At 37.2% G+C, this 72,089-nt stretch overlaps 2 protein-coding genes across 2 annotated transcripts; one reads left to right on the plus strand and one right to left on the minus strand.

Moving 5' to 3' along the window:
- Positions 1–18,015: 18,015 nt before the first annotated feature.
- LOC132546060 (tripartite motif-containing protein 3-like) lies at positions 18,016–24,835 on the plus strand. The gene is made up of 3 exons (XM_060209757.1): positions 18,016–18,067; positions 23,102–23,320; positions 24,042–24,835. Exons 1-3 carry the CDS (start codon positions 18,016–18,018, stop codon positions 24,833–24,835), a joined length of 1,065 nt encoding a protein of 354 aa, XP_060065740.1.
- A 7,123-nt stretch (positions 24,836–31,958) lies between these two features.
- LOC132546036 (uridine phosphorylase 1-like) lies at positions 31,959–50,940 on the minus strand. The gene is made up of 8 exons (XM_060209732.1): positions 50,863–50,940; positions 41,210–41,324; positions 40,587–40,745; positions 39,786–39,900; positions 39,076–39,146; positions 38,600–38,738; positions 38,169–38,315; positions 31,959–36,917 (listed from the first exon to the last, which is right to left on the minus strand). The coding sequence occupies exons 1-8, from the start codon at positions 50,883–50,885 to the stop codon at positions 36,772–36,774; spliced, it is 915 nt and encodes a 304-aa protein (XP_060065715.1). The 5' UTR covers positions 50,886–50,940; the 3' UTR covers positions 31,959–36,771.
- Positions 50,941–72,089: the final 21,149 nt, after the last annotated feature.

Consider the following 72,089-nt stretch of genomic DNA (forward strand, 5'->3'; position numbering starts at 1 on the left):
GGACTGGTGTATTAGTGCAACTGGCAACCGTCGGACTAAGCCTGTTAGATTTCGTCAGAATTCCCACTATTAAGTGTCATTAGCGTCTCTCTGACCTCACGACTGCATTATGTACTGGTTATCGAACTCTTGAGTGCCAAGTTTAAACATGGTACACTGTCATTCCGACATGATGGACTGCCAACGTGATGTTGTCACGATGTAAGTCTACATAGAACCAAACCGAGCAGGTTTTTAATCTGCTTTTGTATTTTGGGTAAATTATGAAGTTTTTAACACGACATCACAATATCCTGATTTATTATCGCTATCATCGTCTGAAGCATGGTTATCCTCAACCCCTGATTTCCTAGTGTGTTCCAATGTCCTTCCTGATGAAGGATGACCTGAACCGATCGACGTCCATGAAGCCCAGCCACCAATGAATCATTACACCATTGCCTGTACCGATGGAGCCGTTTTGAATAAATATTTCATTTGTCTTTACGTGTGAGTTACACTTGAATAGAATAGATGATCCTTTGTCTGGTCATTCCTGTTATTTTAATGTGAACGTGAAATGAATAATTATTCCAGGATTTACTGGTGTATGAAGTAAGTACTATGCATAACACAGTCACGATAACTTAAATGCATAGTCACACTAGGATTAACGGAGGTATTTTTGAGAGAGACATAGGCGTATTCTAAAGCTCGTTCATCAATTCGTAAATAACGTCAGAAAGTAAGAAATTACATTTCACGCAGAATTCCTGAATTAAGAACTAAAATATAATTAGCATTTCAAATTATACTTCATCGAACTGGAATTTACTTCAGTTTAAAGTGAAAACTACTTATAATGAAACAAAACACGTGTTTTTAAGATATCATTCATGGGGATGTTAAGGAATTAGGCAATAAAGACACAAAACACATTTGTGTACCGATTCTATAAACCCAGGAACGCAAGAACTGATAAATGCATCCTTCGGAACAGAGGGACTTCCTTGTCTTAGCTTTAGCACGTAATGCCACATCGTGACGTTGGCCGTCTGTTTTTTGACGTAAAACCTATATTATTTCCGTATCTGAATAGATTTTACCAAGATTTTTGCGCTTCTCTATGTCTGAAGATGGAACTCATCATACATCTTCAAATCCCGTGTTTTATAGGACATTGCCTTGTGTGATGTCATCCTTCATTTTTAGAACTCTCAGACTAGCGGATTCGCAGCTCCCCAACTTTAAACCAGAATATCACTAAACAAAACTAACCAGACTTTGCCAATAGAGAATGTAATTTATCATATCAACAGCCCACGCAGTGTACTAACGGATAAAGAGGTGGATCTAAACTCGATAATCGTGATAAGCCAGGAGCATGCTATTGATTTCCAAGAGGTAAACTGATGTGTAAATAGTAATACATGTGAAGCTACACACCTGAGACATATACCTGGTAGGTGGTGTACCGCAACCTCTTCTTGTATGCTGTTTACGTTGTAACACTGGTAGGTGGATCACCGTGGTGTATGACTCAGACTCACAGATAACCTATAACTGGTAGGTGGAGCCACCTTCGGTACCGGCATCACGTGTTGTATGACTCAGACTCACAGATAACGTATAACTGGTAGGTGGAGTCACCTTCAGTACTGACATCACGTGTTGTGACTATGACTCACAGATAACCTATAACTGGTAGGTGGAGTCACCTTCAGTACTGACATCACGTGGAGTATGACTCAGACTCACAGATAACCTATAACTGGTAGGTGGAGTCACCTCGGTACTGACATCACGTGTTGTATGACTCAGAACCACAAATAACCTATAACTGGTAGGTGGAGCCACCTTCGGTACTTGCATCACGTGGTGTATAACTCAGACCCACAGATAACGTATAACTGGTAGGTGGAGTCACCTTCAGTACTGATATCACGTGGTGTATGACTCAGACTCACAGATAACCTATAACTGGTAGGTGGAGTCACCTTCGGTACTGACATCACGTGGTGTATGACTCAGACTCACAGATAACCTATAACTGGTAGGTGGAGTCACCTTCGGTACTGACATCACGTGTTGTATGACTCGGATTCACAGATAACCTATAACTGGTAGGTGGAGTCACCTTCAGTACTGACATCACGTGTTGTGACTATGACTCACAGATAACCTATAACTGGTAGGTGGAGTCACCTTCAGTACTGACATCACGTGGAGTATGACTCAGACTCACAGATAACCTATAACTGGTAGTTGGAGTCACCTCGGTACTGACATCACGTGTTGTATGACTCAGAACCACAAATAACCTATAACTGGTAGGTGGAGCCACCTTCGGTACTGGCATCACGTGTTGTATGACTCAGACTCACAGATAAGCTATAGCTGGTAGGTGAAGTAACATTCATTTTCTGGAACCTCCTGTAGTATATTTCTAACGATGTTTTCATCTTTACTCCTTGACAAATAATCGAATTTTGTCGTAAATATTCCTATTGTCGTTTGAAAATGTATAAGCTATAATTTATTTTTTTAAAATGTTTCTCTCTTCAGTACCAATGAGTGATTCATTTCCAAAGAGCATTTATATATGTACTGAGATTTTTGTTAACACAATAAACATTTTTCCGCGAAGCTGTGAAGCGCGAAAATTATACTGAAATCTGAATTATGTACAGCTGTAAACCACTGTGTTGTATATACGTGTCAGTGTTGGAACAAGTCTGAAGCCTTCAAATTGAATTTTGTTTGTGGCTGCAATCGAACATAACCCAAGACAAAATTATTGTAATCCCTAGTCAAATCCCCTATCCTGTGATAGTTCAATATCTGGTAGAGAATTTCTCAACTATCCCCAAAACCCAGCAGGGTGATAATACAGACTTGCTTCACCTCTCTACACCGACTTTCACGCGGTAGCATAGATGTAGCTCCATCCGTCCAACCCATGGTATAGTTCATCATTATATCAAGGATAGATTAAAATGTACGTACTTTCTGGAAAAAAGAAGTCTGTTCCAAAGTCAGCCTCGGTTACCATCTTCACAACAGTAGCCGAGAAGGTTGATTGTATAAAGATTTAGATTAGATTACGGAATTTTCAATTAGGGAACCCACTCTAGCTTTCACCTGTCAGGTCTGGAGTAATTGTTTACAGGACACTGATCGATAAAGGATCTCTATCACACACTCGTACAGCAGCACCAAGGCAAAACTTGAATGGAAATTTACTCAACATCTTTATCCAATCAAACACCGCGTTACAAATGATGATCCTCTGGTGTCTGAGACAATTGGATCTACGCTGCCGACGAAACTTGAATGGAAAATTACTCGTTGGTGTTGTCCAATCGTTATCATGCTCACTAGTCTTTTTTTTTACACCGAGAAGTCCTTGCAACATCAGACCCCTTACCATACTGATACGAAATAATTTGCCATATCGATATTTGTCCATCAAGATATTACCATATAAGGGGATTCTTCAGCAACAAAGTTTATCATGCAACTATATTGCAATAAATCATGTCCATTAACAGTTACTATTCGTTATTCAACTGTTTGTCTTTGCTTGATGTTGATATTGCCGTCTTTGAAACCACATCATTTAGTACAAAGTTTTGGGTATAATTTGCTATAACACCATTTAGTACAAAGTTAGGGGTACAATTTGCTATAACACCGTTCATTACAAAGTCTTTTATCTAAGTCAGTTGTATGATTTTGTAACATTCTTTTTTTCAAATTCAGGGGTATAGTTTGTAATAGCATCGCTTATTCATCAGCCTTATGAAATGATTGGATATGTCAGGACCGAAAAAGCACCAGGCATATTAAACTCTTGTCGTTTGATAAAGGACATTTATCACAGATCCTACAAGGACATTTGGTGTAATATTACGCGAGTACCAATAGGTGAGATATTGTGACATTAAGTAATGTTACATGAGTACCAACATATTAGGTCTAGGTATGGTGACTTAAGGTAATATTACATAAGTACCAACATATTAGGTCTAGGTATGGTGACTTAAGGTAATATTACATAAGTACCAACATATTAGGTCTAGGTATGGTGACTTAAGATAATGTTACATGAGTAGCAACATATTAGATCTAGGTATGGTGACTTAAGGTAATATTACATAAGTACCAACATATTAGGTCTAGGTATGGTGACTTAAGGTAATATTACATAAGTACCAACATATTAGGTCTAGGTATGGTGACTTAAGATAATGTTACATGAGTAGCAACATATTAGATCTAGGTATGGTGACTTAGGTAATGTTACATAAGTACCAACATATTAGGTCTAGGTATGGTGACATAAGGTAATGTCACATGAGTAGCAAGAGGTGTGGTTCCGATATTGCGACATTAGGTAATGTCACATGAGTACCAACAAATTTTATTTATTATCTTTACAAATGCTAGGATGCCTTCGCCCTTGTTCTTTGTGAGGATTGTTGGAGACAGGACGTGCTCGTCTGACTGGTAATTCTTAATAATATATCACTTAATAACATAAAGAAAGTGTGTACCTACCTAGGCGAGCCCTTATCTCGGAACATTCAACCAATTATTTAGCATTTTGGGGGATAGGGGTCTTACCCTGGGTTACACGAGATGAGACTGCTGGCGAACCGTGCCCGGTCTTACTGGTGTATATGTCGCACTCTGAGCCTCAACTGGCAGCGTCTTCATATTGTTTGTCGTAATATTGTCAAAACTCACCATAAACTATCATAAGTTTCTTAAAGGCTGCTTTCTGGTCATTCTTATCCCTATCATTGGTATTATTTAAGATTGAGAAACATAAATTTAACACCGATAAAAATGGAATGGAATGCTTCGAACGAAGCAGTGATGGAAACGGTAGAAAGCCGAACAAACCGCTTCATCGATATAAACAAACAAGTAGATGTATGATACATTTCTGTCTAAATTGTTTTGTATATGCAAAACTATTGACAGCAGGTAGTATTACAAGGGTCAGTAACACAATGATTGTCTGGTTCTCTCAATACATCAGACAGAAGCTTGTAAGGCATGTAAAATGCATGTATTGATTTGATGATAGTGTCTGGTGACCAGATCTTGTCTGAAGTCCGGACATAGATGATAGCTGTCGGTTGTTGTTTAAAACTGCTTATTACAGGCCACAGTCGCCAGTCATAGCTGGCATCGGGCCCCGTTACGTAGTCATTCCTTCATCTCCTTTACTTCATTTGATATACACACTTTGTACTTATTTTGCCTTTGACCTCGAGGTCAAGGTCGCAATGATCTGATGACAAAATACTGCATTTCACCAATAGATGATACAGGTATACACCAACTTTCAAGAAGATGTCTTCAATGGTTTAAAAGTTAACGCCAGGGCAAGAAATTACTTGGAAAAATAAATCCTTATTTGACCTTTGACTTGGAAGCAAATGTCGCATTGATCCAATTACAAAGGACTGTACTTCGTCACTAGGTGATAAAGTTAAACAGCAACTTTCATTCAAATGTTTTAAACAGTTTAAAAATTATCGCCCGGACAATGAATTTATGGAAACATTCCAACTTATTAGATCTTCAAAGTTCTCAAGGTCACAGTGACTAACGGCAGTTCACTCCGAATCGGCTTTAGGAGTTGAAAATATACTGCCAGTCTCTTCAACGGTTTAGAATGTATGGCCCTGACAATAAATATATTAGAAGGCCCAGAATACGCCTTCATTTTAAGGGGAGGCAACTACCAAACCGATGGTTGTTCTTATGGGCATTTATTTGGCTTTTTATCACGCACCATCTAACAAAAACTGCGTTTTAGATTGAGCTAAAATGACACGGAACTAAAGCAATATTTGCTGCTGATAGAACAACACGTTTTGATTTGTTTAATGGGAAAAGTTCGTGGTTTTTTATTACATATTCGTCACCTACCCGTTTTGTAAAAGCAGTACCTAGTGTTACCTAACAGATCCGTTACAGCCTTAATTGATATGGATTCCAAACAGTATACTGTCTGATGTGCAAAGCCTTTACTTAGCAAGTCTACAGCATAGTTAACTTTGTGCATTCTCTATTTTTGGTCAATAAGAATTCGACCATCGACAATTTATTTGAAAATTCAAACCTTTAAAAGGGAGGCTCACATCGCTAAATCTACTGAAGTAAAATTTACCTGGTGTTTATAGTGAACTTGTTTGTGACTGATGATAAATAAACTGTGTAAGCTTTCCTGACTAGTGAAGCTAATGGCGAGATGGACAATCTTCATACTTAACAGAGAGCTCCCTATTGATCATTGCCACCCAAACCCAGGAGAATGGACATCATTTTACTGGTAAGAAAGTGCATGGCGGTGTCCTATATATACCAAGTCCAGACGGAAGTCCTATTTAATGGACAGTCTACCAGTGGGGCTCCAGAGGCTCACAATACAAACTGTAATAATAATAATAATATTAATGTGCCGACTTCAAAATGGGGCTCTGGAGGATCACACTATAGGAAGTTTTAATAAAATCTAGACTTACATGTAAATATAATGCTATTTTGAAATACATTTCAAAGCGTAAATGACATTAAGACATAATACGAACGAATTGTAATGAATAACTATAGGAGATTTTAAATCATGTTTTATTTTACTGTTAAGTCATAGGATATTATTTCACAGTTTAATAATATTCTTTTTATCATGCTCCTCGCAAATTTTCGGGGGAGAATTTAGTTGCCGCTTTTGGCTGTCAGTTCGTCCGGGCGGACGTTTTTTTCCATGCGTTCTTTTTTTTCGTCCATCCTTTCCGTGTCCGGAAAACAGTTTTGCTCAAAAATAAGCAAGGATCAGAAAAACTAGTGTGTTCATCAAATGCAATAAGCTAATGTGAAGTATACGAGATTCAAGGGCCAAAACCCCTTAATTTCTGAGTTACTGTCCTTTTAAAAAAAAATCTTGTCCGGAGCATGATTTTGCTTCTTTTTTACTAGGATAATGAAACTTGGTGTATATATTTGGCACACTAAGACGATGTGCAATACACCAATGTCAGTGCCCTCAACTTATTTATTGCAGATTTATTGCCCTTTGTTAAAATTTCGTGTCCGGGGCATAACTGTATGCTGAATTGATGCCAAAGAATCTTACAACTTATTGAAATGACATATTTTTTGGATTTTTTTTTTCAAATCATATAATCTTTGAATTCTGGATCATCTCGCACTTAGTATAAAATACATAAATATCCATAAACACACAAACTAGTGACAATCGGTGTTTATATCTGACATATACATTAGCATCTGACTGAGTAAAATACACCTTTACTATCATAGCTCATGCATAAATATGTGTCAGAAACAGATACCAGTAATTTACATGTTAAAACGATATTCTCTACTCTTCCAAACTCTCCATTTTAACATATTTTTACAGATGTGTGCCATAGATATTGCCAAATACAAGATTCATACGCTGGAAAAGCCCACAATAATGTTGTTTTTGGAGAGTGTTCGTCAGATTCAAATATACCCTTGTTGTATACAGTTTCCAGGTGAACAATGAAGATATCTCGACCAAAATATCCGATACCCAGTGAACGAAAGACTGGTTCAATACAGCTCCGTTAATAACCTGTCCGAGAACCGGTACACATACAACTAAATATAGATTTCGTTATATTTAATCATTTGACTTACGGCCACGACCGTGCACAGCCTCTTCCATTCAATTTTTTTCACATTGAACTAAAACACGCCAAATGCTCCGAATCAGCTAGAAAACACATTAAATTTACATGTAGTTACATATTGATTTTTCCAAAATACTGAATGGAGAAATTTCGAACTGCTATCCTGGCTAGTTGCCAAGACAAGGAAATTGGAATGGTTCGAGAAAAAAACTCGCGTGATATTTGGCGTTTGTTTACGAGATTCACGCACAGTGTATGACTGGTGATACATCGTTACGAGCATGCTGTTGGGTATAGGTGTTAATCACTTCGGTTTAAAAGCGATATACAATTATTATAATTGCAACGTGCATCTACAATAGTCATTGTCGTAATACACAGCTCAAAGATTGAAAATATACGTCTTGGTTTCGCTATGGTGACTGTTCTGTATTACACTAAGAAAACAGTAGACTGTTTTGAATATTTCCGTATGGCGTAGGAGCAAACTATTGATAAAAGTAATCAGTTTAAACAAATAGTGTGTTTTATTCTATCACTTCACTACAGACAATTACCTGACTTAGTCATCATAGAACAGCCAGGGGATCGAGTTATGAATGGGGATGGTCTTGTGAAAATTTTGAATACGATCTCTTGGACCAAGTCATAACGTCATGAACTCGATCACAAAATAATTTGATTAGGTTATCAATGAAAGTATTTAAAATACTATTTAAAAAGCTAAGACAAAACGTAAACATTAGTTCAAAGTAAACGAAATACAACATCATATAACAGATTCGTTTTAGATTCGTCATTGATGCTAGGGTCCTTTAGTTTTGAAACCTAGCAGGCGACCGAGCGAATTAATTAAGACATAATTCAATGATTTTTATCCTTTTACTGTTAGAAGTCATGAATGTAGCACTTTTCCCATTTCAAAGTAAATTCACACATATCCGCGAGTGAACCTTGTAACAATTTCAAATCATTAAATAAGGTTATTGTTTAAAGCAAATTCAAATAAGCATATCTCTGACATCCGCTTTTATGTTAGTTATTCAGTCGAAGGCTGATGCATTCGCTACGGTTAAATTGGACACGTTTTTGTCTCCTGGAAGTCCGACATTTAGTAAAGGTATATTCCAATATACAGATTGCCTGAAAAATCTGATAATATGGTGAAAGATAGGGGAGGCGTGAAGTCAAAGCATGTCACAGGGGCGTTAACTCTAAAATTCAACAAATGGTTTATGTTTTCAATTCAAGTTAAAAGTTTATTTTATATACTTAAAGTATATTAGAGATGAAGGAACGAAAGCTTGGAGAATTTGAAGATACCTTTCCTCATTGAATGAAGTTTATGTTAAAGTGTGGGGACTGTATATGTTGAGAAGTAGTGCGGGGTTTGTTTATGTTAAAGTGTGGGGGCTGTATTTGTTGAGAAGTAGTGCGGTGTGTGTTTATGTTAAAGTGTGGGGACTGTATATGTTGAGAAGTAGTGCGGGGTTTGTTTATGTTAAAGTGTGGGGGCTGTATATGTTGAAAAGTAGTGCGGGGTTGTGTTTATGTTAAAGTGTGGGACTGTATATATTGAGAAGTAGTGCGGGGTGTGTTTATGTTAAAGTGTGGGGGCTGTATATGTTGAGAAGTAGTGCGGGGTGTGTTTATGTTAAAGTGTGGGGCTGTATATATTGAGAAGTAGTGCGGGTTGTGTTTATGTTAAAGTGTGGGACTGTATATATTGAGAAGTAGTGCGGGGTGTGTTTATGTTAAAGTGTGGGGGCTGTATTTGTTGAGAAGTAGTGCGGTGTGTGTTTATGTTAAAGTGTGGGGACTGTATATGTTGAAAAGTAGTGCGGGGTTGTGTTTATGTTAAAGTGTGGGACTGTATATATTGAGAAGTAGTGCGGGGTGTGTTTATGTTAAAGTGTGGGGGCGGGGTGTGTTTATGTTATGTATATATTGAGAAGTAGTGCGGGGTGTGTTTATGTTAAAGTGTGGGGCTGTATATATTGAGAAGTAGTGCGGGGTGTGTTTATGTTAAAGTGTGGGGGCTGTATATGTTGAGAAGTAGTGCGGGGTGTGTTTATGTTAAAGTGTGGGGGCTGTATATATTGAGAAGTAGTGCGGGGTGTGTTTATGTTAAAGTGTGGGGGCTATATATATTGAGAAGTATTGTTCACATTTAAATATTTGCTCAATGATTGTGACGAGTTTACTACATCAATATTCGGTAAATATGGTGCTTTAGCATCATTGTTTAACACAATTGTTTAACACACTCCCATTGATTACAATGGGGGTTTTCTGTGTACATTTCCTTAATACTCACTATTGATATTTTGTAAAATGTAATTTCGTCTGATTGTGCGTAATTAGTAATTAGTTTTGGCAAATACACATGATGTCTGTCGTTGATGCTGTAAAAATACTGATGTAGCGTTCAATGATTGGATTCTTGTTGTAAAGCCTATGAGACCTGGGATGAACCTCGGCATACTATGAACTCTGATCCAACATGGAGATCTGTACCATTGATCAACTTACTTAACAACCCCCAGCTCCATTTTTTACGCTATACAAGGCAAATCGGTTAATCAATAAGCTGTGTATACAAATTTTCCGTGGATAGAACGCCAGCGATACAGGGCAGAATGCCCCGACCGACAGCCATTATCAAACCTGCTTATCCCGGTCGACAGCGGAATGATTCTCTTCAATATCCGTATACAAACGACGTGAATCTCTAAACGTCATTATTCCCACCGGAAGTGAAGATAGGAATTCCTGTGAGGGTTATAAATTATACAATAAAAAATGCTGTTTAATAATGTATGCATACACATCGATTTATCAGTAAAAAAACTTAACCTGCTACTTTCATTCGTAATTAACAAGAATTAATTCATTGTTTTAAAATTGACGATGGATATCATTTTGTTTGATTATTTTTTTTTCAATTTTCAAATGAAGCATTGAATGAGCGGCGTATATTTGCAGTCTGGAATTGTCAATAAGAGCTTTTTTTATGGATGTATGAAAGACAAGTTTGACCGGAAAAGGGGTCCATTATTCAATACAAAATAAATACCAAGTCATATGTCTGACTTTGGTGTTGTAGATAATTTGGTATATGTACCATCTGTACAGAAGTAAAACCCGATGGTTTCTTCTGTAAAGCAATTGTTCTGATAACAGTAACAACTTTTCATTGCTGGAGGTAGGTAGGAACACCTTTGCTGATGGACTTTAAGTCCCCGAGGTTTGCCGCATACTGCAAGTGATGTTTTGATTCATTCAAAATGAATTTGTCCGGCATGACGTTGTAATTGAGGTTTTGGGTTCAATTTGGACTCTCCTCAGTCGCCTTCAAGGTTTTAATAAACTCTGACGAGTCATAGAAGGACGAAACAGTTTTATAATGAACTATAGCAATTGTGCTTCCTCCGCAATCGTCCGACGTCCGCTATGCGTAACTTTTGACATTTTAAACTTCTTCTAAAGTTAAACCAGTTGGATCGAGCTCAAACTTGCATGAAATGATTATGAGATGGTCCTGACCAAGTGTTATTTTTAAGGTCTGTCTGAAATCCAAGATGGCCGCCATCGCCGCCATCTTGTCAATCATATTTTAAACTTCTTTTCCAGTTCCACTAGTGCCATTGAGCTAAAACATTGTTGGAAATGTTAAGGAAAGGTAGCCAACAAAGTGTTATTTTTTCGACCTTGTCAAAACTTTGACATGGCAGTCAGGGATACTATTTTGTAACGTAAGTATCATGTGGAAAAAAAACAATAAACAGGTAATGAAATAACAAAGGTTCAGGTCACAGACTTTTGTAAACATCATTGGAAGAACACAATTATTTCTGAAATAATTGATGCGGACCGAAGGTCGGGGCCTCGAATGTCACTCCTGCTGAAATATCATTGGGGAAAACGCATTTCGTATATATAGGACACAGGATGAATCCCTTTCGACACAAGGGCTGTGCCTTCAGAAAGGAAACTGACTCAGATTTAGGGTTGAATGCTGTCTGAAAATTTTACTGTCAGAAAAATAGGTAACACTTATTACAGTTACTTACTGCTCACCAAAACTACCATCTGCATCACGTGCAACAGTTTCTTTGTAAGACTTCATTCAAAATAGAAAAAAATAAGCCTTCTCCCTGTTGAATTATTTTGTAGTCAGATGGCTGTTAAGGCCCGTGGACATCGTGTTTTATCTATCATTAATCTCCATGGTATCTGATTCTAACTTTGTATGGTAAGACGTTGTTCACGTGCGTGCCTTTTGTACTATATAAGCCTGTACATAAGCACATACTCGAACACGCACACAAAACATGGAAGCAGTGACCGATGCATATTGCGTGATATATTAAGTTTTAATTACATGGAAAAGACAAGAGGTTTGGATATACGTCATTATCCTTGTTGTTGAGCCATAACACAAACTCGGAATACTAGTGTACTCGGAATAAAGCGTAAAGTACTCTCCGCTTTGTGTTATTGATCAAAACCTTTTTATTAATTATTAAAAGTAATCCTGATAATTTAATTAAATCAATATTTTTTACATTTATAGTGGACTCTTTTCTTTGATAATCTCTTACACCGCCACATTGGCCAATCAAGTCTGACATTACAAAATTACGTTGATTAATTTTGTTATGGGGTGATGACATAAAATGACCAATGGAAATGCTTGTTTTATAAAGGATTGAATTATGTAAAAACCGAACCAAATTATTGTTTTCAATGATTTTTTTTTAATCACACTTAAAAGGATGACAGAAAATGCTTAACAATATTTGCATTCTTTTCCACTGAAAGAAGTCTCAGTTTGGTACCAATTCACTGGGAATACCTCATACGTTGATTTTCTTCCACACATTATCCTATATGAACACGTCGCTGTGTCCCTGTTGACTAATAGTACATGTCAGAAGTAAGTATCGAACCACTTACCAAAAACTTATCACCAGCTAACATCATCACTATAACCAACAATGATAGATGATCGAATTCAACACCGCGTCACCACTACTAGCAATGTTCAGCCGCGTAAAGTAGTTCTTACTCCACACTGTAGTATACATTCTAAACATTAGTTTCATGAACACAATGTGAATTAAAATAGCAAATAATTGAAAAAAGATTTGATTAATTATAAGTGTTTGTGAAGATAAAGGGTAATGATAACAATTTCATCTTTTGGAACTCTTTTTTGTTTATATTTTGAATGATATATTGGCGGAAAGTCCTGACGTCATATGTTGTGTGTTTCAATAGGCACCGAAACCAAACAATATTATTCCATTTAACCCCAACTAGTATTCTGGTTGAACACTATGGATAGTAAAACTAACGATTAATTTGTTTTTCTGTTTTATCAGATGATACAGTAAATAAATATCGATATTTGGAATGGACCGCGAAACTTTAATAATTAGTTAGAGTAATGAAATCCCCTGAAAGCATTTTCGTGGAGAAATTAAATAGTCACTTTATACTTACGTCTCAGATACATGGGAAGAGGGGAAACATGTGGAAGATTAACCCTTAGCTAAACATGTACGTAAACATGTTGAATACCATCAGTATATTGTACCATTAGTCTGAAACGGATTACTCTGTTGCGATTGTTTTAAGGAGTTATTTTCCTTATCCATTCGTCTTCAAACCAAGAACAATACGCTACATTTCCATCGATTGTGACCCAAAATGTGGAAATATGTGAATATGTAATTTCTTTTATTTATTGACAAATCAATGTTACAGTTTCTGAATTGTGGAAGGTTTTATTTGTATCTACTGTTCAGCCACCTATCTCCTACATGAATGTTATATACTGCATTACACAACGCTGACTAAAGATTTTACTTTGTTCCAAATAAGGAATTAAGTGTACAGAAACCACACATTCTGGAATAAAGACAGATGTACGAGTCTCGGTGGACAGTCCACCACGTACGTACCATAGCAGTAATGTTGACGCGGAGGCGGCAGACGATTTACAGCAGGTCGCGCGAGACATGGTGTTCATGTAGTTTTATAGAATTACCTATGGAGGGTGTGTTGGATTGATTTCAATAATATTTTGTTTGAATGTCTTCGTATCACGCTTCGTCTCTACAGTGTATAAAATTATAAAGACGATATGTATAAATAACTGCGTTATACCATATTAGGTGGTTGTCTTTTCTGTCTCGTGACTTCTGAAAGTTTCATATTAAGGCTTGCTGTTTCATCTAATTCAGCCGTAGTATGTTGAAAAAAAAAATATCAGAGAAGTCTCACACTTTATCTAAAACTACGCATGTTGTAATATGTTGTCATAGCTATGTGAACCTGTTTATATATGTGTGTGATACGTTGTCATAGCTATGTGAACCTGTTTCTATGTGTGTGATACGTTGTCACAGCTTTGTGAACCTGTTTCTATGTGTGTGATACGTTGTCACAGCTATGTGAACCTGTTTCTATGTGTGTGATACGTTGTCACAGCTATGTGAACCTGTTTCTACGTGTGTTGTCATAGCTATGTGAACCTGTTTCTACGTGTGTTGTGATACGTTGTCATAGCTACGTGAACCTGTTTCTACGTGTGTTGTGATACGTTGTCATAGCTATGTGAACCTGTTTCTACGTGTGTTGTGATACGTTGTCATAGCTATGTGAACCTGTTTCTATGTGTGTGATACGTTGTCACAGCTTTGTGAACCTGTTTCTATGTGTGTGATACGTTGTCACAGCTATGTGAACCTGTTTCTATGTGTATGATACGTTGTCACAGCTATGTGAACCTGTTTCTACGTGTGTTGTCATAGCTATGTGAACCTGTTTCTACGTGTGTTGTGATACGTTGTCATAGCTATGTGAACCTGTTTATATATGTGTGTGATACGTTGTCATAGCTACGTGAACCTGTTTCTATATGTGTGTGATACGTTGTCATAGCTACGTGAACCTGTTTATATATGTGTGTGATACGTTGTCATAGCTATGTGAACCTGTTTATATATGTGTGTGATACGTTGTCATAGCTACGTGAACCTGTTTATATATGTGTGATACGTTGTCATAGCTATGTGAACCTGTTTATATATGTGTGTGATACGTTGTCATAGCTATGTGAACCTGTTTCTATGTGTGTGATACGTTGTCACAGCTTTGTGAACCTGTTTCTATGTGTGTGATACGTTGTCACAGCTATGTGAACCTGTTTCTTTCTATGTGTGTGATACGTTGTCACAGCTATGTGAACCTGTTTCTACGTGTGTTGTCATAGCTATGTGAACCTGTTTCTACGTGTGTTGTGATACGTTGTCATAGCTACGTGAACCTGTTTCTACGTGTGTTGTGATACGTTGTCACAGCTATGTGAACCTGTTTCTATGTGCGTTGTGATACGTTGTCATAGCTATGTGAACCTGTTTCTATGTGTGTGATACGTTGTCATAGCTATGTAAATCTGTTTTTACGTGTGTTTTGAAACGTTGTCATAGCTATGTGAATCTGTTTCTACGTGTGTTGTGATACGTTGTCATAGCTATGTGAACCTGTTTCTATGTGTGTGATACGTTGTCATAGCTATGTGAACCTGTTTCTATGTGTGTGATACGTTGTCATAGCTACGTGAACCTGTTTCTATGTGTGTGTGATACGTTGTCATAGCTATGTGAACCTGTTTCTACGTGTGTTGTCATAGCTATGTGAACCTGTTTCTACGTGTGTTGTCATAGCTATGTGAACCTGTTTCTACGTGTGTTATGATACGTTGTCATAGCTATGTGAACCTGTTTCTATGTGTGTTGTGATACGTTGTCATAGCTATGTGAACCTGTTTATATATGTGTGTGATACGTTGTCATAGCTATGTGAACCTGTTTCTATGTGTGTGATACGTTGTCATAGCTATGTGAACCTGTTTCTATGTGCGTTGTGATACGTTGTCATAGCTATGTGAACCTGTTTCTATGTGTGTGATAGGTTGTCATAGTTATGTGAACCTGTTTCTATGTGTGTGGTACGCTGTCATAGCTATGTGAATCTGTTTCTGTGTGTGTGATACGTTGTCATAGCTATGTGAAACTGTTTCTACGTGTGTTGTGATACGTTGTCATAGCTATGTGAACCTGGTCTATGTGTGTTGTGATACGTTGTCATAGCAATGTGAACCTTTTTCTATGCGTGTGTTGTTATACGCTGTCATAGCTATGTGAACCTGTTTCTACGCGTGTTGGGATACGTAGCCATGCTTTTGTGAACCTGGTTTCTCGGGTTGTTTACAGTTGCCCACCTGTAGATTGCACTGTTCCCATGTGTTTTTTTCACCCTCACAGGTTCAAGATGTTAAAAGTGGCCCGTAGTTTTGGTTCAAAGTCCCAGCGACCAAAATTTCTTATTTCATCACACCACTTCTTCTGACGAACAAAACCCACTGGTAATAATGAGGCTGGGTATGTACCTTTCGGAGGGTTTATTTAATTTCTCTTCGTTTTTCTACTGTCTTCTTTTTTATAAATATATTTTAATGAAGTATGTGACAAGTGCCCGATTCGCCTGCTATGTTAAGCCTAAAAATACATATTTAAACGTATTTATTTTCAAATGTTAGATATGTATATATATGAACCTCTTCATATTTTCTGAATATATTTTAATGTAAAAACTCTTTAAACACCCTTGTTATTTATTAAGCATATAACACATATTATGACATAATTTATTTTTTTTTTGTAATTCTTCTTTTATCTTTTTTGTGTCGTACTTTCATATTTAATATTTCATCATGTATTTTTATCTTATCTTAACTTTTATGTGATCTATTAGTAGAAAGCATTAGTTCATGCAAAATCTGAACGTTTTACAAATGATTACAAGCACAGATTCCTTTATATTATATTATATTATATTATATTATATTATATTATATTATATTATATTATATTATATTATATTATATTATATTATATTATATTATATTATATTATATAAACTCAGTCCATAACAAATTGTCTCGTCGATACTCTCAAATATCTCAATAGCCGAATTTCTTCACTATTTCGTCAAAATATGTAACGTAATAGAGATCAAATGTTTATAAGAGAACACGGGACTATATAACGCCTTGTACATGTAGGATAACACGAGACTATATAATGCCTTGTACAAGTAGGACAACACGGGACTATATGACGCCTTGTACAAGTAGGACAACACGGGACTATATAACGCCTTGTACAAGTAGGACAACACGAGACTATATAACGCCTTGTACAAGTAGGACAACACGGGGCCATATAACGCCTTGTACAAGTAGGACAACACGGGGCCATATAACGCCTTGTACATGTAGGACAACACGAGACTATATAACGCCTTGTACAAGTAGGACAACACGGGGCCATATAACGCCTTGTACAAGTAGGACAACACGAGACTATATAATGCCTTGTACATGTAGGACAACACGGGACTAAATGACGCATTGTACAAGTAGGACAACACGGGACTATATAACGCCTTGTACATGTAGGACAACACGGGACTAAATGACGCCTTGTACAAGTAGGACAACACGGGACTATATAACGCCTTGTACATGTAGGACAACACGAGACTATATAATGCCGTGTACAAGTAGGACAACACGGGGCCATATAACGCCTTGTACATGTAGGACAACACGAGACTATATAATGCCGTGTACATGTAGGACAACACGGGGCCATATAACGCCTTGTACAAGTAGGACAACACGAGACTATATAATGCCTTGTACAAGTAGGACGACACCAAACTATATGACGCATTGTACAAGTAGGACAACACGGGACTATATAACGCCTTGTACATGTAGGACAACACGGGACTAAATGACGCCTTGTACAAGTAGGACAACACGGGACTATATAACGCCTTGTACATGTAGGACAACACGAGACTATATAATGCCGTGTACAAGTAGGACAACACGGGGCCATATAACGCCTTGTACAAGTAGGACAACACGAGACTATATAATGCCGTGTACAAGTAGGACGACACCAGACTATATGACGCATTGTACAAGTAGGACAACACGGGACTATATAACGCCTTGTACATGTAGGACAACACGGGACTATATAACGCCTTGTACAAGTAGGACAACACGGGGCCATATAACGCCTTGTACAAGTAGGACAACACGGGACTATATGACGCCTTGTACATGTAGGACAACACGGGACTGTATAACGCCTGGTACATGTAGGACAACACTGGACTATATGACGCCTGGTACAAGTAGGACAACACGGGACTATTAACGCCTGGTAACAGTTAGACAACACGGTACCATATGGCGCCTGGTACAAGTAAGACAACACGGGACCATATGGCGCCTGGTACAAGTAGGACAACACTGGACAATGTGACTCCGTACTACAATATGTGGATATCTCACTGAGCGAGTGATTAGCTCTTGTCTCTCGAGTCAATATTGTAGCAGATCTTGGCGACGTTAGGACGTCACCTCCCAATTGTAAATCCACAGTATTTATCCTAGATACATACGTATTATAAATGATGCAGGCTTCTCTAAATTCGTCAGGTGACAATAAACATTAAGATAATGTAACAGCCATATAGGGTGGAGTTAAGATAATGTAACAGCCATACAATGTGGAGTTAAGATAATGTAACAGCCAATATAGAGTGGAGTTAAGATAATGTAACAGCCATATAGGGTGGAGTTAAGATAATGTAACAGCCAATATAGGGTGGAGTTAAGATAATGTAACAGCCAATATAGGGTGGAGTTAAGATAATGTAACAGTCAATATAGGATGGAGCTAAGATATTGTACCAGTAAATACAATGTTAAGGTAAGATAATGTAACTGCCAATACATTGTGGAGGTAGAAAATACAATGTAACAGCTAGTATTGTGTGGAATTAGAAAATACAATGTAACAGCCACTATAGTGTGGAGTTAGAAAATACAATGTAACAGCCACTATAGTGTGGAATTAGAAAATACGATGTAACAGCCAGTATAGTGTGGGGTAAGTAAATACAATGTAACAGCCAGTATAGTGTGGAGTTAGAAAATACAATGTAACAGCCAGTATAGTGTGGAGTTAGACAATGTAACTTACTATCATGGTTTCAAACTTTCTGTCACGGTACATTAAATGCCCGGTATGCTGGCGGTTACGTTACAAAGGCATTTATAATTATGTAAATTTCCTCAATCATTCTGTGTGCAATTATACACGCGATCGATAACAACAATTACACGGTCAGTATCAACTTGATATTGTTGGAATATCATTTTGTTCAAACATACGTTCAATAGACGGTTACTATTTTATATATTTGTAACTTTGGACTAGCCCATTACATTACAACACCGATATTCTCTTTATAAGCCTATTCGTTTTGACAGAAATATGACTATATTCAGAGAACTTAGAGGTGAGAACAGGAAGCCAGTTCTCCGTCAGGTCTGTTTAATTTGTCCAGTATAAGTGATACAGGTCGTCGACAATTTTATGGCAAATCGAACTTCTTGTTCCGCTGAATACCAGTAAGATAGATACAAATGGCAGTTTTACGAGCAGTTTTCACTGTGCATGTATTTCTGAGGATTTGCTTGTGTAATTCAGGCCTAACAGCGTCCTCTCAATGCTGCCGTTATTTATGACAATATGCCAACATAAGTTATAATGTAGATTTTCTGGTCTGATGAGATATTGTCATCGTGTGCACAGAATCAGATTTTTGCACCTTTTGTTTGTGTGTATGTGTGTGTGTGTGTGTGTGTGTGTGTGTGTGTGTGTGTGTGTGTGTGTGTGTGTGTGTGTGTGTGTGTGTGTGTGTGTGTGTGTGTGTGTGTGTGTGTGTGTGTGTGTGTGTGTGTGTGTGTGTGTGTGTGTGTGTGTGTGTGTGTGTGTGTGTGGGTGTGGGTGGGTGGGTGGGTGGGTGGGTGTGAGTGTGTGGTTTTTTTTAACATCAGGACTGTTTAAACAAGTTTTTCATTGCACATTGTGATTGTCTTGGATGTCTTTTGTTTGTTTGTGTGTTTGTTTGTTTTTTTTATATATATATTATTTCATTAAACATTCTCTTAATATTGTCTCACCAACCACATTGGTTTGTATAATATATGCACAATATAACCATGACTGTATGTATTTACATAGGTAGAATAATTCCTTTACCTATCTCCAGAAAAACTCCCATATATTCTGCGTGAGAGTAAAACGCTCCGCGAGATTCGCGTGTTTAGATGCCGTGATGGACACTACTTCATACATCACGGTATGGGACTCCACTGTCGAGCTTACATTTATATGCAACAGCTTTATGAATGTTGAATAAAACATTTTTTTTATCGAAGCCAATACTATTAAGAATGTTTTAGCGTAACAGAAACTGGGATGTCAGTTATCGGTTTTCTCTTCTGTAAATAATTACATGTTGTAGAACTTAGAGAAAAATGGCGCTGGAACTTGTGCTACTACACACTCATGTCTATCTGAACTTGATATTAATTCAAGTTTAAGTTCAAAGTTCAAAATATTATATTTAATTGTCGAACACATTTTCATTATTCATAAAATCACATTACAACAGCATATGAGTCCGGGACAAACATGACTTTCTAGACATGTTATTTCATTATAAAATATGAAATATAAGATTCGTTAAAACCTTGTAATATTGGAATATTGTTTTTAAAATGCCGGTTCTACAACTGGTATGACGTATACGTGGAAATGAAATCATCACTACCGATAATAACTGTAGTTCATGGAAATCATCACTACCGATAGTAACTGTAGTTCATGGAAATTACTACCGAAAGTAACTGTAGTTCATGGAAATCATCACTACCGATAGTAACTGTAGTTCATGGAAATTACTACCGAAAGTAACTGTAGTTCATGGAAATCATCACTACCGATAGTAACTGTAGTTCATGGAAATTACTACCGAAAGTAACTGTAGTTCATGGAAATCATCACTACCGATAGTAACTGTAGTTCATGGAAATCATCACTACCGATAGTAACTGTAGTTCATGGAAATCATCACTACCGATAGTAACTGTAGTTCATGGAAATCATCACTACCGATAGTAACTGTAGTTCATGGAAATCATCACTACCGATAGTAACTGTAGTTCATGGAAATCATCACTACCGACAGTAACTGTAGTTCATGGAAATCATCACTACCGACAGTAACTGTAGTTCATGGAAATTATCACTACCGATAGTAACTGTAGTTCATGGAAATCATCACTACCGACAGTAACTGTAGTTCATGGAAATCATCACTACCGACAGTAACTGTAGTTCATGGAAATCATCACTACCGATAGTGACTGTAGTTCATGGAAATCATCACTACCGATAGTAACTGTAGTTCATGGAAATCATCACTACCGATAGTAACTGTAGTTCATGGAAATCATCACTACCGATAGTAACTGTAGTTCATGGAAATCATCACTACCGATAGTAACTGTAGTTCATGGAAATCATCACTACCGATAGTAACTGTAGTTCATGGAAATCATCACTACCGATAGTAACTGTAGTTCATGGAAATCATCACTACCGATAGTAACTGTAGTTCATGGAAATTACTACCGAAAGTAACTGTAGTTCATGGAAATTACTACCGAAAGTAACTGTAGTTCATGGAAATCATCACTACCGATAGTAACTGTAGTTCATGGAAATCATCACTATCGAGAGTAACTGTAGTTCATGGAAATCATCACTACCGATAGTAACTGTAGTTCATGGAAATCATCACTACCGATAGTAACTGTAGTTCATGGAAATCATCACTACCGATAGTAACTGTAGTTCATGGAAATTATCACTACCGATAGTAACTGTAGTTCATGGAAATCATCACTATCGAGAGTAACTGTAGTTCATGGAAATTACTACCGAAAGTAACTGTAGTTCATGGAAATCATCACTACCGACAGTAACTGTAGTTCATGGAAATCATCACTACCGATAGTGACTGTAGTTCATGGAAATCATCACTACCGATAGTAACTGTAGTTCATGGAAATCATCACTATCGAGAGTAACTGTAGTTCATGGAAATTACTACCGAAAGTAACTGTAGTTCATGGAAATCATCACTACCGACAGTAACTGTAGTTCATGGAAATCATCACTACCGATAGTAACTGTAGTTCATGGAAATCATCACTACCGATAGTAACTGTAGTTCATGGAAATCATCACTACCGATAGTAACTGTAGTTCATGGAAATTACTACCGAAAGTAACTGTAGTTCATGGAAATCATCACTACCGACAGTAACTGTAGTTCATGGAAATCATCACTACCGATAGTAACTGTAGTTCATGGAAATCATCACTACCGATAGTAACTGTAGTTCATGGAAATCATCACTACCGATAGTAACTGTAGTTCATGGAAATCATCACTACCGATAGTAACTGTAGTTCATGGAAATCATCACTACCGATAGTAACTGTAGTTCATGGAAATCATCACTACCGATAGTAACTGTAGTTCATGGAAATTACTACCGAAAGTAACTGTAGTTCATGGAAATTACTACCGAAAGTAACTGTAGTTCATGGAAATCATCACTACCGATAGTAACTGTAGTTCATGGAAATCATCACTATCGAGAGTAACTGTAGTTCATGGAAATCATCACTACCGATAGTAACTGTAGTTCATGGAAATCATCACTACCGATAGTAACTGTAGTTCATGGAAATCATCACTACCGATAGTAACTGTAGTTCATGGAAATTATCACTACCGATAGTAACTGTAGTTCATGGAAATCATCACTATCGAGAGTAACTGTAGTTCATGGAAATTACTACCGAAAGTAACTGTAGTTCATGGAAATCATCACTACCGACAGTAACTGTAGTTCATGGAAATCATCACTACCGATAGTGACTGTAGTTCATGGAAATCATCACTACCGATAGTAACTGTAGTTCATGGAAATCATCACTACCGATAGTAACTGTAGTTCATGGAAATCATCACTACCGATAGTAACTGTAGTTCATGGAAATCATCACTACCGATAGTAACTGTAGTTCATGGAAATCATCACTACCGATAGTAACTGTAGTTCATGGAAATCATCACTACCGATAGTAACTGTAGTTCATGGAAATCATCACTACCGACAGTAACTGTAGTTCATGGAAATCATCACTACCGACAGTTACTGATAATGTAGTTAGGTGTGATACGAGAACATAACAATCTCGAACGATAGTACATATAGTTTGTACTGGTTTACTACAAGCAAGTTTAAATCGATATGATCATTTCGTTATTGAAATATGTTACTGTGTTTAAGTTTAATAACTTTTAAATGAAGGAAAATAAATGTCATTTGATTTTCTTTACAGACAACTTAGTTGTCCCGACTCCATCAAAAACGGCTTCATGTTTGAGAGACAACCCTTTTGCCTCCCAAATGATGCATCTCCTCCGGGAAACTATTTCCTCGTATACGCAGGACCGGAAGTTAGCCATGGAGAATCAGAAACTGATTCGCCGAATTGGCAAAAGGGGCCGGGGCCGCTGTCAATTCAACAATCCTTGTGGTATATGCGTCACGAAGTCAGGTGAGTCCTTATAATCACTCACAACATCCTTCTTAGTAGCATACAAAGAATCAAAACGTCTTTTGGACCATAATTTAAGCTTGATTCATTTAGTTTCTAATGATAGCTGGGAATTTGGGATTGCTTTGTTTGTTTGTTTGTTTGTTTGTTTGTTTGTTTGTTTGAGTGTATAAAGTTTATACTAGGTTTACAATACATTAGAGCCCTTTGAAAATAAATAGAAATTCATCCTTGGTCTTACATAAAAAATCCAATATCACAGTCGATGCATGGAGTTTGAAACCACAACAGCAGACATGCTCCAGGCAGACAATTTGTATAGGTCACGTGGTCATTAGTGTACCAATATTACAGAGCGAGTAAGCAATCTCACAATGATTGTGTCTGCTTAGGATGTGCAAAGGGTCAAAGAGGCGGCTTAAAGAGAGGCTGTATTACTGCGAATAGGGGTTAAAGGGGAGGGGCGACTGTTACCCGCCAGGCCCGTGAAAATGAGATTACAAGAAATAAGCATACCTACAGGAAGATTACTGGGATGTGATAGTACTCAATAATTAGAAATATTGATTTTCTACAACAACATGTAGTAATGCGATAAATGTTGGGAGTGATTGAGGTAGCCCCTTATGACCACACAACATGGATGTATATTGTACATACCGGTATATGTTAAGGTTATCGAAGATGGTCTAATGCTCCCGGGAAATGCTTTCCTTTACAGGCGATATCGTTATAGCTGATACGGACAATCACCGGATACAGATTTTCACAAGCGAGGGGATCTTTAAATCAAATTTCGGGACCCGAGGATGCAAGGTGGACCAGATCAATTTTCCTATGTGTGTTGCCATGACAACAGACGGACATGTGGCCTTAACAGACAGTGTAAACGCATGCGTGAAGATATTTTCTCTCCAAGGTCAGCTAGTGCAGGTGATTGGGGACAACGAGATTTTTGATATCCCGTATGGCCTTGATATTTCTAAGGATGGCGACCTGGCGGTAACCGACATTTGTAAACATTGTGTGACGGTATTTCGAAAAGATGGCTCCGTCATTCATGGGTTTGGTGAGTACGGAAGCGATCACTATGAGTTTGATTACCCTTACTTCGTGTGCTTCGACAAAGAAAAACACATCATTGTATCCGATTCCGGAAACAGCTGCATCAAAATATTCTCATTTGAAGGAAGAGGTTTAAGAACTTTCAAACAAAACGATTTTAAACTCATGAATGAAAGTTTTGTGTCCTTACAGGGAATGTGTGTGGATGCAGACGGAAACATTCTTGTTATATGTAATTCGACTGTGTATCTGCTCGCGCGGAACGGGCGGTTATGGGAGGTTTTGACGTCCAAGGATGGACTAACCAATCCGCGTTGTCTGGCGTTTGCTGCTCCTGGACGATTAGTCCTTACAAACTGCGATAAAAAACACGAGATTTGTATCTATAAATACCATTATGATGATTATAAGTCGGTCAACTCGGTGCAGTTCTATGCAATTAATGTTTAAAGGTTATTTTATCATTGTGTTATTTACCATGGTTACGGGAGCGAGTGAGAGAGCGAGAGAGCGAGCGAGCTAGCGTGTTGGCGAATGTCTTCCAAATGACACAGTATCACTGGCCCCTACACCGGAACTACACGCTTCAGTGGTTGTCACTGAATAGATTTTGACCTACTTTACTTATATGGTCATTTTATCGATTGCGTTGATTCTAAATAGCCACGCCGAATTTTGTTCCGAACAAATGCATCCATGTGCAGACTCGGAGCAACAAAATGAACACTATTTAAGGAAACATTAGGATTGAAGAGACTAATGAACAAAGTTTATTCCGATCAAATTATTCTGAAAAGAACGTTGTCTTTGTAATGAAACAGGTATATACTTTTTTCAAAATGGCTACTCCTCCGGTGTATGGTCCAGTGAAGTCATCGTCGTCCGTACCCCTATGTAAAATGGACTCAACTATTCTACCGATCGGACAAGTCCATATTTTATCATAGAGGGTTAGAATGTCAATCAAACAAAAACATTTGATACAATTCGACTTACTACACATGTGCACGCGCTTTTGACCAGAACTGGTACACCATGGCTTACTATGCATTTAGTGATATTGTGAATAGTGCATGTAGTTAGTATTTGTTTAGTTCAATAGCAGTATGAGTGTGTGAATGATTGGTAAGCTTTTCAGTAGATCAGTGAAATACACTATTGACAAGGACTCAAGGTTATACCTGATTTGCTAAATAATTTAACAATAGCTAGGTCTATGTATCTTCTTTAATATTGGATATACAAATCACCGAACTCACTCTCAACGTAGTACAGAAACCACTACCGGTTACCGTATCTGTGTACATAACACAGAATTATATACTGGTTACCGTATCTGTCTACATAACACAGAAATCTATACCGGTTACCGTATCTGTCTACATAACATAGAAACCTATACCGATTACCGTATCTGTCTACATAACACAGAAATCTATACCGGTTACCGTATCTGTCTACATAACACAGAAATCTATACCGGTTACCGTATCTGTCTACATAACATAGAAACCTAAACCGATTACCGTATCTGTCTACATAACACAGAAATCTATACCGGTTACCGTATCTGTCTACATAACATAGAAACCTATACTGGTTACCGTATCTGTCTACATAACTTAGAAACCACTACCGGTTACCGTATCTGTCTATATAACACAGAAATCTATACCGGTTACCGTATCTGCCTACATAACACAGAAATCTATACCGGTTACCGTATCTGTCTACATAACATAGAAACCTATACCGGTTACTGTATCAGACTACTTAACATAAAAACCACTACCGGTTACCGTATCTGTCTATATAACACAGAAATCTATACTGCTTACCGTAACTGTGTACATAACATAGAAAGCAGTACCGGTTACCGTATCTGTCTACATAACATAGAACCCTTTACCGGTTACTGCATCAGACATCCTAACATAGAAACACATACCGGTTACTGTATCTGTCTACATAACATAGAAAGCTATACCAGTTACCGTATCTGTCTACATAACATAAAAACCAGTACCGGTTACTGTATTTTTCTACATAACATAGAAAACACTACCGGTTACCTTATCTGTCAACATAACATAGAAAGCTATACCGGTTACTGTATCTGTCTACATAACATAGAAACCTATACCGGTTACCGTATCATTCTACATAACATAGAAACCACTACCGGTTACCGTATCTGTCAACATAACATAGAAACATATACCGGTTACTGTATCTGTCTACATAACATAGAAACCAGTTCCGGTTACTGTATCTGTCTACATAATATAGAAACCAGTACCGGTTTCTGTATCAGACTTCCTAACATAGAAACCTATACCGGTTACTGTATCTGTCTACATAACATGGAAACACATACCGGTTACCGTATCTGTCTACATAACATAGAAAGCAGTACCGGTTACCATATCTGTCTACATAACATAGTATTTTTCTACATAACATAGAAAACACTACCGGTTACCTTATCTGTCAACATAACATAGAAAGCTATACCGGTTACTGTATCTGTCTACATAACATAGAAACCTATACCGGTTACCGTATCATTCTACATAACATAGAAACCACTACCGGTTACCGTATCTGTCAAAAGCAGTACCGGTTACTCTACATAATATAGAAACCAGTACCGGTTTCTGTATCTGTCTACATAACATAGAAAGCAGTACCGGTTACCGTATCTGTCTACATAACATAGAAAGCAGTACCGGTTACCGTATCTGTCTACATAACATAGAAAGCTATACCGGTTACCGTATCTGTCTACATAACATAGAAAGCTATACCGGTTACCGTATCTGTCTACATAACATAGAAAGCTATACCGGTTACCGTATCTGTCTACATAACATAGAAACCTATACCGGTTTCTGTATCAGACTTCCTAACATAGAAACCTCAACTTGCCATGGTCATCTCCCTTACAACACTCCTAATATCTGTCTGACATCTAACTACCAGGTCTCAGCCCACTCCTCTTTACATAAACATCGGTGTTATTAGAGGTTTGATAGACAAACACATCGAATTGTTAAACGTTGAGGACGTAGGTTCAGTAAAAAATGGTGCTCTTCTCGTTTTTTCAAAGACACTGAATTATACTTAGAATTCAGATTAAAACTCAAAGTCTGATTTCATCTTAAAGACCGTAAACCATGATATTAATTTCTCGAGAATGTTTGTCAAAGTCTAGGTTCATCTGTCGCCGTTAACATCGTCTTGAATAATCTGTATATATTATTGACTATCGCATGAACAGGTTAGAGTGGAGTTTGAAACAGTAGATGTTTGAATAGATTTTGTGTGGGAATAACAGAGAGAAGCGCGTAGCTCCATCATTGTTTTGTTTTTTTCTGCCGAATTCTTGAAGAATAAAAAAACACATTCGCACAAACAACGTATGATTACTATTTCTGCGACTGAAGGAAGTCGAAAACTATCGATTGACTGGCTTTTTTGTACCGGGTGACGTCAATGTGTAGGCGTAGGAGGCTCCACCAATCAACATGGCTGTAGCATCACAGTATTTGGTTTCAAAATCAGATCAAGACTAGAAGCGTGGGCGATTCTTTATGGTAATACAACTGTAGTATGCTCTCACGGAACATTGTCTTCGAACAAATATCACGATTGTTTCGATAAATTCAAAATTTGAATAGTCAAGAGATTTTGAGATATAAAGTATTTGTGATCTATGTTTAATATAAAAAAAACTTAAGCCGGTGGTGCAGGGAGCTCGCTTCCCAGCATGTACAACACGGATCAATACAAACGTTCATTCCGATGAGAAAGGGTACTCACAATTTCTGTTTGGAATCGACTTCCATATTGATCGATCTATACCATATATCTCCATTGTTTAAATACGTATACACACGACATTTGTCTCGTAAACAATTTTACAGACATATGATAATGACCCATCCGATAAATAATAAACTAGTTATTAGTTATTGTATACAGACCTCAGACAGGTGTCACAGTAATTACCTCTGACCTTCCAATCAACGTCAGACAGGTGTCACATCAATTACCTCTGACCATCCCATCAACGTCAGACACGTGTCACAGCAATTACCTCTGACCTTCCCATCAACGTCAGACACGTGTCACATCATTTACCTCTGACCTTCCCATCAACGTCAGACAGGAGTCACCACAATTAACTCTGACCTTCCCAGCAACGTCGGACAGGTATCACCACAATTAACTCTGACCTTCCCATCAACATCAGACACGTGTCACAACATTTACCTCTGACCTTTCCATCAACGTCGGACACGTGTCACAACATTTACCTCTGACCTTCAACTTCCCTTGAAAAACAGCCATTATATAAATCAAAAATACCTTCAAAAGAAAATGTCAGTCACCACAGAAAGTAACAAAATGTCAGTCACCACAGAAAGTAACAAAATGTCAGTCACCACAGAAAGTAACAAAATGTCAGTCACCACAGAAAGTAACAAAATGTCAGTCACCACAGAAAGTAACAAAATGTCAGTCACCACAGAAAGTAACAAAATGTCAGTCACCACAGAAAGTAACAAAATGTCAGTCACCACAGAAAGTAACAAAATGTCAGTCACCACAGAAAGTAACAAAATGTCAGTCACCACAGAAAGTAACAAAATGTCAGTCACTACAGCAACTCTCAATAATACGGGCACCGAATAAACTAACACATCCCAGAAATGAAAAAAAAATTCTCAATATGTCTATCACCACGGAAACAATATTTGATCACCATAGAAACTAACATAGTTTTGACCATAAGGCTTCAATCAATATTCCAGTCAAAACAGAAACCAAAGACATGTCAGTCTTCATAGAAACACCTCAATAAATAAATGAATATTGCGTCACCTGTATGTGTTACCATAGAGACCGTTACACCACAGCCAAACATAAAGCAGTAGGCGGTAACAATAGAAACTACCAAAACCATAGCAACAGTGTCATAACTGTTGTTTATTATCAGACACCAAACCGTTGTTCAGTACCAGACACCAAACAATGGTTCAGTATTAGATGACATCAAGTGTAAATAATTCAAAAAAATATTAACCCTAATAATATTGACCATGGTAAAGGTAGCATACCCCCACAATATGACATTCCAACCTTCTCTCCTAATACCCCTGATTCCTGTTTATTCTCTTTTGATAGGTATAAGCTGAAGCGTTGAAAAAATGGCGATATTTCAGAATGACTATTCAAAAGAAGAAAAAAAACCGTGACAAGAATTTTGAATAGTAACTGATGCCATGCTTACTAATTCTTGTTCGTGACGCACACTCCCACCTCGATACCAGTATCAGAACTTTAAGCTTCCCTTTGAAAAGTTGACTTAATGCATCTGTGTTTGGTATATTACCTATTGTCTGGGGTTTGTATGTAGTCAGGAGATCAACTTCACTGATCCGTAACATCCCGCTAACAAAGCGACAGTGATAGATGGATACAGTCGGTTAATTCCCATCAGATGACGCGTAATACTAGTGGCGTGTCAGGTGTGGTATCGCTTCCATATCAATGATAATATAATGTTAAATTAGCAAGAGAATAGCATTGGACCAGTTAAAAGTTTTGTCAGAGGGGCGGATGACAACTGGAACTAAACACGCACTCTGATACTATGTCAGTATGATATATTTAAGGTTTCACTCGAACTAAACGCGCAAACATCAGCAATCTGATACTATGTTAATGTGATCTAGTTAAGGTTTAACTCGATCTGACCACAAACTCCAGCACTCCGATACTCTGTAAGTGTGACCTAGTTAAGGTTTAACTAAATCTGATCACACAAACTCCAGCACTCCGATACTTTGTAAGTGTGACCTAGTTAAGGTTTAACTCGAACTGATCACACAAACTCTAGCACTCCGATACTCTGTAAGTGTGACCTAGTTAAGGTTTAACTCGAACTGATCACACAAACTCCAGCACTCCGATACTCTGTAAGTGTGACCTAGTTCAGGTTTAACTTGATCTGACCACACAAACTCCAGCACTCCGATACTTTGTAAGTGTGACCTAGTTAAGGTTTCACTAGGATTTATGCTGTATATGATTTTTTAATACGTTATAGTGTAGGATTTTCTATGAGATCCATGTCAAATATTTCGACCTGATTGAAAATTCTGTCAGCACTCGTTGAAACCAGTTTCTCACACATGTACTTGATCTTCACAACTAAAGCACCATACATTTCAACTCTGTGTTTGTTATTTGTTATGCATGGGTGAATTTTCGAAACATTAAACAAGAGATCTCATGCAGATGATACATTAGGATGTACGGGGAGGTAACTCCCATTCCCTTTTCATCGTTTGCAATTTCAATATTTTTATAGATGATCAAGCTGTATTATCTCCAATCATTTGTTATTATCAAAAGAACTATGGAAGCCCTAAATCAACCATTTTTCCAGTCTTCTGTCTCCAAGCGAAGCCTGTGCATCACAACTTATTGTTATTTTTACTGTAACAAATGTGTACCTGAAAGTGCGACACTTTCTGTTATTTTCACAATGAATCAGATGGCAGAATTGGGCTGAAACAAATGAGCACTGTGACGTCACGATAGACAGTTTAAAGGCCTAACATTGTTATTGATAATGCCAAGACAAACAATTTTCACAAATGATCACACCTACATATTGCAATGAAATTCCATTCGATTTATTACAGAAAGAAACATATTTAAATGACAGCCTCGTCTTATTCTACTAAGAAACATATTTAAATGGCACCCTCACCTTAATCTACACAGAAAAAATTTAATGACACCTCGTCTTATTCTACAAAGAAACACATTTAAGTGACACCCTCGTCTTATTCTACAGAGAAGCTGATTTAAATGACACCCTCGTCTTATTCTACAAAGAAACACATTTAAGTGACACCCTCGTCTTATTCTACAGAGAAGCTGATTTAAATGACACCCTCGTCTTATCCTACTAAGAAACACATTTAAGTGACACCCTCGTCTTATTCTACAGAGAAGCTTATTTAAATGACACCCTCGTCTTATTCTACTAAGAAAGACATTTAAGTGACACCTTCGTCTCATTCTATAGAGAAACAAATTTAAGTGACACCCTCGTCTTATCCTACTAAGAAACATATTTAAATGATACCCTTGTCTTATCCTACTAAGAAACAGATTTAAATGATACCCTTGTCTTATCCTACTAAGAAACATATTTAAATGACACCCTCGTCTTATCCTACTAAGAAATATATTTAAATGATACCCTCGTCTTATCCTACTAAGAAACATATTTAAATGACACCCTCGTCTTATCCTACTAAGAAACATATTTAAATGACACCCTCGTCTTATCCTACTAAGAAACATATTTAAATGACACCCTCGTCTTATCCTACTAAGAAACATATTTAAATGACACCCTCGTCTTATCCTACTAAGAAACATATTTAAATGATACCCTTGTCTTACCCGAGCGAGGATTATGCACTGTAATGGTCCAATCGGAAAAGGAAGAAAGCATTCAACACTGTTTATTAATATATATCACGTTTTATTTTCAAACTGAGAAACAAAATATACATTTAAATAGTACAAAACATCATCAACTATATAACTGGTAAATAAGATTTTATAATCATGAGTATATGCATGCATGCATAATAATGTATTTACCAAGCATTATGATAATGCAAACGTATGAGTTAGAGTGTATTTTAAGTAGTTGTGTATCAAAACTTTGAATTTGCTTTAAAACTGTTATTCAATGTTCTCAGTGTTTATACGTTTAAGAATATAGTACTACAGTAATATTGTTTGAAATGTATGTATTCTAGAAGAGACGGCTTGTGAAGGCATTGTCTGTTGCCCGATTTCCATTAAATCTTGTTTGGTTAAATAAAATATTTTGAGTTGAAAATCATATATAAAATAAAGCACATGTCGTTATGAACGAATATGGCAATGGTATCATTTCATTGGCATAAATAACTACAAACACACAGTCACATGCAAAATAAACACACATTAACATTAGTTTTCCTTCCTTGTTGAAATTCGACAAGGGAACAACTGATATGGAAAACACAACAAACAGGAGACACCCTGTGAAATGGAGACAACGAATCCCTACACACTATTGATAAAAAACTGAACTTTGAATAAGAATATATCCTCGACCCTCACATATGTCAGTAAATAATAGATATTACACGTGTGGGACGACACGTCGGTTATAGATGAAAATTGTCTGTCAGCTGATTGGCGAGATGATCAAGTTTCAGTTTCATTTCAGGTATTAATGAAGCTGACCTGAAGAAATTACGGTTTCGGAAATACTGGGTTTTATAAGAGAACCTTTAGTACCTTGACAGAGAGGACAATGACTAAACGTACAGGTAAACTAAGTGTCATCTAACCAAGCATCTGTTTTATTAACGGAAAAACACCGGTACTGGTAATTAATTAGTTTTACAGAAATTCTCAAACAAATATAAAAATATATCCAAGAAGCACCTTGGCACCCATATTTATCTAATTTAGTTTGTCTATAAAGCATGGATCTTTTCCCTACTTTCCCCTTCCTCTGGTTTAACTCATAATTATAAGAATTTTTTTTAATTCATCCTAAAATAATAACGATAACAATCTGTTACTATCAAATCCAAGATGGTCGTCTGTCAGCCATCTTGACTTTCTTATCATTCCAAAAATCAAAAGGACACAACTAGGGACCAATGAGGATCTAAACTGGAAAATTGGGAGGGATTCATCCAATAATAGAGTTAACAAACATTCAATGTCAAAATCTAAGATGGACACCTTTCGGCCATTTTGAATTTTTCTTATCAGTCCCAAGGTAAGAAAAAAGTACGTCTAAAGACCAATGGGAACCTGCTTATGAAATCAAAGAAAGATATATCCATTACATCTCAAGACATAGCAGTAAAAGCTAGCAATTTCAAAGTCCAAAATGACCAACTGTCCGCCATGATGCGATGTTATATATGATTCCTCGATGCTAAATGCTATATAACCAGGTGATATGGTTTTCCCACATGAAATAATAAACAACCAGGTAATACATGTATCAACCTCCTGAAAAAAAAAATTACCAAAGTTTATGATTCTCCACTGCAAGACCATATAAAAATATAAAACAAAGCGACATGATTCCCGAGTGCAATATGATATATCACCAAGTGATAGAATTCTCCAGTACAACATCATGGATGCTGAGAAATCCCAGATAAGTTCTTTCACTATGTGTTATTTAACAGATTAAGGAAATAATAATAGAATGGATGGTTATATTTTAAAAACGTATGTTCTCTCATTAGAAATCAAATAAATATGTCAGCCAAACAAAGATAAACAAACAAAAACAAACAAACAAAAAAACAGCATCTGAAGAAGAGCAGAAAATCTGAAGTAGAAGGATTTATATTAAGATCAAATGCAAATTAGTGTTATAATTGAGAAAAGACTGCAATATATTTTGTTGTGATTTTGAATATGAAATTTCATAAATTAACAGCTGATGATAATGCGAAATGGCAGAATTTTTGGTAGTAAAGGGGAGATAATCCAGAATCAGGTTGGTTTCTTCAACAATCTTCACAATTCTAGAAAAACAGAACTTATCCAATTTGAAAATTCCTAAGTTTTTCCAACATTAGATGAAATTAAATAAAACTGATAAAGGTAGCATTGAAAGAATTAAAATGTTTTCGAAATAGCAAAGACGTTTGGAAAATACGAAAAAGGTAGAGTTAATGATAAAATGGTTTTGGAGCAGATTAAAAATGTTTCAGCACTATGTAAGAATGTTTTTACGTAGATCGGTTAATTCTGAATATAAAACAGCTCCTGCAGCAATAGAACAAAGCTCTTCTTAATTTGATTTTGGAATCTCAAACCGGTTATCTAAAGTTAGATTCATTGGAAACAAAACTAGATTATCATAAAAAGCAAATTATGGAAGAAAAAAACGCTAATTATAGCTCTTCATTACTTCTAGACGGGTTTTGGTTTCGAGAATGGAATTTCTTTGGTTTAAGCATTGAAACCTTTTAAACTTGAGTTTCTCTAACAGAAATGATTTTTTTTCTTACTGATTTTAAATATTGTATCATTGGTCATTTGTCGCGTTTAATAGATATTTTATTCGTTATTGTGACTGATTATCCGATCGTAAGAACGAAGTGAGCGAGAGTTAGGATGAAGTTTTATAATATGGTGGGTAACGAATGTGCAATTTGTCTAGGAGCGAGTCCAGAAATAAAAATCATAGAGTTTAGAACAATTTATATGTTCATTTGGTATATGAAAGTATATATATGTAAGTCTATACGAGGGCAACGTCTGTTGATGCCAGAGGTGCGTTTCCCAGTAAACTGTTTAATTTTCCTTAAACCGATGAATGATATACATATTAGGTTGAATTATTATCTGTTCATGCTAGACGTGTGAAATTAGACTCAGGAATGTCAAAAATTTGTTTAACGTGTACGTATATGTAATTTAAACCATGGGCACTGTAAATGATGTGTGTGCATAATGAGATCCTTCCCTTATTAAGAAAAAAATGTAATGTTATACAGGTCTCAGTCAATAAAATGATTGTCCTGACAAATATATATATAGTTATAAAAATCAATTCAACAAAACATTCGTTGTGTTCAGCTGAAGTTTTTAGCAAGTTGTAGTCTGTAAATATTCTAAGTAACACATTCATTTCATTCCACAACATTAGTTAAGATCTAACCAAACGACATACTTTTGATGTAGAAGACAGTACATAAATCTAGCGATATAATTTCCAGCACAAAATATGTGACGGTTTGCCAGATACACGTTAGAATAATACGACCCACCAATACAATGTATAACTCCTCATAAAATTATACACCACCGACAAAGAGATAATTCTATCAAAAACAACATTTCTAGATAATGTAGGATTTATGTTAAGTGGCCCCAGATCCCAACATATATACCTGAGATACCAACGGGAAGACCAGATAAGCTAATACCTAACGAGGTATTCATGGTGAAGTAAAACCAACGTTTCCTGGCTGTGATTGGAATAGCATACATACACACACACCCTCATACAAACACCCTCACTCACACACACCCTCTCACACACACACACACACACACACACACACACACACACACACACACACACACACACACACACACACACACACACACACACACACACACACACACACACACACACACACACACACACACACACACACACACACACACACACACACTCACTCACCCTCACACACACCCTCTCACACACACACACCCTCACGCACGCACGCACACACACACACACACACACACGCGCACATAAAGTGATTTCATGTATAAACTACACCGGATTATAACGAGTTGATATTGATATGACTAAGTGGAATTGTACATATTAAAGAGCACTACTTCAGAAAACAAATTTAGAATTAGGTACTAAATATTATCATTTCTAAGTATAAATATTGTTGAGGATGAGACAACCGACAAGTCCATTTCTTGGGGATCCTGTATACATCCAGGTACATTTTATCAATAACCACATTCGGGACTGACACAGTGAATATAAACGCTATAAGACTAGATTGTGCGTAAGTATAATGTGTGTCCTAGATTTCGTATCACAAGAAGAAACATAATTATTCATCAACATTTGAGAATAGACTGTAATGACTCCGACTGTACCCTAAAACAGGCCATCACTAAGTCACTTATGTCCAATTTTTAAACTCTGTATTCAAAGAGTAATCAAACTAGGACTATCAAAGAAACGCCTTTGGGTGGATTTGATCTTATAAAATATCTCCTTAACACTGTAAAATGATAGGATCTCCTTAATACACAACTACGTAAACAGTAATCTCGATGAACTGTTATAAAAAGTTATCAGAAAGCTATATTAATGGTTTTAACACAGAGTAAGTCATTACAGTAGTACTTCATTGATTTAGAGACCGGTATGTTTTGAAGCCACTTCTCTAAGCTAATTATTCAGCTCATTACAGTTGTTATGAAATATAGATTATCTATTATATGGAATATTAAACGACTTCGGAAGACGTTAAAGAAATAGCACTTCAATTTAGAAGAAAGCACTTAACTAGACGCTGGAGACGTTGTATTACACTACAACCTACTGTTTGGATATATTTCATCAAAAGATGGCAACTCTCATCAGAATACAATTGTTTACACTCTTCACTCAACCTTGTAAATCAATTTCATTTGATGTCACCGCAAGAAGCAAAACCGAAATTGCTGTTTTCGGAACTGTTCAGCTTCTGGATCCAACACCACAAGATTGGCACGTAAAAGTCCTTTTAGCCGATCTCTGTGTCCAATTTTCTCTTGATGTAACGGAGGATTAACGTCTGTGCTCGCACCTGCCATTGTTTAAGTTTGGGGATGTCCACGGTGATATAGTCCTCCTTCAGTCGGTCCAATAACGTCACACACGCCACAGCACCTGTAAAACATAAGGTCTGTATCGTTCACCGACTTATCTCATATTCAGAAGGAACTATTACATTTCTGTCAGCTGGTATTTCCTCTAGTTTTGTGTTCGCTAAATCAAATGAAAACTCCGCTTCTTAACAGACATAACTCATTTTAAAAAAAAAGATTGCCGCAAAAATAATGAAAAATGTCTTAATGTTTCGGGAAAAATGAAGAATAATATGTGAAATGGAATTATTTCCTGTTAAACATATTCTGACGCCTGTATCAGAAAAAATGGTGCAGAAACATTTTCTATTATCAAACCTTTCAAAACATTATCACTAGGAAAATGCTTAATACTATTTTTAATTCTAAGAGGTGTACATCCTTATTGTGGGGATACCATACAGTACAAAGCTTTTTTAAAAAGTCTACAAGCACTCCTAGATGTTATTCATATACCTTTCAATTAACAAACGGACCGTCTTATTCGGGTTAACAGATGCCAGAAGTCTTACTTTGCTGTTGACAATATAATCATTCTTAGCATTAAATTATGTATTCAGAGAAACAGATTGTTGATACGTCTAAATGTCTAAGCTTTAGTCAACAAAGCACAACAATATACTGCAACATAAAGCAGTAACATGAAGTGGTAAAATTCACTCTCTGAAAGATAAAAATCAGAAACAGCTGGAGTGAATGGTAAAACTTTATCCTGCTAGATATCTAAACATTTTCACATGTTTATCCTTCTGATTATTAAGTAATCTTTAGCGAACAAAAACAGCCTTTCACATTTCCAATCCTTTTCTCTCATTTCCTCTATGAATAGAATTTCTATTTTATACATTTTAAGCTTTAAAGGTTGATAATGCTTAATATTTTTCTGCAAATATTCCCTCACATCTAATGATTAAAACAGACACCATCAAGGAAAGTCTCGTTCAATAACTTAAAGAGACATCGTCAAGGGAAGTCCCGTTTAATGACTTAAACAGACACCAACAAGGGAAGTCCCCTATTTAATGACTTAAACAGACACCGTATAGGGAAGTCCCAATTAATGACTAAAACAGACACCAAAAAGGGAAGTCCCATTTAATGACTTGAATATACACCAACATGGGAAGTCCCGTTTAATGACTTGAACAGACATCATCAAGGGAAGTCTCGTTTAATGACTTGAACAGACATCATATAAGGAAGTCCCGTTTAATGACTTAATGCCACAATGTATGCATGGAACTCCAGGATTCCATTATATCAAACATTTTACCTTTGATTCCAGCATGTCGGCACAACGCTAGGAAGCCCAGAGATTCCATTTCAATGTTACAGATATTGTTTGCCTTCAATGTTTGCATAAATGCCATCTTATCCTCTTCATTAAAGTCACAGAATGCGCCATCCAATCTGGCTTGACCTGTTAAATAGTTTGTGCATCACCATTACCGTGGTATAAAAAGTTATGATTCACTGTTAGTTATGCTTGTTCCTTAATATAGTCAATGTGACATAGCGCTAGTTTATATATAACTAACCAATGCATATAGTTCTTGGGGGTTAAATTGCATCAATTATGAATCTTGTATAAGTCAATATAATATACCAGGATTTGCAAATCCAATTCTTGCTATATTTTACTTCCCCACCCTCAGGAGATCTACATATCACATTTCTCCTCTTGTTCCATTGTAAAACACTCACACTCGTAGAAGTCTTCTGTACACAGAGTGGTCCCAATAACAGTGCGAAAATCATCGTCCTCACTCGCACATGCTTTCAATTCCCGGAGGAGTTCCTCGTTTACGATGGCTGGTCTCTCTACCTTCTTTCCCAGGATGAACTAAACGAGAAACACAAATCAAAATAAGTGCTTTCACAGAGACCAATTGCACAATGCTTCAAAGGATATGGGATACTATTTTTCATACTGTTTTATTATAAGCCATTATTGTCTCCGATTCAAGACTGCGATTATCATTCAACATCATTACGTCGTTTTAGTAGATAGAGGTTACACAACAAGTGGATAATACACATTGTATTTCTTTCACTTGACTTAGTTATTTTTAAATGTTACCAAAAACACGCGCTTTCGTAATTTTGAAAGATAAGAATAGACAATATCCTTTCTGATGTTTGTCATCGATTTGACATGCAAAGAACCCGACAAAGCTCACCATTTTGTAAAAGCTTGAAAATTCACCGTCTACTGCCTTTTCCGTGAGGACCACACTGCCCGGCTCCAGACCTGTAACATATCAGTCATCTCCCGAATGAAAACAGTTTTACAATTCGTGGAGAGTTCTGGAAAGTATTGCTATCTAATTGTTCCTCAATAGAGAGTTCTGGAGAGTATTACTTACCAATTGTACCCCTATATTGGCTGACTTTATCGAAGAACTTATCAAGACAGGCTACAAAGACCGTTTAACTCCACTTTTAGATAAATTGATGACGTATTGTCTGTGTAACAAGAAAATTTATAGACCACGTCAATCGTTTATATCAGACTTTGGAAATTAATGACATGACAGACTCTTCTACATCAGCAGTTTATCTCGATCATAAATGTTGGTTCCATTGTCGTATACCTTATTGTCATCTGAGAACTTGACATTACTTACCAAGATTTATATGTCGATGAAGCAGAATATGCTTACTCTTCCGCAACACCTGGTATTATACTGTTTGTACTTTTTAAGGAGTTGCCATGTAAATCTTTCTTTTGATTATATGTGCCCAAGTTTTATTGAATTTGAAATTGGATAATAATCGTGCTGACAAACTGGTATTTTCTTTTTTTTTTTTTTTTTATTTTTTGCTGATTTTTATTTTGAAGGTGACTAATTTCCTGAAGGTAGTTTTTTAGTCATAAATTAACACTTACCGATTCCTCCACATGTTCCTATCCTGAAAAACGTAACGTCACGACAATTGGCGTAGTGCATGAGTTTGACGATTTCATTGAACACGATTGAGAGGGAGGGGACTCCGATCCCGTGCTGTAACATAACAGTGGACAAAGATCGTAATACATTTGTTGGATAGAATTTATACCTGTTTACTGGAAGGTATGACTGAAGTGTATTTTTAAACAATTTGTTACATGTTAGTCTAGCGAGTGCTATAAAGTTCTATCAATGCCATTGGCGACCTTCTGCAGACTGTACAAAAGACAATCAAGACAGCAACACTTTTAATACAACTTTAGAGTTTGATACAGTAGAGCAAAATAATAAATTAAACTGCATCACACAGCCTTTCGTCTTTCGTGGAATCGTCAGTGATTCTAAGGGCTTTACGTGATCGACATAAAAAGAGAGTTCGTTTCCATATTAAATTTTAGACATCGAATTTTTCATAATTGGAAACTCTGTGCTATCATTCTTAATGAAGGAAATGGAACGATTTATTATAACTAGAGTAGGTTTGTAACAGTGATGGATGATGTAGGTAGTAGAATGATTTATTATAACTGGAGTAGAATTGTAACGGTGATGGATGAGGTAGGTAGTAGAATGATTTATCATAGCTGGAGTAGGTTTGAAACAGTGATGGGTGAGGTAGGTAGTAGAATGATTTATTATAATTGGAGTAGAGTTGTAATGGTGACGGGTGAGGTAGGTAGTATATAGGAAACTAGTAGATACTTGTGATAGGTAGGATGACCTGTACCGAGGGTACTTACGCTGACAGAAAGAACAGGTCCGGCCTTGTACACACAGTAGCGGTCAGTTCCAGCAGCGTAGTTCTGTGGACAGCGACCGTTAGTGTTGATGCCTAGTTCCTTGTTTATGTATTTCACGAATCCTTCCATACGAGACGGCTGGCCTCCGAAACAAACAAACTGCAAAATAAAAAAAAAAAACCTTTTAGAATTGTCATCACTTTCATACATATTGTAAATGTAAAATACAATTTCTGAGATAACGAATTGCGTTTGTAAGGAAAAGCATCCCTTATTTGTAATAAAGTAACTGGATGCATTTTTTTATAAACAGCAAGCTTATTTTTAATTTATTGAGAACAATTTGCTACTGCAGAAAAATGTGATGGACTTAACATCACATTATGGTCACTTCATTCCGAAAGATTGGTGACAACTCTGTACAAAACTATCATAAACCCAATTGAACGTAAGACTGGCGAAGATGCCATTCTTTCCAATAAAAGACAGTACTGCTGTTGGCTGTTTACATATTCCAATTCACTTATTACCGATTCCACAGTTCAACATTGCACTCCTTGCGCCGACGAAGTGAAATATAACCTAGTTAAAATATATAAACTCATCGCTCTGTAAAACCTCACCTTAACGTCTCCGAAGATGGCCTGAAGTTTGTCAATGTCCGAAGTATCCAGGGCAATGTGGTATAGATGATCTACACCGAGGGATTTGATATGGGGATTCCGCACCCTCACGGGTCTGTAATGAACAGAAACAGATAAATCAAACTTACAGAGATTAGTAATGGACCAAAGAACTTACATAAGACCCAAAGTTCAGAGACAGAGTAAGGAATTTCATCGACAGCAGACTGATATGATTACATGTAAGTGTTGAGACCTGGACACCACGAGGATACTGATGTGTTCATAATAAGCAAACAGAAATTAAATTTAAAACAATAACACGATGGGACACTTAACAGGTGAAATTTTGTCAATACAAGTTATGTGAAAATGCTTGAATGTAAGGCATTTGAGATAGGAAATTAACGAAAGTATGATAGACATTCTGGACGCTACATATGTGACCAATAGATAAACAATAACATCCCATCGTGCTACACGCCGAATATCAGTTCCCTGGGTCCTTTGTTTATCGGGATGAAGACCCTCAATTTTATCATATTTAGCCCCTGCAACCCTTAAAGTGGGTCAAGATAATTAATTATAATAAACTTGGTAGCCCTTTATCGTAGTATGCGATAGCACAATGGGCAAATGAGCTTAAAATGTATGTCTAGAGTACTGAGGTAATGAGACGATGATCGTGATAGACAGACGCCAACAAAAAAAGCGAAAGGAAGATTTGCTCGATAAATTTATAAAGTATGTAGAGCGAGACGACCTTTCTGTAGTGAATGCAGAGATTTGTGAATTTCTGCGAGTAAATACTTTGAAACAATGCAATTACTAACACATGATCAAAATCAAGCGGGGAAAAAATCTTAACAAAGAAGGCAGATAAATGTGTAGAAGTATGAAAGTCTGAAATCTCCGGATATGGATAGAGGCATTGTGGTTACATGAACACGTGGGGATAAAACACAGACGGAAGAGACACAACTTAGGTCAAGTACACCAATGGCTTCGGCTTTGTTTGTTAAATGTGTGTGGTTTAGAAATGTTGAGATAAATATTTGTAATCATGTTATTGACATTCTACTTTCCCTTAATGAAACTTGTGTCAATCATGGTAAAGGTTCTGAGACTAAATTTTAATGTACCTGATATCCTATAGATATAGTATAAATAAAATCTAAACATTGGTGTATCATTATATCTGAATCACAAACAGAAGTAAACAACAGTTATTTGCTATTTAGTTACAAATAAAAAGTTGATAATTCCAGTAAGTGTTTACTTCAAAGTTGGCTGAACAGAAATTTGGAAGAAATCTTCAAAAAGACAGCTCATCAATTCCATTATAGAGAAACTACATCAAAATTTTGTTTCATTCAGCAAGATTTTGCGGCGGAGGAAGGCTTTATAAACTAACGAAATATAACGTGATCATGTCAAATTGGGTTTAGTTATCTCATATCACGTGACCATGTTAGATAAAGTATTGGGTAAAGTGATCTAGTAAGAAGGTAATCCGATTTATAATAAAGCTCAACTTGATTAAAATCACATAAGAAAATAGTCTAGTAGTTGCTCTCTTTTATAGAAGAACTGATGTTTAATCAGTTGAAAACCCTCCCGCCGACTCCTGTCATTCACAGAACGGATGATGTAGACATTGACGACCCCTGTAAAGGTATCTTTATCTTAGATGTTTTGGGTTACCTACAACTGTCACGCCTAAGGTATGAGATCTAAGCGGTTTGACAGCGCGCAATATTCCTTTATAAGTATAAAGTATATGTTCAACGAATCTTTCCAGTTGTATTTCTGAAAATTTGCCTAATTATCCGTTGGGGTCTAAAAGGATGCTTTGATTTTGCCAAGGTCGAAATATATTGGTTGTCTACTAGTCAATTGTGACAGCTGGACTTTGGTGTGAAAAAATATTGCACTGTCATTTGTATACAAAAGGAGTTGAAGTTTCTATACTGATGTTTATATCGTTGAAGTGAACTAAGAAGAGAGATGAACCCGTTATATTACCTTTGGGGATCCTACTTTGGATATTTTCCAGTGAGGAACTGACCTCGTTTACCTCATTTTTCTAAGCGTTCATATCCTTGGCGCTTTTTTTTTTTTTTTTTATAATTTTCTTCACTTATCATACTTGTTTCACTAGTTTCTTAACCCTACTTGACAAAATTGTTTACAACTTTCAGGAGATTTAGTTCTCTTCAAACAGGAAACATTGGAATCTTTTTTCCTGTAAGATCTAAAATTGGTGTGTGAGGTAATCCAAGGTTCAGATCGCCGTTTAAAGTTGTTTTATCATTATGGCAATAAAAATGCAAGTATAATCCAGACAAAACACTTGATCTGACAAAACAATATCATTCCCGAAAGCAAGACATGCTCCTCTGGTCTGGCTTAATGTGTGCTTACCTCCGCTTCTGACCGATCGGCTTTTCGTGTCACTAAATGAAAAACCTTCTCAAATGCTAATACCGTAGGATTGCATTAAGCATTAGCTTTATCTTTTTTAATCCTTTGGCCTACGTCAAATTTCATTTTATCAATGCGTGTTCAATTCCAAAACTGCTTCCCCATAGCAACCATAAAAAATATTACTCTCGAAAGTTGCTAGTTATAAAAAAAATCAAAACGCTTATTTCCTTTTCATTGAAAATGAAAACAAAAACGATAAATGTTTGATTTTAGCATACTTCATTGTAATGAATAAATCGCGTTAAGGAACCATACAGTTTCGTTATTGTTTGGTGATGAAGATCGCTGGCAGCCGTATGTGTGCACACATTAGACAGAATTTCCTACCTTACGACAACTTCCTCCGCTAGATTGCACTCGTTGTTTGAAAAAACAACCAGCGCAGTCTAGCAGACAAATCCAGCAGCTAATCCGGTCTAATGTACATAACTTTAGAAATTAACGCTCCATTGCAGCGCATAGTCGAAAGCAATCTCCACTGTTGATTCTGTAGGGTATCGCAATGCATTGTGGAAGAAAATGTGTGCAAACGTATAGACTGGGTGGTCGGCTGTAGTTCAACGAAAACAAAATAGCAGGGAAACGTTTCCCAAATGCAGATAACCTAGTATAAAGCTTTTAGAGTTTAGACCATTCAGTTTTACAGTACAGTGCAGTACAGTATAGTTTAATTTCAAGTAAGAAAATGTTAATCTGGACAGTGTGGCTTTTTGTTATGTGTTTTGTATTTTGGTGATAAATATAATAATACTTGAGACGTGCACCTGCAGCTGCAATATACACATTTGTGTTAGAGTTATGGTTTTTTTAATGGGGATACTTAACCTACATTTTTTAATATGGAGGGGCTATATCTTTTTATATCATTCTTTTACTAGAAACCGCGCATTGATAAGTTGTGAGTCTCGTATTTAAGGATCTGACTTTTGACGGGTATATTGCATTTTTTTCAACATAATCCTCTTCAGTATCTATACGCTTTTGCCAGTGATGGTTAAGGGCTTCAATGCCACTTGACCGTTCAGAAAGTTTTCCACGGCATGAATGACGTCATCATCTGACCGAAAGTTGCTTCAAGAAACGGCCTTTTTCAATTTTGGAAATAGATGATTGTCTGATTGAGCGAGATCAGGCGAATAAGGCGGATGCTCAATCAATTTAAATCCACAATCGTAAACTGAATGTAGCCATGACAATTTTTTCTGCCTAAGAAGTGTTGCATAGTATGTGCCATTGATTGTTTGTCCCTTTGGGGTGAAATGATGAACCAACTTTTCATCCATAGTCACAAACCACTGTAGAAAGTTAGTAGGATCTGCCTCTAATAGGTTCAGATTAGTACGCGACAAAGTCCGCCTGGTGTGCTTCTGATCAACTCTCAGAAGTCTTGTTCCCAACAGGCTGAGAGCTTTCTCATTGCAGGATCCTTCATAAGAATTGAGTATAATCTTTCCTGTGAAATCCCAACTGTACTGGTTATATATCTCCCTGTAACTCGCCTGTCAGCCATAACAATATCATGGGTTTTGTTGGCATTTCTGGGTTAGCAACAGGCCTTCCAGTACTGGCGTCATCCCCAAGGCTCTGTCATGCTTAAATTCCGCCACCCACCTATTCACAGTAGCTTATGAATGGACAGCATTCTCTAGGGTTGATAACATATTAGTATAGATATCCTTAGGTACTAGACCTTTCTTATGCAACTATTGAATCACTGATCTTTCAGCTATTTTTTTTCCTTTTTGCAAAATTCACTTGCCTTGTTTACTTAAAATTGCTACCTCTTCCACATAAACTGGCCAGTCTTTGGATAGACACAGCTTTAAATAGTCCGGGAATAGTAGAGCTGGAAAAAGCATCCCTGCTTAACTTCTTCAATTCATGGCTCACAACTTATCAATCAGCCCTCGTATTTCATCCTATACATGTGGCGGCCATGACGAACATGTGGCTAATGCCCGAGGTATGTTACCCAAAGACAAAACCTATTGGATTCACTTTCTCGTTTGAAACTTGACACTCAAATCAAATGTTAGATGAATAATATCAACAATCTTACTAGGGGACGCATTCGCCGTAAATCACGATTTTGATTCTGCTGTTTGTGCTTGTGTTCAGAAATATATTGCGTCTACCAGTAAATCTGAAAATCTAGTAATTTACCCCAGAATTTATAAATGTATATATCTATGTATGTATATCCATTTAACATGTCTGTTACTCTGGATTCTCAACGACTGCATATGGCTAGTGGCGTGTAAGGTCGCGGTTATAAATACAGGGGTGGGGGTAGTGATGGGGGACCAGTTGGTATAGTAATGTGCACTTGTATATGTATGCACACATGGTTCTCCATTTGAAACAATGTATATACATATAACGATGTACATGTATTTCTACAATATCTGTTTACTTCAACAGTTTGTAAGTTTTTGGTCCAGTCTGTATTCGGGGATAGATGGAGATTATTAACACATCAACAGACCTTCAGATAATGCCAGACATGTTGCACAGGTCAGTTATGTGATATATGTCATAATGTGCATGCGTGTCTGCACGCATGCGTATCAGGTAATCTTTCAATAACTTGGTTAAGGACACAGTGATGTGTTAATGAATTTTCACTCCTGTTTAGAAATTGATAAAAAAAATGAGAGTACTACGGAACTAATGAAATTAATTTTTTTACTGTATGAGATTTTAGATGATTCATTTCAAAGACGAAAAGAGACGTCCATTTAAGTATATGATGTAGATGTAAGGAGTATCTATACACTAACACCTGTCACGTGTGGCACTGTCAACAAAGCACTTTAAAAAACGAGTATCTATAACTATTCAATATGTGTCTGATAGATCTACAATCGTCCAGTCTGTAGATTTATGGCTTAATTGATTTATATTCTCGTATTCTTATATATTTACAAGATAAATAAAACAACCTAACCTATTCTTATCTATAAGCCGTTCCCAAATTTATATCAACCACGATAGAATCGCACGACAGTGCGACAGATCCCACAACTGCGCGTATTCCTTTTGAGAGGCCGTTTAAAGACATTATCTGTTGTCCAAGTCCCGTTCAATCTTTCTTATTTAATGAAATACTTTGAAAAGTCAAATGTCATTTAACGTATTTGGCAGTTACCAGAAATGCAGCAGAAATGCAGCCGACATGCGTAACTGTGTATAATACATTGACCTCTGTAAGAGTTTCCGCCTCAGCTGTATGAAACCATTACTAAGACACACGATATGATACCCAGGATACCCAGTAAGACTGAATCATGGTGGATAAATACTATCATCTCCCAGTAATTGAAACTGCTATTGATATATACTGAGACTCTCTGAGGCCCGGAGTCTCCTCATCTGTGCCCCATCCCACACTTTAACTAGAGGCCCAGATGGCCTGTATCGCTCACCTGGATCTTATGACCAACATTACTATATCTGTGCATATGTTCCACGTTTAACACATTTGACCCATGTGACCTTGACTATGGGTCAAGGTCATTTCTTTTACTTTCTTGGACTTCATAAAAGAAACATACTGGCCAAATATAATGATTCTAAGCTTTCCGATATTTCAGAACAAATTGTTTAAACGTTTAAACACATTTGACTCCTGTGACCTTGAAGATTGGACAAGGTCATTTCTTTTAGCAAACTTTGTAAGACACCATAAGAGGAACATAGTAGCCTAAAATAATGATTCTAAGCCTTCCGGTATTTTGAAAGAAGTCGCTTAAAATTTGACCTCTGAGACCTTGAATATGGGTCAAGGTTATGTTTTTTCGCAAACTTTGTTGGGCTTCATAAAAAGAACTATCCAGCCAAATATAATGATTCTAGGACTTCCAGTATTTTGAAAGAAGTTGTTAAAATGTTTTAACACATTTGACCTCAGTTACCTTGAATATGTGTCAAGGTAATTTCATTTTGCAATCTTTGTTGGGCTTCATCATAGGAACGTTCCAGCCAAATATAATGATTCTATGCCTTCTGGTATTTTGGAAGAAGTCGTTTAAAGGTTTTAACACATTTGACCTCTGTGACATTGAATATGGGTCAACGTAATTTCTTTTTGCAAACCTTGTTTGGCTTCATCAAAGGGACCTTCCAGTCAAATATGATAAATCTTCGCCTTTCGGTATTTCAGAAGAAGTTGTATAAATGAAAAATTGACGGACCCCGGACGGACGGACGACGGACGCCACGTTATGGTATAAGCTCACTTGGCCCTTTGGGCCAGATGAGCTAAAATTTGGGCTGGGGGGGGGGGGTTAGTGGAATGTCTGGTGCTATAGCTTATTACATTTATATATATTTCTCTTCTCTCTCAACATAATCAAACCAACCGACAGCAATTCCACATAGTTTGCAAGTTTTATTTACAAAGGTACTGGTCCCTCATCCATCGGAAATATAAGCCTCCTCCTTCCCCTCCTCCTTCCCCTCCTCTTCTGGTCCGCTCCCTATTTATTCCTTTTCACTAGTTATAATTTCCTATTATTCCGCCCCAACTCCACCTAAATGCCAAAGTCACGCTTAAATACGCATTCGGCTAAAAGTCTGAAAAAAAACTAGACGTAAAAGTACATTCCCAATCACCCAATAACTCTTCTTAGTCTCTTAACTAATTTATGATCACAATGCACTCTCGTGAAAACAATTGAATATGGAAAAGTTTTTCATAAAGAATGGTTCGGGTGCCTGGTGTTGGACTCATAAACGATAGCATGAGGACTCTTATCTATTAACATCTGATGCAGAATATGAGGAATTCCAACACGCATAACAAGGAGCTCTGTGTGTGTTGATGAGAAAGCACGGTATGTTTCCATTGGTCAGACTTATGTTTACGACAATCTTACGCCGCGGAGTCGATTTCTATACTATAGTATTAAGCCATAGAAACACCAGAACAGTCGATTCCATTCCTCTTCCAATCCTTTTTTCCACTTTCTACTCTCAATCTCTGTTTTTTCAGATCTTACTCACTTTCCTATCGTTTCTCATCTACCTGCTGGAATACCGAAAGGCCATAGTAGGTGTAAAAAACCTGCATCAAAGGGCGGGATTTTCAAAATGGCTGATGTAATACATGGATTCATTGTCTATTTTTGCTTCCGTTGGCTGAAGATTGGAATTGAACTTCATGCGACCTCACTTCAATCGTAAAAGGTTTACGACTTTCCATACGTCCGTGGAGAGAACCAAATTGGCAATCACTAAAAGGTGTCCGTCCGCAGATTCCTGTCTCGCCATATCCAACATGTCAATCTTCTCTAACAGCAATTATTCAGAAATCTCAGGTTTCATTATGTCATATTGCTATGTGAAACTGCTATGCGTTCTTCAAGTCGACCTTTCGTAACTGTAACTAACAGACGCCGATTATTGTTTCCGTGTAGTTCCGGGTGTGATATATTGTTCACTTCGGTTACGCGTTCAGATAACCAACTCAGATCAAATTTATCAACTCGGATTCTGATAAAAAAAAGTGTTAGCCGTGCCCCTGATGATATAAACATGAATGGATCAAAGAAACGCCGCTTGTCAACAAGTCCGCGACATATTCTGATAACATATCCATGCGGATTTGGGACTTGTTGATATTTTTGTTTGAGGAGAGTGGGGGAACGGGACTGGGTTAACAGGATCATGTTTTGCTTGTTGTGATTGGCTCGCCCGGTGATAAGCCCTGGTATGCTGACCTGCTTTTGCTTCCACGTAGAACGACCTTGTAATTTAATCACTTAAATATGTATACACATACATCTATACACGTACGCCAAGAGTTGCAGCCTCCCAAGATTGATAGGGGCAACCAAAGGGTTATTCCGAAGGGTTCTGAATTTCTTTGATTTACAAGTCAAAAAATATAATCGCAGATGTACAGTCAGAATCTTTTGAACATTCTTATATGTGGAACATGACAAAATCGGTTAATCAAAAAGGCGACGACGAATAATTCTTCGCAATATTGTAAAGTCAAAATGTGTTCCAGCAGATGCCGATGGTTGTGTTGATGATGCTGATGACGTTATCAACACCATGTCGGGGGTGTGACGCATCCGTACATCTCATTGGCTACTATTTTCAATTTTTCTACGGGGTTCCCATATGGGTGATTTTTTTTAGCAAACTTTTTAATTTTTTAAACGCTAATTCAACGATCTTTATTTTTCGTCTGAGAAAGGCGAATAGTAATTATCATTGTAAAGTTTCCACATGTAATAAATGTTGTTCCTATTTTGTTAATGAACAACATTTCTAAAACTCATTCGTAACTGTATGACCTATTTATACCCAAATTTCAGTACTATGCGATCACCTTTGACCTAAGCTTTGTTGAATGAAGAAGAATGTAAACAAGACCAAGTCAGCCTTTAATCAGACCCAAACTTTCCTCTTAATTCGTATGTAGGACATCGATGGAGGGCCTCTGTTTATGGATAATCACAGATAAATTTGTTAGTTTCTGCTGGTTAAAAAGATATTTCGCCAAAGCTGGAAAAAAATCTGGCGGTTCTGTACCTTTTAAGAGCTCATTAGTATGCATCAGAATTGCTACCACGAATGTTATAACGTATCAGCTTATCTTGTATGTCGATTATAATTTGGAAATTAAATTGAATTTAGTTCCATCACCTGTGCCAGGTCTAGTGCCCAAATAGTTTCATCTTGTAGTTAAAAACATACTAGACCGTAACGATGACTTCGTCACGTACTAGGATCACAGGATCATCACATGCAGAGAAGTGTTTAATTTAGTTCGTGGTCAAACTTACCACACACTTATAAAGTCTGTATAGCATCGTCATCCAAAAACAAAAGAATTCTCGCGTACATGACGATGCATTTTGACAGAGATATTTTATATACCCTAATATTAGTTTTGATATTTTAAATTTAGTTTGTATATCTTAATATCTTCAGGTGATCATTCACATAATCTAGTACCTGTACTGATATCAGGAACGTTTTAATATATACTTGACGTCCTGGCAACGAAAAAGACTTTGCTACACAAAATGTGGTGATTTTAAGTACACCAACAAGGTCCATGTTTACACCTGTATTACAGTGCACTAATAAATCGTAAAGTTAAAGAAATGAATCGAGGCAATTGAAAAAAATAACAAAACATTTATACGTACCCGTTATCATGAACTGTGTCCATGCTTCTCGCCGACCAGCACTGTCCAAACCAGTCCCGTGACAAGTGTTATTATGTTCACTAGCTGTATATAAGGTTCTTGGTAATTTACACACACAACGATTCCAAGTCGTGGGGCCCCACATGGGGTTTTGTATGCTATCAATTATTGACAAGAAATTACTAGTTAAGTATTATCTTTTTTTATTCAGATGTCTGGCGATTTAAGGAAAAGAAAAACGCACTTCACACACTATAACCTTTTCAAACTTTCTAGATATGTACTGTTAAATTAATGTTATTAATTTAGGTTGTTTTGTGACGTCATTTGCATTCAGCCAGCCAATCACATGGCTTGATAGAACACACCCATCGAAGGCGCAATATATGGAAACCATCCTCTAGACGTTTGCTTCGATATCAAAAGAAGATAAGGTACTAATTTTTCAGGTTAGCAAAACAACCCAACAATATCTTTGGTAATAAAACTATAAAAGTTAAGATAATTTGTAAACCTAGTATTTAACATTTACGCCTGATAACTCACGTCGTTTTGTCGTCCATCCTGTTTGTTTATATACTCGGAACATAGTTACGTAATTGAAAGTGTTCCGAATATAATTTAAGCGCAAATTGTGCACGTGTAACTTGCCGCATATGCAGCGATTGAGGACATACCACGACGCGCATGCGCAGATTTTTCGCTGCAAGTGAACGGTTTTTTTACTATAGATTACATAGCGGCATTTCAGAAAAATATTGATATATTATTTTGTAGATAAAAATTCTAAAACGTATGCCTCTGATTAGTAAAATTAATAAAAAAAATTTCGTCACAAAGATATATAACTTTTATAAGTTTTAGATGAAAATTAGTTGTGTAATTTTTTTGTTGAAACTTGCACGTGAATCTTTTTCATAGTCTTATCAAATCTTTAACTAAACGATTATTTTGACAACTTCATTATGAAACAAAAGCAATTTTACGAAGAAATCCCCGAATGTATGCCTCTGGCTATCAAGTGTAGTAACTTTCCAACACATTAATGTAACTTTGACAAACTTCAATAAAAATTAGTTGTGTCATTTTTTTGGTGAAAATGGTACATGATTTAAGTTCACGGAAAATGTTTAAGTCCCATCACAGGCAAACATGGCATCAATGTACGTATTTCGACGAGTCTACTAAATAGTTCTATTGTTTTCTGTTTAAAATACATTTGATATCTTCAAAATAAAAGCTTTCATACGTAATTAAGGAAACGACTGATAACTAAAACATAGTCCCCAACATGTGAATATCTACAATCACTGGAGTTTATTTTAATGTCTCTGTTATTATTTTTTATTCGTTTATTTATCTATAAATTTATCACTCTACACATTCCGTTCGTATGTACATAATGAAACTGGAAAGGCATGTGCACAGTTTACGACAGGCATTTGTAACCATTGGTGTGAATATAAACTGACCGATTCGCTTATAGTAAATAAAACGATAAAGACAAAGCATGAAAGTATTACTGAAGCTGTGTACAAAGTAGATACTATGTTGACGTTCATACGTACATGTACAATTATTTTTAATAGGAAGTGTGCAGACATGATCATAACAAAGACATTTATTCTTGATTTCGTTTTATCATGGTTCAGAATGTTTTAATATACTTTCGGGAATTTTAAAGAGGTAGGACGAGACGTCCATATCATACAATACTATATATAGGCGCTATGGGATTATTTTTTTTTTCTGGGAAATAGTGAACTTCTCTCTTTCTAGCTGTGATTCGTTATAGGTAATAATGTAGGGTCAACAGTTAGCCAAAGGATATAAATATTAGATTGGATAGTCGGGTGGTGGAGCGGTAACACACTCGCATTTCACCTTGGCGGCCGGGGTTCGATTACAGGCACGGACGTGAAAAGGTATGAAGTCACCTTTCTGACCATGTGGGTTTTCCCCGAGAACTCCGAATTCCTCCCACAGTAAGTCCCCTCTTGCGCTGCCGTCCGGTGCTACAAGAGTGATTAATATAAGCTTAAAGCTTGTTTCACAATGGTTGTAACATAAATAAAGTTGATATATTTAATATTAGATTAGAAGGCAGAAATGTCGGCTTCTGGTGATACATGTTTGCTGTTTAAGCCCCTTCACACATGACAAAGACCATGAAGATCGCCCTGCGTCCTGAAGATTTCAGAAAACGCACCGAGGACTTGGACAAAATTGACAAATATGCAATTTTCATGTTTGTATTACGATCTTGTTATGTCACTGACAGGTTCTTACTGCGTCTAACACGCTCCTATTAATTCCTGGCTACGCGCACGGTCTAGCGTTCACTACGTCTTATTCGTTCCAATTACGATATATAAGACTTTTCCTCGCCTGCACTGCGTACCTATCACGCTCTTTCATTCCTCCTGATGAAAGAGGTCAAGTCAACATTGGATAACCAACATAAGTGTTGGCTGTCTTCTATTCCTTTTTTGTCTTCTTCTTATCATCCAAATTGCAGCTTGTGCGTCAAGAAAAACCTGTTGTCATTGAATCAGACCAAAAGTCTTGATTCTGCTTTGCCGTTTTCCCCTGGTGGTTGCAGCGACGTGAATCCAGTTTTTAAAGCCGATTCTCTGAACGCCACATAGACGCATTGGAAACCTGCTGCGGACGAGTCATTAACGCAGTAAGCGCTGACAGAACGTACCGACTACTTAATGCGGTTTTCTACAACGTGGCACAAAAGCGCAGGAAGGTCGTAGTGAGAAGTGTATGGACATAGCAAAAACCCTGTTTGGTTTTCGTTACGTCATTACAGCGCCAATAAAATTGCTACTATGTTCTTATTAGGTTCTCAATGCGTTCTGATTTGACCACGTCCTCGCAACGTAACTTTTGAACATATTCAAAATTCATCCACTACCTCAACGTTCATGATGACCATACCAATTCCTTGTCCAATCCCCTTGCGTTATTCTTACTGCGTTCTCACTACGTCCCGGAAAAAATTGTCATGACGTGGTTGGACACAGCGAGAACATGGCAGTGTTAGACCTTGAGCCAGTTATTTCCGCATGGCACATGTAGTGTTGTTAGTGAGAGTTGTATATTTAAATGTGTTGACAATAACGTTCATTACTATTTACACTTGTTTACGTAATAAGATATATTGAATTTTACATCTCGCAGTCTGTTCTCATTTGCCATACTTCATATTTACTCAAATAATAGGACACTAATGGAGCCGAGATCCACGAACATGTGTCTATTTTCGTAATGTAGAAACCGCCTCTTTTACAAAATAAAGAATGTGAATTCGACGACATATGATACAAACATCCCCAGCCCAAAAGTACTGACCGGCTTAAATCGAGAATATTGTGGTGGAGTCTCCATGAAACCCTGGGATTTCCATAACTTGAATCAAAGCAGTTACACATTAGCTGCTGCATTGGTCGTTTTACTTCTAGTAAGCTTTGTAACGAAGTCTAATTCTATGTGATGGAATGTCGCATCAATTACCCAGAATCCTAATGATTTAATCATATTTATAGGAACACCCAGCCAAGAGGCTCCTCCCCGCCGGAAAGAATTGCTTTTATTGTTAATAAGGAAAGGTGGACCTACGGTTCTAACAATGTTTGTAGAGCACGTGCCGGGTACAACGTACTTCTTGACGTTATACAGGCCAGTTGAACTTATATTTTTTTAGTTTAAACTAGTTTAGGGTAAAATATTTAAAATGGATTAGGTATAAGTTATTGCAATTTCTTAACGCTCTTTACATGATATTTTGACATACAAATGCGATTCAACTATAAGAAATATGTGTCTTGGATTAACAAAAGCACAAATTCTGCTACTCTTCCCCTAGACTGAATTGTTACATTGGTAGTGTATACCCTAGAAACACGCGGCATTGAAATGTTTACAGTGTAACTACGCTACTAGTGTTGTCTGGTTAAGGAGAGACTGATTTAGACTTAAAGCCATAACTTATACATCTCTCTCTCTCTCTTTCTCTCTCTCTCTCTCTCTCTCATCAAACATCTTTATATAGACCAGTCTAAATTATATAACCTTGGCATTCATACTAAGGGGCCCTAGATCATACATGATATCGACAGGATGCAATTTACAACAATTGATAAAAAGTTAAATAAACGAATTAAAGACTAAACTTTTTGTAGTCACAAATCTTCAAATAGATCAACTTTTTGCATAGACAATAACGGAAATGCATTCATAAATAACATGAAATAAAGATAGGTTAACGTGTACTCACAAGAAAACGGAACAGTGTACAAAACCTCAGTATACCGTACCGCATATGGCATGACCGTATTTATAGAAGCGATTAGGAATGGGCACAAGTGGATCACCCTTTTAGGGAGTTTTGTTCATGTGACAACCCATGCTTGACAGGAAAATCACACTTTGCTTCTTCTTGAAGACGTGTTGAACACGCTCTTGTATTCTGTATATATACAACAGGACAAATCTTAATCGCGGTGTTTCAAATCTATTCATTTCAAATGCACTCATTTCAGAATACCAATGAAATCAGACAGTGAACTAATGTCAGACATTGTATTTTGTAAATTGTGGTGATGAATTTCGATCTTCACCTCCGTTTAACTGATTTTATTTCATTGTTTTTACATGCTATCGTTAGGTATCACGAGATAGGTAACGTATATAGAACGTATGTGAAAGAGAGCCGCAACACCAGAGAATAATAGCTTCAAAATCTCACCATATTTCAGTTTTTTCGCGAAAACATTGCTACGTAGTTGGTTATTCTAAACATGAATACCTCCCAACAGTTTGATTTTATTGAATTATAAGTGAAACAGCAAATGACTCTAAAACCACATAGACGACGTCATGACACCAATATAAGAAATGCACCAAAGGGAGAATTGTGGGCGTGTGTTTGCTTTTAAAAAAGGGCGATTTTAAACGTCACTATGTCCAAATTTGACAACATATTTAAATGAGTTATTTAAATATGCAAATTGTATTTTCCCGATATTTTGGATTTACGCTTGATCACGATCTATTTGTTATGTAAGTAATCAACAAGGACTAGATGAATTCGATTTTAATTTGCTGGTGAATAGAATATCGAGAAAAGCGGAGTTAACTATTACCTTTTCACTTTTTCAAGGTTTTATCACCGCAACGCAGTAAAATGTTACAATGAACTTGTTTGTTGTCATAGAATGATATATGACTAACTAGTAATCATTGTTTGATTCCAAGATGAGCTTTTGTATAATACATTAATCATAGACAATGTGAAACACATACTGCTGGCGTCATCTTACAGTGTAAAACAGGTTATCTGTCGTACGACATTTACCGTACACTTACAGAAAAGAAAACTAGCGAATATTTACTTTGTTTCCTCAAAAAAGATCAAACTTGTGTATTCTATATTATTTGGGTGATTTTTAGTGTAAGGGTAGGGGTGCAGTGCTTGGAGATATTTGATTTTTTGGCATTTTAGCATAAACAGACATTAATGTACTGACCACATCATTGTCATCTTTGTTTTTCTTGGCACATGTTTTGCATTTCACACAAATTCAAAATATGTTCAATAGATAGAGTAAACTACATACTTAATAAGATTCCTAAATTTTCACTCTATCATGTGTAACGTAACGATGGCACAGTGGTAAGCTCTCCGCTCTCGACTCCAAAGATGCTTGGATCGAAACCTCAATTGATTTTTTTTTTCAACTGAAAAGGGAAATTACATGATATCGAAACTTTCACGACATTGTTTCTATTTTGTTTCGTTAGAGGTCATTAAAAATAATGAAACAATTAAATCGTTGATTGTTTGAGAGTTGAAATTTAATCTTAACATAAATCTTTAAATTCTCAAATGGTTTCCAATCACTAGAACTTCAGGTTATCTCTTAAGCGTGCGAAATTCTGTTTCTCATCAACAACAAAAAATTATCAGTAAGACAGAAATAATACATGACAAAAGCTTTTAGGTTTGGGATTTACGTAATTTAAACATACTTCGTTTCCGTTTGAAAAATCCTGCCAGATCTCTTGATTACGCATTTTCAGAACAAAAGGTTATACAGCTGAATGTAGATGCAGCAGCCCATGTGAAGACTTTTATTACCATTTTGATGTTTGTACCCTATACATTCATAATCGAAATCTATTAATAAGACAGTTACAACCTCTCTTTGAGAATTCAATAAGATTTACTCATATACGCCGATCAGAAATTAAGCAAAGAGGATGATATCTCTTAATTGTGAAAAAAGTAATATAGGGCTATTATTGAATGTAACTCTCACTCTCTCTCTCTGTCTCTCTCTGTCTCTCTCTGTGTGTGTGTGTGTGTGTGTGTGTGTGTGTTATTTAAGACCGTATATCTTATCGAAGTGATTCTAGATTACTATTCCTGACATCAATGTCTTCTTTTAATATTCATATATTAGTGTATATCCCGTTTGCTATATTAGTATTTATGTACATGACAGTCTGATGGTGTCTGATATACACACCAGTGTTCATCATTAAATTACTGTTTCATGATTTCAAATTTATTTAAGTAGTGTTTTTTTTCATGTTTATGTCGATAATGTGCTGTTATACTTACATTTACTGTGGTATGGTTGTCACAAGACTAACACTACACTGTTAATGTAATCATACTCTCTAAATGTGACGTTAAATGGAGACTACTGACTGCATTAATGCGTTAACTGCGAACAGAAACTGGGATAGTAAATTCAGGTGTTCATGTATACATCATGTAACAGTAACACATATCATTCGTTAAAATAGCATACGCCTTTCTGTCCTTTGAAGGCTTACAGTAGATACCTGTAAGAGGATGCCGGTGTTTTGTGTAATCTGATCTCCTGAAGACGGGTTACTCAGTCAAAGTTATTCCAAATGTACCAGGCAATATCATATCAAGTATTTTTTTTTCTTAAACCTTTTGTAGTCTAGAACACTTGTCTGTTATAATGAAACTGACACCTGATAAGTAAATGCAAAGAAGGATCAAATTAAAACACATTAGTATGTTGGTCACATCGGTGGCACAACAAGGGGTCAGACAGTCAGGGGCGCAGCTTCCATAGAAAGAAAAATACCGGGCTTACACATTTAAAAAAATCCGTGCATAGAGCACGTCGGACAAAATTCCAAACTAAAGTTGAAAATAAATATCAGGGGTTCAAGTTTGTTGTTAAATAAATTTTAAAAAAACTGTCTCAGAAAACGATCCAAAACACCTTTGAAATCATGAAATTCAGACCCCTCGCCTGGGCTTACACATTTATGCTTGGCTCGCTACGCCCCTGTCACTATACGTATAATCACCATTATAGCAGGCCCCAGCCAGTCAGTGTACATATAATCACCATTATAGCAGGCCCCAGCCAGTATGGTACATATAATCACCATTATAGCAGGCCCCAGCCAGTCAGTGTACATATAATCACCATTGTAACATTCCCAAGCCAGTATTGTACATATATTCACCTTTATAGCAGGCCCCAGCCAGTCAGTGTACATATAATCACCATTATAGCAGGCCCCAGCCAGTCAGTGTACATATAATCACCATTATAACAGTCCCCAACCAGTCAGTGTACATATAATCACCATTATAACAGTCCCCAGCCAGTATTGTACATATAATCACCTTTATAGCAGGCCCCAGCCAGTCAGTGTACATATAATCACCATTATAGCAGGCCCCAGCCAGTCAGTGTACATATAATCACCATTATAACAGTCCCCAGCCAGTCAGTGTACATATAATCACCATTGTAACAGTCCCAAGCCAGTATTGTACATATAATCACCATTATAGCAGGCCCCACATAACCCATATATCTTCAGATACAAGTAAGCTAACAATTAGTTCACATTTATCAATATTTCTGTTGTTTTAAAATGTATGACATCTCTATTATGAGTCTGTGATGAGCTAATTAATCACCTAAAAAACTCCTGGTCTTCAATCATTCTCATTTCCCAGGCATTTTCTTCATAGAAATGTACAGCAGACTTTACTTTCTTTTTCCATTTACTTATTACAGGAGATAATCCACATACTACAACCTTTGTCCTTGTTTGTAAAGGTCATGTTTCTTTAAAACTCGAAGTTGTTCATAAATACTTGATTATACATGTCAGTCCCCGAGTCTGCAATAAAAAGACGGGTAATACATTAAACATAAGACATGTACTTTTTCTCCAAATTATACAGTCTTCCGAATTAGATTAAGCTTCTAATATCTATATATGATCCTGAACTAATCAATCCCAGAAGGCGTGTGCAAAGATGTTTCGAGTTCTGGTATAAAGTCTCTTGATTAATTTGAGAATAAATATGAGAAAAATGCTACTGAAGGCATACGTGAACTGAACAAAAAAAATACGAGTTGTCTTTCCTTACATGACAAAAAAGTACCGCAGTAGAAACGTCAGATCTCTCTGAAAACAAACCCGAGAGTCTAAATACACACTGTACAAGCATGCCAAAACCCGGTGACGTATTGACAACTAACTCGACAAGCTAATACAGTCCTGTCGAAACTCGATGACGTCACGAAAACTAATCGTTCAAATACACCATCTCAGGTAACAACATTTCAGGATATCAACATCTGAAGATGAAATAATCATAACACCATCCCTCCCAACCTCCCCCTACCCCCTCCATACATCTGCCATGGAAGAAGAACATCTCCTACAATCTAAGAATTATAACCCTTACAAAGGAGAGAGATTCTTTATTGTCTAACCCTAGACATTTCTTAGCTTGCGAGGAGCACAGAAAAAAATTCTAAAAGGAGATTTTTGACTTTCTAAGCTGGCTTTTGAGTAGAAAAGATTAATTTCTACCCCAAGAGGAGATTTTTAACCGTCTAACCAGAGACATCCCTGAGACTCCTTGAGAAATTCTTCATCGTCTCACCAAATGCATTCCGTAGCTTTAGAGTTACACGGAATGGTTTCTACCCGAAGAGGCAGTCCTTGGAGTTTGGATAGTACTGAATAGTTTCATACCGGGTAGAGATTCTTGAGTGTCTTATCTAATTCTGTATATCCTTGTATTTTGCATCTCTTCAAGGAGCAGAGCTAATCACCCTAAATGTGTTTATTTGGTAAGATTTTTCTTAAATGAGAGTGTTTGCTAAATATCACTTCTATACATCAAACTATTTATCTGTAGTGCCATTTTAACTTTATTTGCTTAAATTCCTATGTATTTCGACAGCTTTAGCTCCAAGCTCCAACGACGAATCCTTGAGGGAAGTTAACGCTGTAAAATACAAAACTCGTGGGGTCCTATAGGGACAACACAGCTGTAAAATACAACACTCGTGGGGTCCTATAGGGACAACACAACTGTAGGATACAACACACATAGAGTCCTAGAGGACCAACACAGCTGTAAAATACAACACTCGTGGGTGCATAGAGGGAAAACACGGCTGTAAAATGAAACACTCGTAGGGTCTTAGAGGGACAACACAGTTGTAAAATACAACATTCGGGAAGTCCTAGAGGGACAACAAAGTTGTAGGGTACAACCCTCGCGGTAACACTCTAGGCCTATAGATATTACAGCAGGTTCGAGTACTAGGACCAACATCACATGAACACTTCCTTCAGATTGTAAAATTAATATCTCCTCACATTTTGCCGTTTTTTATACTCAAAACCTTGTTGATTGATGTGTGTTGTACGAATTGTCTCCCTTCCGTTGTACAGGTTTGGCTGATGTTTTGACTAGCTGATAGCTTTAAGAGCAGTTTCGAATTAAGCTATCTAACTTATACAAACTGAACCCAGGACGAAGCCGAAGCAAGGCGATATTTAAATGTGTGTGTCGTTTGTACAATTTACTAGAGAGTTGCAACAGTGTCAAACAGAAGGTTTGCTACACTTGGCGTTCAACATTTAACATCCCAAGTTTTGTTCGCGCATGATAACATTCATTTTTGTCAAACGTATGTGTAGTACTGCACGTGTTTCTATGTTTGGCAATTGACCTACATCTGTAAGAAACATTGATTGTTGAAAGATTGACATTTGTATAATGTGGGAATCATTAAAATGTATGGGTGTGGTTTCTATCTGGTCTTTAATGCTAAATATAGCAAAATCATGATTATCGTATTGAAGGTAGCACAACACTACAATTCAAAGCGAAAATCCGGAAAAAACGACAATGTCTACATTTTTTTTTATAAATTGCAAACGTCAATTGACAATGTCTGTATTTCTTGGTACAACATTGACACTGTCAATTGACAATGTCTATATTCAATTTCATCAAATTCATTTTTTGTTTTGTGATAATCAGAATTGTCTGCTTCAACTTTTCGGTGTTAAAAGTGGTGCGTTGTGTAGAAAATATTGTCATGTATCCATTTTAGAACTAAATATTTGTCCTTTCACGAGGGTTTAAACATGCATGCAACACAATATTACCACTTCGTCCATTTAGAGCTCCGATTTAGTCCCTAAGAAAGAAAAAAAAACCAAAATTAGCACCTCCATTGCTCCGAACATCCTTCCATCTGTCTGACTGGGGGAATGAAATTATATTTCCAATTGTCGTCTGGAAAAATCAAGTTCCGTTTCCTATTGTCGTGTGGAGGGAATCGAGTTCAGTTTCTAATTGTCGTGTGGAGGGAATCGAGTTCTGTTTCCAATCGTGTGGAGGGAATCGAGTTCAGTTTTTAATTGTCGTGTGGAGGGAATCGAGTTCTGTTTCCAATCGTGTGGAGGGAATCGAGTTCAGTTTCTAATTGTCGTGTGGAGGGAATCGAGTTCAGTTTCTAATTGTCGTGTGGAGGGAATCGAGTTCTGTTTCCAATCGTGTGGAGGGAATCGAGTTCAGTTTTTAATTGTCGTGTGGAGGGAATCGAGTTCTGTTTCCAATCGTGTGGAGGGAATCGAGTTCAGTTTCTAATTGTCGTGTGGAGGGAATCGAGTTCAGTTTCTAATTGTCGTGTGGAGGGAATCGAGTTCTGTTTCCAATCGTGTGGAGGGAATCGAGTTTGGTGGGAATAAAATTTTATTTGCAATTGTCGTCTGAAGGATCGAGTTCTGTTTCCATTGTCGTCGCGGGAAATCGAAATCACCACTTTGCAATATCCAGTATTTGGCGAATATTGCCAGGAATTTCTCTCTCAAACTTTTTGGATGAAGAACTAGACTAGCAGTTCATAGAAACTGTTAACAGGCGATTTTATCTCAAAGCATATATGTATGCTAGCTTTGTGGTTGAGAAACATATCATTATCTATCTGATTTAATCATAGACTGACGATTTTATACAGAATATCTTGAAAGACACGCAAAATCTCTACACCACTTTAAATCTAATTTGTTTAAGGTCTTTGCAACAGTCCAATCGTTCGAGGTATCATCGGCTGTGAAGTTCATTCAATAGAAACATTTGGCCTGACAATGTAGTGGTCAGTATCACGAGTAGTGGTCAGTATCACAAGTAGTGGTCAGAATATCTTAAACGGGATTTCCACCATATGTCCTGAATTGCAAGCAAAACATATATATCATATTACAAAAGGTGCTATACCCGAACCAGATCATGCCGGGCCTTATAATCAAAGCGACTATTTTTTAATATGGGTTTCAGTTATCAGCTATACGCTGGCAATTTCTCACTGAGGCTGTCAGCAGTAAACTGATATGTTTACGACTAAAAGGTTCGGTTTCAAACAAAACCAACACTTACACTTGATCATGTTTTTTTTTTTTTTTTTTCGCGTAAGCTACAGGTGTATTCTGTGAATTGATTCCTTGCTACCAATGCGCTCAGAAAAGATCGAATGGAAACAGAGGAGACAGTCAACAAATTGCCAGTTGGGTATGGCCATGTCATCAGTCTGGCCAGCCGATAACGGCTACAGATGTACGACACAAGAATATGTATCTGATGACTAATTAACATAAAACGATGGCTCAATGCGTTTGTTCGCATTGCCGATTGTCTTCACCGAGTTTAAGTCCTAGGCAGCTTTTTTGCGATTCGCTTAAATCTTGCGTTGAACGCCTCTACCACACTAGCTTAACGTATAATAACGAACCTATAAGATAAACCCGGGGAAAATTGTATAAAATTATGATTAAGCATTTGAATGACAGCTAACAACATATGGGGGAGCTCAATATTTGACTTTCTACTTTAGAAGTGAATCGTATACGCGAGCAATACTCTGCTCTGAAATTCCCCAAATGAAGATGAGGAACCTGATAAAAATATGTCATTCCGGAATGGCATTCGATTTGGCAGCATTTGCTGAAAGATAGGTGCAGAATATACAAATATACATATATAAACGAGTCGCGATGGCTAACGCCAACGGTGCGTAATTGTGACTTTGAGACCAACACGTGGATGTGAAATCTACCGTTAAATGTGAGTTTTATTGCTTAAAATAGTGAGCGTAACTGTGCTTATTGAACGTAACATTTATAAAGATCGCCACCGTTCCGTATTTTTAAATGGCCGCCTTGTACAATGTTACTTGTTAATAGCTAAACCTATATGCATTAGACCGTGGAATCTGACAACGAACTGGAGAGAATTTATTTTAATATATTGGTCTCCCGGTGCTGTCAGTATAAGGTCTCGCTCCGTTTGACGGGTGTCCTAATAGACAAGAGTAGTGATGAAGATCATTCCATTTCCAAAATGTTTGACAATCATGACGAACACCAGTCCGTTATATGACCCCCTTGAGAAATAGTGTTCTACCAAATCACCGAGAAATTTTCTCTACTTATGCCCTCCTGAATCATTCCGAAAATTTCTCAGCCTGTGCTCTCCTAAATCTCGTTCTCAATCTGTTTAGTTCTTGGTTGACATTGTGTATGGTGTTCTCCATCTGTAATGTTCTTGGTTGACATTGTGTATGGTGTTCTCGATCTGTAATGTTCTTGGTTGACATTGTGTAAGGTGTTCTCGACCTGTAATGTTCTTGGTTGACATTGTGTATGGTGTTCTCGTTCTGTATAGTTCTTGGTTGACATTGTGTATGGTGTTCACGACATGTAATGTTCTTGGTTTGTCAAAAAATGACAGATCGACCTTGTGATCCAGAAGTATACTTGTATAATGTTGCAAGTTGTCTTGTTACTTCCTGATGAAAAACATACAATCCTACACGTCGCTATGGAGACAGTTTTCCAGTTTGATTTGAAACACTGATTTCCGCTCTTAGCATAGTTTTTGGCTTTTCGTGACAAATGAAACTGCACAGGTCACGAGAAAATCTATTTAACCTAACCGTAAATTGACCAAGACAAATGATGACTGACCAGACCCTCAGTAAGAACTTAGTATTATGTGATAGATAAGCAACACGGTCGATCACGAACCAATAAACCAGTACATAACAGGTCTAAAACTCGGTCAAAGGACTCATGACCTGAAATACACGGTCAAAACGAATCCACTTCACAATGATTTACATGTAATTAACATATTAATAAGATCAAATTTGATAAGTATCAAGAAATTTACGGAAATCAAAGTAAGGATGGTCGCGTATAAGGCAAATCAACATCAGATATAATAACTTTAAATAGTTTACCACAGAATTAGCAATCAGTTTACAAATGTAAATAACAACAATCCTTATCTAACCATATAGCACATGTATAACATCCCTTACCTTACCATATAGCATGACTATGGAATAACCCTTATCTAACCATATAATATGGCAAGGAATAACCCTTATCTAACCATATAATATGACTAGGGACAACCCTTATCTAACCATATAACATGGCAAGGAATAACCCTTATCTAACCATATAACATGGCAAGTAATAACCCTTATCTAACCATATAATATGACTAGGGACAACCCTTATCTAACCATATAACATGGCAAGGAATAACCCTTATCTAACCATATAACATGGCAAGGAATAACCCTTATCTAACCATAAACCATGGCAAGTAATAACCCTTATCTAACCATATAAAATGACTAGGGACAACCCTTATCTAACCATATAAAATGACTAGAGACAACCCTTATCTAACCATATAAAATGACTAGAGACAACCCTTATCTAACCATATAAAATGACTAGGGACAACCCTTATCTAACCATATAAAATGACTAGGGACAACCCTTATCTAACCATATAAAATGATTAGGGACAACCCTTATCTAACCATATAAAATCACTAGGGACAACCCTTATCTAACCATATAAAATCACTAGGGACAACCCTTATCTAACCATATAAAATCACTAGGGACAACCCTTATCTAACCATATAAAATCACTAGGGACAACCCTTATCTAACCATATAAAATCACTAGGGACAACCCTTATCTAACCATATAAAATCACTAGGGACAACCCTTATCTAACCATATAAAATGACTAGGGACAACCCTTATCTAACCATATAAAATGACTAGGGACAACCCTTATCTAACCATATAAAATGACTAGGGACAACTCTTATCTAACCATATAAAATGACTAGGGACAACTCTTATCTAACCATATAAAATAACTAGTGACAACCCTTTTCCTACCATATAAAATGCCTAGGGACAACCCTTATCTAACCATATAAAATGACTAGGGACAACCCTTATTTAACCATATAAAATGACTAGGGACAACCTTTCTCTTACCACATAAAATGACTAGGGACAACCTTTCTCTTACCACATAAAATGGCTAGTGACAACCCTTCTCCTACCATATAAAATGACTAAGGACAACCTTTATCTAACCATATAAAATGACTAGGGACAACCCTTATCTAACCATGAAAAATGACTAGAGACAACCCTTATTTAACCATATAAAATGACTAGGGACAACCCTTATTTAACCATATAAAATGACTAGGGACAACCTTTCTCTTACCACATAAAATGACTAGGGACAACCTTTCTCTTACCACATAAAATGGCTAGTGACAACCCTTCTCCTACCATATAAAATGACTAAGGACAACCTTTATCTAACCATATAAAATGACTAGGGACAACCCTTATTTAACCATATAAAATGACTAGGGACAACCTTTCTCTTACCACATAAAATGACTAGGGACAACCTTTCTCTTACCACATAAAATGGCTAGTGACAACCTTTCTCCTACCATATAAAATGACTAGGGACAACCCTTATCTAACCATATAAAATGACTAGGGACAACCCTTATTTAACCATATAAAATGACTAGGGACAACCTTTCTCTTACCACATAAAATGACTAGGGACAACCTTTCTCTTACCACATAAAATGACTAGGGACAACCTTTCTCTTACCACATAAAATGACTAGGGACAACCTTTCTCTTACCACATAAAATGACTAGGGACAACCCTTATTTAACCACATAAAATGACTAGGGACAACCCTTATTTAACCACATAAAATGACTAGGGACAACCTTTCTCTTACCACATAAAATGACTAAGGACAACCCTTATTTAACCATATAAAATGACTAGGGACAACCTTTCTCTTACCACATAAAATGACTAGGGACAACCTTTCTAACCACATAAAATGACTAGGGACAACCTTTCTCTTACCACATAAAATGACTAGGGACAACTCTTATCTAACCATATAAAATTACTAGGGACAACCTTTCTCTTACCACATAAAATGACTAGGGACAACCTTTCTCTTACCACATAAAATGACTAGGGACAACCCTTATTTAACCACATAAAATGACTAGGGACAACCCTTATTTAACCACATAAAATGACTAGGGACAACCTTTCTCTTACCACATAAAATGACTAGGGACAACCCTTATTTAACCATATAAAATGACTAGGGACAACCTTTCTCTTACCACATAAAATGACTAGGGACAACTCTTATCTAACCACATAAAATGACTAGGGACAACTCTTATCTAACCATATAAAATGACTAGGGACAACCTTTCTCTTACCACATAAAATGACTAGGGACAACTCTTATCTAACCATATAAAATTACTAGGGACAACTCTTATCTAACCACATAAAATGACTAGGGACAACCCTTATCTAACCATATAAAATGACTAGGGACAACTCTTATCTAACCATATAAAATGACTAGGGACAACCCTTATTTAACCACATAAAATGACTAGGGACAACCTTTCTCTTACCACATAAAATGACTAGGGACAACCCTTATTTAACCATATAAAATGACTAGGGACAACCTTTCTCTTACCACATAAAATGACTAGGGACAACTCTTATCTAACCACATAAAATGACTAGGGACAACTCTTATCTAACCATATAAAATGACTAGGGACAACCTTTCTCTTACCACATAAAATGACTAGGGACAACCCTTATTTAACCACATAAAATGACTAGGGACAACTCTTATCTAACCACATAAAATGACTAGGGACAACCTTTCTCTTACCACATAAAATGACTAGGGACAACCTTTCTCTTACCACATAAAATGACTAGGGACAACCTTTCTCTTACCACATAAAATGACTAGGGACAACCTTTCTCTTACCACATAAAATGACTAGGGACAACCCTTATCTAACCATATAAAATGACTAGGGACAACTCTTATCTAACCATATAAAATGACTAGGGACAACCTTTCTCTTACCACATAAAATGACTAGGGACAACCCTTATCTAACCATATAAAATGACTAGGGACAACCTTTCTCTTACCACATAAAATGACTAGGGACAACCCTCGTGCGCGAAGAATTCCTTTCATCTATTGAATTATGTGGCCTACTAAATGTCAACTGGTTTAGACGCTGTCACCATTGATCAACAGCATTAGGAGGTAGTGCAATTTTACACCGCTTAATAACTTGTGATCAATCCGACATCATTTAAACCCATCAGTGTCACATGGATTGGTAGACAAAAACAAAACACGGAAGTGTAAGATATCTGATACTGAGTTCATGTTGTATTAGTTATCACTTATGCAAATAGATTCGGTATACAGTGATCACATTGTTGAGCCGCAAATTAAACGATTATCAATCATACAACAAATATTGGAACGTCGCAGTGTATGGCGACATGACGAAGAAATACCAGTATAATTAAGTAATGCTACCATATCCGATATCCACGAGTAGTGTAGTGTATTGCTATCATCTATAATGGCTTTGCAACCAATCTGACAAGGGAATTCATTATTGTTCCCAAATTCACTTGGCACGTGTGTGGAACTCTAGACTTACCAATCTGTGTTCTGTGAGCCAAAACGTTTCCACTAGTAAGGATTTCTAATGTTTAAATCCTGATTTTGTCATTTATGTGGATTGATATCGAATTGTATTGTTTCATTCAATCTTTTTTTTTTATCTCTCCAAAAAGCTGGGCCGACTTTTGTTTTAATTTGAAATTTGTTTTTCACCACATCTATGATCAGAATCTATAAAGACCTTTTTGTGAGTGGATGTGATGAGACTCTCTGAATTTATAGACGTCTAACACTGTCAGAGTGTGGGCGGTCGCCGTCACGACGCTGATTACAATCAAAATTAATCAGAACCAAACGAGCTCTTCGAAAGTCAACATCTTGTATCTGTCTTATAATAACAAGATGTACAAATACGGGACAAAGGGTTCCGGTGACTCGCTCACTGACGCCCAAATAAAGTCTGTCATTTTTATCTAGAATCAAAGATGATTTCATATGGCGCTTTTATCACCTTGTTTGTAAGATAATATTATTTATGGCTGCAGATATATTCTATAAATATATTGATGGAAGTTTTATGAGAATCTACTTTGTCCTTCAGTGATGGTGTTTGTACAACTAATGGTGCTGTTGAAACAGACTTTGGCCAATTAATGATCGTCATTTTAAATACGCGGTATAGATACAATTCCATCGGATTCATTGACATCGGGATACGAATTGTTTGTTGGAACCGTGTGATCTCACGGGCGTTAATTCCTATTTGTTCAAGCGGTAGAATGTCACAATACCTGAACATGAAAATGCTCCTAGCAGATTCCGACACAACATAAAGCCTGCTCCGCGCCGTGTGTATTGATCATTTTTGCCTCTATAAGACCAGCCGTGTTGTCGGCAGCTCATTCCCGACCGACAGGACGGACACAGTAAAGGTAAGCAACCTTCATGCTTATAGCACTAAAGTCTTTATCACAAAACTTTCAACTCATTAATTGCCTTTCACCGTAACGATAAAATTCATATGTAGAAAAATCGAAATTGAAAAAAAAATCTTTCCTTTTTTTCTAAATCAAAAACGTTCTCTCTAAAACTATTATTGCTGTTTGTATTCATCTTCCACTTTTTCTTTTTAATCAACTTATTTATGATACTACCTCCGTTGTTTTTTTTATACTGACAGAAATCTGTCTCATGTCCGTCACCAACTCTATCTTGATGACGACGCTATTTAAACTGTCTCTATTTAAACAGGACTTAATGGTCAGCACCAGTCTCTATAAGTGTTTGAATCATTTCAAATGATACTTTCGTTCTAGATATCATCTGCTATGACATCGCTCTTCTGGTCAGTTCACGTGTTTTTACAAGTAATCGCGTGAAATAGCGCGTGTCGTTCCTGATTTGAATGTGTGATATAAACAACATAATATTCTCTATGTCCAGTTTGATTTCGGACAATGGGCCATGAATGGCAAATCGATAGGCGAGTCTCTGTCGGGTTCATACAATTAATCCCCCTAACAATGGTCAAGGATGTCCACCTCTAGATGCTGTCGAAGCCTCGTCATATGTTGGACTGGGACAGTCCCGATAGGTTTAGGAGGAGCGATATTATTGTATGTTTTTCGACCTGTTAAGAGCGTAATTACCTGAACATCACCATTAACAATATATGTTAATCGAGATCGGTAAACTGTACCTTTATTTTGTAATGACGCTTGTGTGGTAAGATAGGATGCTTTCTGACTGACGCTTGTGCGTCTGTGGTAAGATAGGATGCTTTCAAACTGACACTCAACTATAATTTAATTCAGGTTTAATTCTATGTTTTTAGTAAAAGGTGCCGATTACTTGCCCGTATTTAAACGATCCTTATGTAGTGTAAATGGTCTGGTCTGTTCTATTGTCATTGGTTCCACAACATTGATCTGGTCTGGTCTGTTGTCATAAGTTCGATAGCATTTGTCTGGTCTAGTCTGTTCTGTTGTCCTAAGTTCGATAGCATTTGTCTGGTCTGGTCTACCCTCATTGGCCTGGATTGGTATCATTGGTCTGGTCTGGTGTAATTGGTGTGGTCTGGTGTATTTGGCTTAATATGGTGTCATTGATGTGACCTGGTGTCTGTGGCCTAATATGGTGTCATTGATGTGACCTGGTGTCTTTGGCCTAGTATGATGTCATTGGTGTGGCCTGGTGTATTTGGCCTAATATGGTGTCATTGGTGTGGCCTGGTGTATTTGGCCTAATATGGTGTCATTGATGTGACCTGGTGTCTGTGGCCTAATATGGTGTCATTGATGTGACCTGGTGTCTTTGGCCTAGTATGATGTCATTGGTGTGGCCTGGTGTATTTGGCCTAATATGGTGTCATTGGTGTGGCCTGGTGTATTTGGCCTAATATGGAGTCATTGGTGTGACCTGGTGTCTGTGGCCTAATATGGTGTCATTGATGTGACCTGGTGTCTGTGGCCTAATATGGTGTCATTGGTGTGGCCTGGTGTATTTGGCCTAATATGGTGTCATTGGTGTGGCCTGGTGTCTTTGGCCTAATATGGTGTCATTGGTGTGGCCTGGTGTCTTTGGCCTAATATGGTGTCATTGGTGTGGCCTGGTGTATTTGGCCTAATATGGTGTCATTGGTGTGGCCTGGTGTATTTGGCCTAATATGGTGTCATTGGTGTGGTCTGGTGTATTTATCATTATCTGGTACCATTGGCCTGATGTGGTGTTATTTGCCTGGTGTGGTACCATTGGCCTGATGTGGTGTTATTTGCCTGGTGTGGTACCATTGGCCTGATGTGGTGTTATTTGCCTGGTGTGGTACCATTGGCCTGGTGTGGTGTTATTTGCCTGGTGTGGTGTTATTTGCCTGGTGTGGTACCATTGGCCTGGTGTGGTGTTATTTGCCTGGTGTGGTACCATTGGCCTAGTGTGGTGTTATTTGCCTGGTGTGGTACCATTGGCCTGGTGTGGTGTTATTTGCCTGGTGTGGTACCATTGGCCTGGTGTGGTGTTATTTGTCTGGTGTGGTACCATTGGCCCGGTGTGGTACCATTGGCCTGGTGTGGTGTTATTTGCCTGGTGTGGTACCATTGGCCTAGTGTGGTGTTATTTGCCTGGTGTGGTACCATTGGCCTAGTGTGGTGTTATTTGCCTGGTGTGGTACCATTGGCCTAGTGTGGTGTTATTTGCCTGGTGTGGTACCATTGGCCTGGTGTGGTATTATTTGCCTGGTGTGGTACCATTGGCCTAGTGTGGTGTTATTTGCCTGGTGTGGTACCATTGGCCTGGTGTGGTGTTATTTGCCTGGTGTGGTACCATTGGCCTGGTGTGGTGTTATTTGCCTGGTGTGGTGTTATTTGCCTGGTGTGGTACCATTGGCCTGGTGTGGTGTTATTTGCCTGGTGTGGTACCATTGGCCTGGTGTGGTGTTATTTGCCTGGTGTGGTACCATTGGCCTAGTGTGGTGTTATTTGCCTGGTGTGGTACCATTGGCCTAGTGTGGTGTTATTTGCCTGGTGTGGTACCATTGGCCTGGTGTGGTGTTATTTGCCTGGTGTGGTACCATTGGCCTGGTGTGGTGTTATTTGTCTGGTGTGGTACCATTGTCCTGGTGTGGTGTTATTTGCCTGGTGTGGTACCATTGGCCTGATGTGGTGTTATTTGCCTGGTGTGGTACCATTGGCCCGGTGTGGTACCATTGGCCTGGTGTGGTGTTATTTGCCTGGTGTGGTACCATTGGCCTGGTGTGGTGTTATTTGCCTGGTGTGGTACCATTGGCCTAGTGTGGTGTTATTTGCCTGGTGTGGTACCATTGGCCTAGTGTGGTGCTATTTGCCTGGTGTGGTACCATTGGCCTGGTGTGGTGTTATTTGCCTGGTGTGGTACCATTGGCCTGGTGTGGTGTTATTTGCCTAGTGTGGTATCGATCGTCTGATATGATTTTCGACCTGAAGTCACCGTACTTTGCTATAAAACTTTTTTAGAATTGTTTT

Source organism: Ylistrum balloti, unplaced genomic scaffold, assembly GCF_031769215.1.
Source record: "Ylistrum balloti isolate Yb309-2 unplaced genomic scaffold, AGI_CSIRO_Ybal_v1 Utg369874, whole genome shotgun sequence".
Lineage (NCBI taxonomy): Eukaryota > Metazoa > Mollusca > Bivalvia > Pectinida > Pectinidae > Ylistrum > Ylistrum balloti.

What these genes read in the sequence shown, in the direction of transcription:
- LOC132546060 (XM_060209757.1), top strand. Translation starts at nt 18,016, where the DNA reads ATGGCGCCTGGTACAAGTAAGACAACACGGGACCATATGGCGCCTGGT. An exon ending in CCATATGGCGCCTGGTACAA is followed by an intron (nt 18,068 to 23,101) that starts GTAGGACAACAC and finishes TTTTCTTTACAG; the next exon opens with ACAACTTAGTTGTCCCGACT. An exon ending in TATATGCGTCACGAAGTCAG is followed by an intron (nt 23,321 to 24,041) that starts GTGAGTCCTTAT and finishes TTTCCTTTACAG; the next exon opens with GCGATATCGTTATAGCTGAT.
- LOC132546036 (XM_060209732.1), bottom strand. Translation starts at nt 50,885, where the DNA reads ATGGACACAGTTCATGATAACGG. An exon ending in TTTCAAGCTTTTACAAAATG is followed by an intron (nt 38,739 to 39,075) that starts GTGAGCTTTGTC and finishes TTTCTCGTTTAG; the next exon opens with TTCATCCTGGGAAAGAAGGT. An exon ending in CCGACATGCTGGAATCAAAG is followed by an intron (nt 36,918 to 38,168) that starts GTAAAATGTTTG and finishes TATGTTTTACAG; the next exon opens with GTGCTGTGGCGTGTGTGACG.